At 38.3% G+C, this 71,426-nt stretch overlaps 4 protein-coding genes across 15 annotated transcripts; 2 read left to right on the forward strand and 2 right to left on the reverse strand.

Annotated features, from left to right (window-relative positions):
* The first annotated feature begins 1,652 nt into the window (after window positions 1-1,652).
* On the forward strand, window positions 1,653-12,427 carry LOC143847132 (uncharacterized). Of its 4 annotated transcripts, none has more exons than XM_077355823.1 (9): window positions 1,653-1,809; window positions 3,268-4,172; window positions 4,896-6,217; window positions 6,467-6,764; window positions 6,912-7,136; window positions 8,736-8,909; window positions 9,289-9,483; window positions 9,598-9,711; window positions 11,726-12,427. In XM_077355823.1, exons 2-9 carry the CDS (start codon window positions 3,432-3,434, stop codon window positions 12,041-12,043), a joined length of 3,387 nt encoding a protein of 1,128 aa, XP_077211938.1. In that variant the 5' UTR covers window positions 1,653-1,809; window positions 3,268-3,431; the 3' UTR covers window positions 12,044-12,427. The 4 variants fall into 4 exon arrangements, with proteins under 4 accessions (XP_077211938.1, XP_077211937.1, XP_077211939.1 ...); XM_077355822.1 differs by having other exon boundaries at window positions 1,656-1,809; window positions 3,265-4,172; XM_077355824.1 differs by having other exon boundaries at window positions 1,659-1,809; window positions 3,211-4,172.
* Window positions 12,428-15,257: 2,830 nt separating this feature from the next.
* Window positions 15,258-18,332, forward strand: LOC143847136 (uncharacterized). The gene is made up of 4 exons (XM_077355833.1): window positions 15,258-15,424; window positions 15,562-15,682; window positions 15,933-16,351; window positions 17,727-18,332. The coding sequence occupies exons 2-4, from the start codon at window positions 15,569-15,571 to the stop codon at window positions 18,019-18,021; spliced, it is 828 nt and encodes a 275-aa protein (XP_077211948.1). The 5' UTR covers window positions 15,258-15,424; window positions 15,562-15,568; the 3' UTR covers window positions 18,022-18,332.
* A 237-nt stretch (window positions 18,333-18,569) lies between these two features.
* On the reverse strand, window positions 18,570-45,069 carry LOC143847135 (argininosuccinate synthase, chloroplastic-like). Of its 9 annotated transcripts, XR_013234949.1 has the most exons (15): window positions 44,929-45,036; window positions 43,983-44,113; window positions 38,878-38,936; window positions 38,714-38,795; window positions 36,825-36,963; window positions 35,613-35,661; window positions 35,023-35,205; window positions 33,267-33,341; window positions 32,795-32,980; window positions 31,968-32,056; window positions 30,311-30,866; window positions 29,258-29,322; window positions 27,487-27,574; window positions 18,898-18,981; window positions 18,570-18,807 (listed from the first exon to the last, which is right to left on the reverse strand). XR_013234949.1 is itself a non-coding variant. In XM_077355826.1 (11 exons), the coding sequence occupies exons 2-11, from the start codon at window positions 44,095-44,097 to the stop codon at window positions 30,314-30,316; spliced, it is 1,530 nt and encodes a 509-aa protein (XP_077211941.1). In that variant the 5' UTR covers window positions 44,098-44,113; window positions 44,929-45,036; the 3' UTR covers window positions 30,169-30,313. The 9 variants fall into 9 exon arrangements, 6 of the variants coding, with proteins under 6 accessions (XP_077211941.1, XP_077211943.1, XP_077211946.1 ...); XR_013234950.1 differs by lacking the exon at window positions 29,258-29,322 and having other exon boundaries at window positions 27,487-27,571; XR_013234948.1 differs by lacking the exon at window positions 29,258-29,322.
* A 6,926-nt stretch (window positions 45,070-51,995) lies between these two features.
* On the reverse strand, window positions 51,996-70,591 carry CPI1 (cyclopropyl isomerase). Its single transcript, XM_077355834.1, has 8 exons — window positions 70,377-70,591; window positions 70,142-70,284; window positions 69,295-69,378; window positions 68,275-68,316; window positions 65,009-65,119; window positions 61,697-61,888; window positions 57,324-57,421; window positions 51,996-52,390 (listed from the first exon to the last, which is right to left on the reverse strand). Exons 1-8 carry the CDS (start codon window positions 70,381-70,383, stop codon window positions 52,216-52,218), a joined length of 852 nt encoding a protein of 283 aa, XP_077211949.1. The 5' UTR covers window positions 70,384-70,591; the 3' UTR covers window positions 51,996-52,215.
* Between the last annotated feature and the right edge of the window lie 835 nt (window positions 70,592-71,426).

Genomic DNA, 71,426 nt, shown 5'->3' on the forward strand with positions numbered 1-71,426 from the left:
TTGTTAAACATTTTTAAGAAATATTTAATCTAAGGAGAAAACAGGAGTCCTTTTTGGTAAATAAAACGATGCTTACAATGACAAAAATACCCTTATTTAAGGGTTGAATTTTAAAAATGTGTAGGCCATTTGTTTGCCTAAAAACCCCAATTTATATTGCAAAAATTTACTTCTCAAAAGAGGATAGTATGGTCAAGGCAATACCATCCCCATTCTTGTTTTCTTGTATATGTGTCCTAATCATAGGTCCCTGTTATGTTTAAAAATAAATTGCTTTTTGTCTTCCTAGCAACTCTTGTTTTTTTCTTGGTAGGTAAGCTGGGATTAAGCATCCTACTGCTAAATTGAAGAACAAAGCCTTGACCATTGAGGTAGAGGCTCAAACCCCTGCTTCCTAGCAACTCTCTTAATCTTATTCGTAGATGAAGTCATTAGAGCCTGGTTTGTTTTAGAGCCTAAGGTCTTTTTGAAGCTATTAAAACAAACAGGGCCATTTGGATCTACATCACCAAGGCAAAGATCTACATCACCACCCATTTTCCATAGTTGAAGATTTAGCACAAGACTAAGGGTATTTTTGTCATTTTGGTTGACGAATAATTGAGCTCATGAAAGGAACCCCTCATCTCTCGTCTTTTCGCCCATGCGTGGCAAAACTATGAAGTCATCTGTTTTTACCAAAACGGGTTTAGGAGTTTTTATTTGCTGTAAAGCCCAATAGAAAGTACTGTAGGTCCCACACCATACGATGATCTAAACCGTCCATTTGATGGACCACAACATAAATAGATTTCACCCAAAAAAATCAATTCCATTCCAACCCTCTTATCATGTATTTACTCTCTAGATCGGAGGACTAGGATCATCCTGTGGAAATGATTTTTTGGGCACAACCAATTTACATTGTTGCCCATCAAATGGACGGTTTAGATCATAAGCTTATGGTTTGACAGTGCAGTACTTTTTAAAAAATAATGTACCACACGGACTTATATACAATATAAGAGGGAAATGATATCAGCACAGCACAAACGTGTTTTGATGATTGCATTATTCCATCTTGTCTTTTATTATTAAAAGAGCTGTTAAAAGTTATTAGGATTTACAAAAAACAGCCACTTAAAAGATAAAAGACAAGCTGAGCTTGTGCAATTAAAAAAACATGGTTGTGCCAATATCATTAGCCTATAAAAATTCTCCATGGTCTCATTAACACACACAATTGACAATTCACACGTTCATGTTTGTTTGACTCACGTCGACTCAAGAAACGTAATGTCGGCAAATACCTCCAAATGGCGAAAAACAAAAGGGAAGTGATATATTCAGGCACTTTGTTTTCCTGGGCCAGCCCCCTCTAGTTTATTTATCACTACCTTTTACACTACATGAGGGTGGCGCAAGGAAGAGAAAGGCGCGAATATATCATTTCCCCCCAAAAAAATGCGATGTTTATGTTTTACTTACTCTCTTCCTCTCTCATCCTTTTTCTTTGGGTGTTGATAAATTCGCATACCTTATAACGCGAATTGCGGCAGAATTTAACGCTTTTTGACGTCAAATCCCGTTAACAGGAGTGCGAATTATCCTACTGGGAGTGCGAATTTATCATCATCCCTTTCTTTTCTCCTTTTTATACATAAATGAATAAAAAAATCTTTTTCCTGCGGCTTCTCTTTTCTCATAGATTCCCAATTTCTCGTCACCACCTCAGATTTCTCATCCATGGAAAAAATCGGAAAACACTCGAATTTTCTCCAGATTTTCCACTGCATTTCTCCTCCGATTCTCCTCTGAAGATTTTCTTCAGTAAGTGACTGATTTTCGCTGATTTTTTTATGTTTTTTACGCTCTTATTTGTGTAATTTTTCGTTAGTGAGGTGTTGATTCTTAGCTGGTAGCTAGATGTAAAGAGATTTGCTTCTGTTTTGTTGTTCTTATGTTTGGAATCGAATTGCATTGTCCTGATCTTGGATTTCTCTTCTTTCTTTCTTTTTCCTTTCTTTGGATCTGATGGAATGAAGATCGGTTTTTAGAGTCGGATGATCAGTAAAAGGTCTTGCATTTTCGCGATCTGAGATTCTCTCAATGTTTCTCGCCGATTTGTTTTTTTTTTAAGAGGAGATTTGTTTTTTAAACTCACTGTTGCTGATCGTTTTCATTCTTCAAGGGCGAATTTGTTGTTGTTTGTACTTTGAGATTTTTTCTGGTTTTTTAGGTCTTAAATGAACTAAAAATGCAGTGTATTTGTGATTTCACTTTGTTTTTTTACCCCTTTGGTATGTTGTTTTATGGATCTGGCAATTCTGATGTAATGAAGATCGGTTTTGATAGTTGGATGATCAGTAAAAGGTCTTGCATTTTCACGATCTGAGATTCTCTTTCTGTTTCTCGGCAATTTGGAGTTTTCTAGGGTTTTAGCAGTTCTTTCTAAGAAGCAATGTCGTAGAATAAGAGGAGGTTTGTTTTTTAAAAGCTCTTTCTAAGAAGGAATGTGGTGGAATAAGAGGAGATTTGGCTTCTTACTTTTTTGTAGTTTGTTAGTTTCTAGTTTGCTTCTTTTGTTTTTCTTTCCATTTTTTTTTTATTTTATTTTCTAGGGCAAATACGGTGATGGATTTTTGAGATTTTCTGGTTATTTTCCCCTTCTCTCTGAGATGAATGGTGTCGAATTTTTTGTCTGGTTTTGCTGTTTTGTTTCTTCTTTTTTTTTTTTTAAGGAGAACGTGAATGTCGTGATTTTAATTAATTTTACAGTTATTATTTTTTTTCTTAGAGATGAAATGCTCTGAAACTATGCCTTCTCATCCTTCCCTTTAGTTATTCTTATGATTACTGTTTTTGGTTTTAGGAGAATGGAAGCGTGCCAATTTTTTAATTATGGTTTTTCGCTGTTTTTTCCTTCAAGTAGCTGAAGTTTCAATCTCTGCCATTTCTTCAAACTTTCTCCACTATATCTGCCATTAATTTTGGATTTTCTAGACTTTATGGTCATTTTTCCCTCTATCTGAGATCAATGGTGCTGTTGAATTTTTTGTCCAAATTTTCTGTTTTGTTTCTTTGTTTTTTGTCTTTTGAGGAAAATGTGAATGTGGTGATTTTAAGTAGTTTTACAGTTATTATTATTTTTCTTAAATGATCTGAAATGGGCTGAAACTATGCCATCTCATCCTTTTCTTGTCATTCTTATGATTACTACTTTGGTTTTAGGAAAAAGGAAGTGTGCCAGTTTTTAATTATAGTTCCTTGTGGTTTTTCCATCAGTAGCTGAAGTTTCTGGGTGTTCTTCTGAGCATGGATGATTTCTGATAAAAAAAAAAGACTCCCTTTTCATGCAATTTCACTTTTATGATCTTAAAGGGCGCTTAGTTGAGCATATCTAGGCACATTGCCGAAGACCCGCCTGGATTTATTTGTAGCATTTTCCAGCCATGGTTCTTGGGCTGAGAACAAAAACCAGGAAAGGTACTTCCGTTCAAGTCGACTATGTCATTCTCATACAAGAGATTAAGCCGTGGCCTCCATCTCAGTCTCTGAAAACTCTCCGTTCCGTTGTGTTACAATGGCAAAACGGTGACCGGAATTCTGGCTGTACGAATGCTGTCCTTCCCTCTAATGGTTCTGGAGTAGGGGATGGAAAAATCGAATTCAATGACTCCATAAAGCTTACAGCTACTTTGTCTAAGGAGTTATCCGTAAAAGGCGGCGAAACCAACACCTTTCAGAAGAACTGTTTGGAGTTGAACTTGTACGAGCCTCGCAGGGATAGTATAGTGAAAGGGCAGCATTTGGGAAATGCCATGATAGACCTTGCGGACTATGGCATCATCAAAGAAACCGTAAGTGTTAGTGTTCCAATGAATTGCAAGAGAAGCTTTAGAAATATGGTTCAACCAGTTCTGTTTGTTAAGATCCAGCCTTTTGATAAGGACGCTACTAGCTCTTCTTCAAAGGAGAGCCTATCAAAAGAAGCATCATTGGACAAGGAAGGCAGGGAATCTGTTTCTGCTTTGATGGGTGAAGAGTATGCCGATGAAGCTGAGATTGCCTCTTTTAGTGATGATGATGGTTCGTCACATTCATCCTTGACTGTCTCCTCGTCCGCTTTTGAGACTAGTGCAGATTCGCCTTCTCAAAATGATACTATTGGCAGTAGGATATTGCAAGAAGAAGTAGGTTTTCATATTTGCTTCTTTAGTATCTTATAATGAGGGAGTCTAGACTCACAGGCACCCTTGCAAAAAAGGGGACAAAGGGCACCTGCATTGGTCATATCCCATTTAAAATGGGATTTAAAGTTAAGATCATAAATGTCTTTAGGGGAATTTGACCAATAGGGGCGCCCTTTGCTTCCTTTTTTGAAAGGGCGCCTGTGAATGTAGCATTCGTCTTTTATAATTTATCTTCCCTTTCTGATGTTTTTTATGTTTTGGTTACTTTGAAAGTTCTGATGTTTCAGACTGAAAATTAGACCTGCTTAATCAATATCTTCAGTAGGTTATCATCAAGCCTATTGCTCTAAATAGATGGAATGATCTAAGTGTTTTATTTTTCATGGACTATCATTCCCGGAGTTCATTTTGTCATGCCCAATTTCATATGAAGGACCTGTGTTTTCTCTACCCTGTAGAATGCACTTACCACACCAATCTCATTTTTAAGCAACACAAACCTAACTAGAAAGTCTCTTAAATTTCAATGAGTGCATTGTGTGTATCATTTCATATGCAGCCTATTGAAGGCATCAAATTCTCTAACATTTTGTTTAGAGTCCAACTATGGAATATTTTAAGAATGAGCACTTTCTTTTACTTTCATTTGCCATCCTATATTTTTTTGTGACATAAATGAATTTGAGGTTAAACCGTGGATCACGGGTTTCCATTCAATTGCAGATTGCATTAGCAGTGGAGAAGAGAGGAAGGGATAACTCACCTTCGGAAACAGTTCCAGTGAAATCAGTGGTGGAGCCATTATCAGAAGTATATGTCTCAAACCAAGCCATTTTACATCAGAATGGGAGTTCATCCCGAGCATCATCAATAGACTTCTTGGAGTCAGGGAACCTAGAAAATAACGATGCTACTACATCTAACTTTCCTGAAAGCAACTTAACTGTGAACCCAAATAAACCAGGCCATGTTCAATCTTCCGTCGTGTCTATAGATTATGAATCCACAAAGGAAGAAATTAAATCAAACCACAGCACTAGAGGCTTTGACAGTGATGATTTGGTTGAGGAGGTTGATGAAAAAGTTGTGGACGATGGAGGTGAAATGAAAGAAAATGTAGGGCACCCTACAGAAGAAGAAAACAACACCAATGGCATTTTAGGCAGAGATGAAGACTCAGATTCAGATCTTCAAGTGAGAGAGAAGCAAAAACTAGTAAGCCCTGACAACTCTGATGCCAATGAAAACAAGAGTGGGAAATCTTGGAGACAGCATGGGTCAGACGAGTCTCTGAGCGCTAGTGGCATACATCAAATGGTTACGGAGGAAAAGGATGAAGACAAGCATGTTGAAAATGGACAGGAAGTAGAAATTAATTTATTAGGAAATGGACACTTGATTAATCACTGTTCTGACAGTACACCATTCAATCACCAGAATAGAATTTCACAAGAGCTCAGTAAGACACTGCCATCTGTCAGTGACTCAACCACGTTTAGCAGGAGAGGTCTTGAGGGAAAGAGTAATAGTACCTTAACCAATGATAAACTGAAGCGCACGAAGTTTTCTGTTAGATCATCACTGAGCTCAGCAGGGAGCATCACATCAGTAACTTATGATCAGCTTATGGAAGAAGTGAAGGAAATTGATATTTTAGAGGATGCAAATAATGATGCAAGGAGTTTTATTGCGGATAGTGGGAATAATGGTTGGGGAAGTGGCAGCTTGGGTAGTGATAAAGTTAAGCATGTTTCCAGGGAGACAGTGGCCGGCTCTTCTGAAAGGAAAATAAAGCAATTGGAGGGTAGAATAGAGATGCTAGAGGGAGAATTGAGAGAGGCTGCGGCGGTTGAAATTGGTCTTTATTCCATAATTGCTGAGCATGGTATCTCCACACAGAAGGTCCATGCTCCGGCTCGGCGCCTTTCAAGGCTATATATTCATGCCTCTAAAAATTGGTCCCAACGAAGGAGGGCAAGTGTGGCTAGAAGTGTGGCATCAGGACTTGTTTTGGTTGCAAAAGCATGCGGCAATGATGTCCCAAGGTATATTTAAACTCTTCGAAGTGTTTCCCTGTTAGCTTTTCCTGAGGCATAATATAATGTTCCCAAGTGATACTTATTTTTCATGTATATCAAGATGGATTATGTTAAAGCTCTTTAATTTATGAATTTATGTTCTTCCCATGGTAAAGTGAATTCTAGATTCTTCTTCTTTGTTCTAAACGTGTGCATGTCTAGAAACCCGTATGTTTCTGTTGAGATTTGACCATTAGTGCTGTCTTTTACATACAGGTTGACTTTCTGGTTATCAAATTCAATTGTGTTGAGGACAATCATCACTCAAGCTGTTGGGGATTCCCATCTCCCAATCTCTTCTGGACCTCTTGTTGAAACAAATGGTGCTGGAAACAGAACTGAGACAAAATCCTCTCGGTTGAAATGGAAAGAATCTCCTATCAATAAGAAAGAAAAGAGGTTTGCTCTTTCACAAAGTTTCAATGACTGTGACGACCCACACACATTTGTAACTGCATTAGAGAATACTGAAGCCTGGATCTTCTCTCGTATCATTGAGTCTTTGTGGTGGCAGGTCAGATCTTAATTGTCCTTCCTTTGACGGCTTCTTAGATTACTATTGTTTGGTTGAATCTCCCCATGAATATAATGCAATTGTAATGACTTTTGAAGTGCTCACTGATAGACAAATGATCGTGCTCCTTCATTCTGTCATCTCCAGACCTTGACCCCGCATATGCAGTCTGCTACAGAAGAGGTACGTGGGCAAAAGATGGTTTTGAACTCTAGAAAAAGTTACGGAAGGAAACATAGTTTGGGTGATCAACAACAAGGAAACTTCTCTATTGAACTTTGGAAGAAAGCTTTCAGGGATGCCTGTGAAAGGATTTGTCCTGTTCGTGGTGCAGGGCATGAGTGTGGTTGCTTATCTCTTATGGGTAGATTGGTAAGTGTATATGTTCAACTTAATGGCAGTGTTGCACTTCTTAATGTCTTAATATGATCTGCATGGGTACATTGACATGGAAACCTTATTTACACTTGGTTTTGGTTGTATGTAAGTCCACTTCCTAGTATTCTAACCATTGTTAGCAGAACTCCGTTTTAAACAGAGTTATTTTGAAAAAAAAAACGTGTTTTATCGGTGTGCCGTTTAATACTCTGTTTAAAATGTTTTCCTCCCTGTTTAAAATTTTTACGGAGGAAAACATTTTAAACACATTGTTTTGGCAAACTTTCCAATTTCATCCCACCATATTTTGTAATGACAAAATTTTAAATGCATTTTTTGTGTTTCCTTTTTTTTTTGCTTCGTTTTTTTGAACCAATAACCTATTTAACTCGAATTTCCCCCCGTCCTTAATCGTGTTTTGCTAACTATGATTGTAACCAAGTTAACCAGAAAGATGGAAAGGATATTCAAGTGGGTTCAATTATTTATCACAAATTGTTATAGAAGTTGGGGCTCTGTAGATTTAGGGAAAAAATTATGGGAAGAAAATTCCAGGTTCTAGTAGATTTATAATTTTCCTTCAAAACAGAGAAAATTTTCAATTTGTGAAAAAAAATTCATGGAAAAATGAGTTTACAAATGCTGAAAAATTCATTTTCCATGGATTTCCCCCTTTGCATCCAAAAAGGCCCTAAAACTGCTCAAAAAAGAGAATTTTTGGCAAGAATATGAACAGAAATATTTATTTGCCATATGCAAGCATGGTTTTCAATTTCTGCCTAAAGATTTCATCTCAGCAGGAATACTTCGATTTCGGCTTCTACTGAAACGAAATCCACTTGGTTTCGGAAAAGCACAAGATTCTGCCCAAACTTTGGTATTTAGTCCGAAATTTCGGGATGTAGATTTCATCTCAGCAGGAATACTTCGATTTCGGCTTCTACTGAAACGAAATCCACTTGGTTTCGGAAAAGCACAAGATTCTGCCCAAACTTTGGTATTTAGTCCGAAATTTCGGGATGTGTATTACTTATCTGCAGCAGTGTTTAAAAATTTGGATGCGGCGCGGAATGTGGCCGAAGTTAATCCTAGTCAACTTGGCACGACACGGTCGAGTACATGGTTGACACGGCTGAGTACTCGTTTGACACGGTCATAATTTGGGAGAGTCAAAGGAGTTTTTATTGACTTTGTAAGGCGAAACGCAGAACGCAGATGCAGTGCAACGTGGAACACGGCCAAGGTAAAAGGGAGTCGACGCGGACGCAGGGGACTTTTAAAACTATGATCTGCAGGAGAATGTTAACTTGTGTGAAATACCTAGATGTGTTGTTTACGTGATGGTGATTTTATGTTTCTTACATGGGTAGCATAACTCTAACTGAATCCCGAGCGATAAGTTCTGTGCATTTCTTTACCTTGAATTTTCTTTGACTGCACAATTGATTACTATCAGATGGAAACCAAATCTGTAAATGTAGCATTATTTGGACTCTGATAAATGCACCTGTGTCCAGATGTCTAATAAATAATCATATCAAGAGTTCAAATATCTGTATGTATAGTCTGAAGGCTTTTCTCTTCTGTTACCAGGTCATGGAACAATGTGTGGCTAGATTAGACGTGGCTATGTTTAATGCTATTCTTCGTGAATCAGATGATGAGATTCCAACAGACCCTGTCTCGGATCCAATTAGCAATTCCAAAGTTCTCCCTATTCCATCTGGGAAATCAAGCTTTGGCGCTGGTGCACAACTGAAAAATGCTGTATGTATATTATTTTCACTACAGTTGGTGGTTTTTACAATCTTTTATACATATAATATTCACTCTTATAGCATCTTACCTTGTTTTTCTAGATTAATGGTATATATTTTTGTTTCTTTCTATTTCCTTTTAGTTGTCACTGTTTGGGTTGTGTAAATGAAATGAACTGAATTATGATTGAAATCGATGTTGACATGTAAGCTTTGGTCACTATTTAAAAGAAAATAGATAAGAATTTTGGGTGACTTTGAAAAATAAAAGAGGCCTCTAGAATGTTTGGTGGTAAATCTAAATGGTATGCAGTAAAACCCTGAAAAAACGAAAATGTTCTGGTTCTTGATTGAAGGATTATTTATTTTAATTTTTTGGTGGGCGCCAGATTGGGACCTGGTCTAGATGGCTAACCGACCTATTTGGAATTGATGAGGATGACTCCCCTGGAGGTGTGAACGGGCATGATGATGATAGACAGGAGGCTTTCACATCCCTTAAACCTTTTTATCTCCTTAATGCATTAAGCGACCTCTTGATGCTCCCAAAGGACATGCTTTTGGATAGATCCATCAGGAAAGAGGTTTCACCCACAACTCAGACCATTCTTTTGTGTGGTTTATGCAACTCACCTTGCCTGGCTGTAAATTGTCTTCATTGTTTATTTATTTGCTTATCAAATTTATAATTTTTGAAGGTATGCCCTACATTTGATGGGCTATTGATCAAGCGGATCCTTAACAGTTTTGTTCCTGATGAGTTCTGTCCGGACCCAATCCCGGAGGTTGTGCTTGAAGCACTAGATTCAGAGGTAAGTCAACAGGAAAAGCTCTCCGTTCTTTCTTCTAAATAACTTAGTAATCTACGAAAAAAATTGTTTGGGGTTTGCATAGTTTTATTTCTCATTCCTGCTGTTGCTGCTAATTTTAATTACATCGGAGAGTCCTACCAAGCTCTGTTATAAGGAGCATTATTCCCTTCCAAATTTCAGAAATGTTTGAAGATGACATTTTATTTATTCCTTCAAGGTTGTTTCTATTATCTTAAGGAGCATTTATGATAATGCCTAAGGTTTAGAGTTGTTCTCAATCATTTGTGGCTTATGCATCTATTAGCGCTTGTTTCCATGTGTATGTATATGCAGCGTGGAAAACCTTACAAAATCCTCCTCAAATCCTTATGGCTCTGTTCAGTTGCTTCACTTGACTGAGAAAGGATATAGGAATGGAGTGGCAAATGGAAACAAAATGGAAAGGCAAACATGTGAGATGAGCGTTTAGTTGTTAGGAAACTATTGAAAAAATAAACAGTATATAGTAATGATGTGTTTAGATGGAAAGAAAATAAACTGAAAGTTTACTAACTTCAACCCAGCCATCATGTGGAGCCCACATGTGGTATCTATGCATCCAATATGGGCCCCACATATGATAGACACTCTAATGTTCCCAAAATAATTGAGCCGACATATTATAGACACCCAACACGGAAGCTAACAACATAATACACATTAGGTTGGCGACATGATAAACAATGTTGGGTAGTTTTGAAGCAAATTTGGGTTTTCTGTTTTCTGAAACAAATGGAATCTGAATGGCATATTTGGCTTTTGTGTTTTCTATTTTCTGTTTTGTGAGATTATAATATAAAGTACTTGGGTTTTGTGTTTTTTTTTTCTTTCTATTATCTGTTTACTGAAACAGATGGAATCTGAATGGCATATTTGAGTTTTGTGTTTTGTGTTTCATATTTGTTTTATGTTTTCTCTTGTAATATCTATGCTCTGAATGCCATATTTGAGTTGTGCCTTTTGTTTTCAGTTTCATATTTGTTTTCTGTTTTCTTTTGTGTAAGATCTATGCTCCTTGAGTTGTGTTTTCTGTTTCGTATGAGTGGATACTATTTCTGTTTTGTGTGTTTTTTTCAGATAGCATTTGTGACTTCGGTTTTTGTATTTACATCTGTTTTCTCCCTTTTTTTTCTTGTCACTTTCTCAGTTTTCTGTGCTACCAATCTGTTTGCATACCTTGTCTGTTTTCTATATGCTCCCAACCTGTTTGCATACCTTCTATATGCTTCCAATATATTTATTGTAGTTTGTTTTGAACTTCTTTTAATGGCATATCATGTTTTTAGCTTACATGTTTCCAACCCATGTTAGACCTTCAACACTACCTTACATTACTTTATTATTTATTTATCTTACATGATGCCAATCCATGGTGGAGCTTCAAAACTACCTTACATTAGTTAATCATTCTTTTCAGCTTATATGTTTTTAGATTCATTTTTATTTTGTTTATTTTCTCTATAGTTCATTGACAACTAACAACTCTTCTTACCTGTTTTCCTTTCCATATCTTTTCAATTTGCCACTCCATTTCCATTTTCTTTCCTAGTCAAGTGAAGCAATTGAACGGATATGAAAGGTGGGAAGTTAAATCTCAAAAGTGGATAGTCGAATATGTGTATGCTATTGATATTCACACTACCATGTTTTGATAGTAGGGCGAACTCACCTTGTCTTTTTATTATTTAATCAGCTGTCAAGGGCTATTACAATTCTCAAAAAGCACTAATTAGCCATTTAAAGTAAAAGACAAGGTGAGTTTGCCCCACTATCAAAATGGTAGTGCGAATATCAGGTAAGGATAGAGTAATGATAATTGTATGGCATATATAAATACAGGTATGTGTCTATATATCAATTTACCGTCAGAGATACATTTTTCCTTTCATTAACCTAACAGTATCTTCATTAGTTCTTTTCCTAAACAAATTTTTTCCCAATTTGTTTGATGATTGTGATTTGTGACTGATTACAGGATCCTCTCGAGGAAATCGAAGGCTCAATCAAAAACTTTCCCTGTAATGCCGCTCCTATCGTATACTCCCCACCGGCTACTGGTTTGGTTGCCGGTATTATTGGAGCCCTCGGAAACCAATCTCATTTGAGAAGGAGTGGCTCGTCAGTGCTTCGGAAATGTCACACAAGCGATGACGAGCTCGATGAATTGGATTCACCCCTCGCAATCATCGACAAACTCGCATCTCCTACTCCGACTGGCTGGAAATCAAAGGAAAATGGTGGGAATACAGTCAGATTTCAACTTCTCCGCGAGGTATGGAGGGATGAAAATTAGTCTTATTATATATATACGGAAATGATATCGGCACAACCATGTTTTGATGTTTTCAGTAGCTCATCTTGTCTTTTAGTATTTAAAGAGATGTCAAAAGCTATTAGAGTTCCCAAAAAGCTCTCACGAACCAATTAAAAAAGAAAAGACAAGCTGGGTCTGTGCAATTATTAAAACATGGTTTTGCTGATATCATTTCCCTTTTACAATTCCTTTTGTAAAGTTGTCTTTATTTTTAAATTGTATAAATAGTTTATTTTTGGAAACTTTGAGCTTATAAACATATTTTGTATGGTCCTCTGAAGTAATGTTGTAAACCAGATTTTATTCATGAGTAATTTCATTTTGAAGGGCTCCATCACAAATAAATTGCCCCAATTGACTCTCTATGTACATTCTTTGTCGCAAAATTGAAGCTATAATTTGTGAACATGGATTTGTGTGTTGAGTTTCGACACGGATACGGATACGAGGTGTTTGACCCGGAAACCTCTATAATCTAAACAAACATCACATCCCCAATCTGATGTGGTTGTCTTCAGTTTCCAATATGCAGTGAGAAAGAGTGGCCAATAGGATGCAATGAATATAATCTGTTTAAGATTTTAGGTTTAGGGGAGGGTATTTATCAACAAATATTATATAAAGAAGATTTTATCATAAAACTAGTGTGATTACCCTGCCATTGCACGGATTGCAAATTATTTTAGATGAAAGAAAAACCAGAAATACAAAATAATGACCTGATTCCCATAAAAATGGATAGCTTAGAAAGTATAAAAAAAAAAAAATTTAACTGCAAGGCAATCTCATCAAATTTGAATGGCTAGGTTTGTCCTATGAAGATGAATTTTCATACACGGCCTACCCACAGTGGAGGCCAACAAGTAAATGGTTTAAACCATCTAAATATATAGCTCTAACTTGTACTTTTGCCACCAGTTTTTCCCTCCAATGTAGGTGGGACAAACAAATAGGGAATTGCTAGCGTTCATCGCAAAAGGCATTTCGCGGCTGGTCTATTGCACGTAAGACCAGCCGCGTCGTGAATGGAGACAAAAGCTGTTGTCTTCATTCACGAGGTGGCTGGTCTGAGATGCGACAGACCAGCAGCGAAATGCCTTTCGCGATTAAAGAAGTGGTCCCAAGCTCCCATTTGATGCCACATGTCCTCTTGAGAGGTGATTCTCGAAGCCGAATCTCTCTTATTACCATACTAACCTCTCACTCTAACCACCCTATTACCCTTAAAACACCCTTACTAATGAAAAGAAATGGCAACTGACTAAACTACGGGTGGTGCCCAAACTCCAAGGCCATTTTAGTCCACATCAATCCTGCATCCTGAGATTTCCAAAACCTAGAAATATGGGAGGATTAGCTATTCTCTTGCTGACGGAAAGAAGTAAAAAACAACGGCTGGTCCGCTTCTTCTCTCGTCTCTTAGCTACAATTTTGAAGAAATCCAAACAGCCCCTGAGACATCTCCAAATTATTGATTTTTGCTCCCCATCCCAATCTTTCAAATGATATATCCATTCTGCGTCGGACCTGGACCCACTTGTCTCCTTGTGATGGCCCACGAAATAAAGGGATGAATATGTCATTTTCCCTTCAGCAATTTTCTTAGATTTTGCATGGGGACCCCGTCTAGTCACGTGATACAGCATTTGTCCTAAACCACTCTTTACAACATTTTAGGGTCAGACTCAGGCTGGCAATAAAGACTGATTTAGGACGAACGGTGGGATCACGTGATCCCACCAAAGACAACAAGAGCAATGTGAAATTCTTGAATTTCATATGCCATGTTTTTTACTCAGATTAAGACAAGCCAAATCCCAGTTTAAACTAATTTTTAACTCGTTGCAGGTATTATACTAGAGAGCGTCTTGGCTATCTCGGAAAAGGGTTATCTATGGAATGATTTGTATTTGGATTGCCAGAATAGGAATCCGAACTGACATTCCATTCTGATTCCCCTGTAATCAGAATGAAAAAAAATTTAAATTAAACTCAAAAATATTTTAATAAAAATTTCACTCCGAACCGAGGCAGAATCAGAATACCAACTCTTTGGGTGGGAAACATATTCCATCATTTTTTCTACTCTTGTTTCTTCTCGTTGTCATTTCTGCCCATTGATTCCATTCATTTTATTTTAACCAAATGCCAGAATCAGGCGGAATTGGAATAGGATGCTGATTCCAGCCCCTAATTCTAGCAATCCAAAAGCACCTTGCATTGGATTGCCGGGATCAGGAATTAGTATCGGCATCCTATACCAATTCCTATCTTGATTCCTCTATAAATTAATTTAAAAAAATTACAATGAAAATTTTAATTAAGAAATTCTAATAAAATATCATTTCTGACCCCTGGTTCAGCTCTATTTTTTTTTTCTCAATCAATTCTCGGAATAGGGTGGAATCAGAATAAGATGCCGATTGCAGCTCCTGATTCTGAAAATCCAAAAGTACTAAAGAAAAGCAATGAGTGGCACTTCTTTCCTGAAAAAGGGGGTCGTGACTCGTGAAGTTGCTAGTGTGAAATCTCCTATACACACCCAGTAAACTAATTTATATAACTCTTAATTATGCCAAATGGACATTCCATGTGTAAGATAATGTAAAATCAAGGCATTAGGCTCTGTTTCTTTCTACACGAAATGGGCGTAAAACAGATTTTTACACCCATTTTGAAGTCATAAAATTTGTTTTATGCCCATTTTCCGTTCAGGCTCCGTTTCTTTCAACGTAAAAATCGACGTAAAATTTGTTTCATGCTCATTTTTACAACAGAATACAAAATTTACGTCTATTTTTACGTAGAAAGAAACGGAGCCTCAACAAAACGGAGGTTTAGCAACCCTAAACGAGAAATTATCGATCAAGGGTCCGGGATTTTCCAATCGAGGTGGAGCCGGTGGCAATGGGCCAGACTTGTTTTTGGATCAAAGGGTGGTAGTTATTAAAAAAAATCATGACTTTGATGGTTTTTATAAAATTTTCCTTAGAATTACCAGTTAAAGGCTAAAGTTTCTTGGGGGACATCTTACCACCTTAAGTCGAAGGGCCCACTCTTGGGTTGGCAACTAAACGATAAGGAAAAGGATTCAAGATCAAATAATGGCTCTAAAAAAGCAGTAGTATCTTTGTTGTTTTTAGCAGATGCAATACTCCTTGTTTGATGCTTTGAAGCTATATTCCCATTTCTCTTTCCAAGATAAAAACACCCACCCATTAAAGCTCTAATTTGACAATTCTAAGTTTAGAATAGATGGGTCATTTAGTTTTTGATAACTTAGCATTGAATGTGTTCTCGTGTAGCTTGAGAATTGGCCATTATTGACACTGGATGAGTTTGGAGAGCAGCTTCAAAACGGTATCTGTGAGCAAAAGGACTGGCCAACAGCATAAAAATGCTCAGGGGTGGCCTTGGAGATAAGATGTGCATGATTTTTTTGTTGCTTTTTTGCTGTAATTTTCTTCTTAGATATCTTGGTTTGGTGTTTCTCTCAGAGAGAAGATGATTGGGGAAGATGATGGCTCAGGGACTGTTGATTGTTTGAGGGGAAGATTGCTAGCAGAGAGAGTAGCTTCTAGGGCTGCAAAAGAAGAAGCAAAGCTCATGGAAGAAAAGGTCTGTTTCTTTTATTTTCTACATTTGTTTTTGGTACTGTGCTTTGTTGTAATCTTTCACTTGTTCATAAAGTTTCATTGCATGTTTCTTCTCCCTTTGCTTTTTTTTTTTTAATGTTCTAATGTAATTTTCGTGGTTAGTATTCATACCATTACTATATTTTGATGCATTTCTTGGATAAATTAGAGAATAATGAGTTCATTAACAGATCCGTGACTCTCTCTTATTTCATTTCCTTTTGGGGTTACAGGTGGTAGAGCTAGAAAGAGAGCTAAAGAGAGAGATTGGGTCCAAGAAGAGAGCTGAAAAGAAGCTGAAATTCGCCACGAAAAAGCTAGAATCTCTGAAATATTCATCTACTTTAGGCCAATTGAATTTGTCAGAAAATAAAGGATCCATAAGTTCAAAAGAACAAAAACCTGATCTTCATACAGCAGAGCCCAAAAAATACAAGACAGAAAGGAAGATGGGGGAAATAAAAGAAGAGTTGATCACAGAGGATTTCATACTAGACCAATCATCAACTGTTGCTGCAGATTCAGTTCACCAAATGCCATCTTACAAAGAAAGTTCTAGTTCAGTGGACACTGCCCGTTATTGTAAAAATGAAGAATCCAGCAAATTTAAAGACAATCTTAGCTCTGAAGAGTCCTTGAACTATTCACTAAGGTATGTTTATAGAAATTGACAGTCCTTTCTAGGGGTGCTAGGGGTGCAACCTGGGTCGGGTTGGGTCGGTCTGAGGCCAACCTGACCCGACTCGAGTTCCAACCGAATGAGGTTTAACCGGGCCCGAGGAACTCATTTTTCCAACCCGAACCCGACCCAAGTTCAACCCGACCTTTTAAGCTTGTTTAAATAAAAAATGATAAAAAAATTCAGGTTTCACTCGGGTCGGGTTGCCCAACCCCTCAACCCGAACTCGACCCGACCCAAATCAACTCTGGTTGAACCTGATCCGAGTTGCACCCCTCGCCTCAACCCAACCCGACCTTGTTTCTTTGCTGGGGGAGCAGAAAAATAATATTATAGCATACAACAAAAAATAGTGGAAAAGAGCCTCAGAATTACGTCCCAAGAAAGAAAGTAAAAGCAGAAAGACAGGACACGAAATTAAGGAAGGAAAGATGAGCCAAAATAAAAGTGAGTGAAACCTGAGGCATCTTAATTCAATAGACATAGTTGTTGAGTTGGGGAGTTGGAAAACTAGTCCTTGAAGTAAACATTAGAGCATTTAGAAAACAACCCAATTTGCAACTCTGTACCCTTCACGATAAATGTAAGAAAATTTCCTGTGATCATGGTTGAGAAGGTTCCAATGCCAAAACAGACCAAATAACTGCAGTCCTTAAAGTATTATTAGCATAGAAATACTGTAGATGTGTTCTTTTAGTACAGTATTCAGCCAGTTCTTTTCAGTGAGGGTAAATACAAGGGTAACCCATTTCGGCATAAACCATTTTAGAGGCGCTGGTTTACCTTTAAACAAGGAGAAAAAGAGAGTATGCGACTTAGCCTGTTTCTAATTGTTACCGAGAGGGTAAGTGAGTTACTCCACTTTTGGGTAAAATACAGGCGATAGAAGAGGCTACTTACATTACTCCCACGACTTACAGCCCAGCAACAACCTATGTTTTTTCGTACAAGGTAAATGAATGATTTACCCCCACCAAAACATATTTCATCCTCCTAATGAGAGGCATAAGCAATGAGATAGTTCTGGTGCTTGTGGGTGCAACTGAACAAGATGCTACATGGGATAGCTAGCCCTTCAAAACCTGCCTTCAAAGTGGGTCAAATTGAAATTAATGGCGTGTTGAACAACGCTTGCTAGTTCTTTAGAAACAAGGCCCAAGAAAACCAGAAATGCCACATTCGCTCCCCTCCTCTAGACCCCCCTACACAATGACAGAATGGCCCTCTTTGCTTGTTTCATCAAGGGGTGTGTGACAGTGTTTGCGATATTATTCTGTTCCTTTTTTTTACTTAGGGTTGATTGTAAAACATAGATTGATTCATGCTAACCATTCTCCTCTCCAAACAGACAATCTTCCGTGCGTGGAGAAGAGCTTGAACACGCACAAGATCAGATGGACTCTGGGCAAGCACAAGAGCATATGAAATCTGGGCAAGAACAAGATCAGATGGAGTATGCGGAAAGTCCACTAGCTTTAGTTTCAGCAAGCATCTGGCCAGAGTCCAAGGCTTGTGAGCAACAGAGCAACAATAACATCCATGAAGTTCTGGTCGCTCTGCGACATGCCAAAGAGATTCTGCAAAGCTCAATGGGCAGGAGAGCTACTATTTGCTCTTACCCATTTGAATTGTATGGTGTTTAAGAGACATGTCCCTGCAACATGCTCAGAGAAAACAGGGTGACATCTTTAGTACACTGTTCTTCCTGAAAAATGGCTCAAGTTTCATTAGGAACTACTAAGATAACCCGATTCACTTTTCATTGGGGGTGTCTGAACCTGATTCACTATTCATTGGGGGCGTCTGTTATATTAGTTGCAACGAACCTGTGTGACCATTCTCTTATTTTGCTATTTTAAGCTGGATAACTGGGTAACAAAACATAATCATAGGCAAGCAGGGGCTGCCCAAAGTGTTCAGAATGCAACTGAATGCACCTTCTATTACAACAAGATAACTTTAATTTCGTGAATGTATCATTAAAACTTGTGGCATGCCATTGCCTAATAGTATGATGCATGAGAGAAGGGATTTACAGTGAGGTTCCATGGGAGGGGATGAAGGATAAAGGACAGCCATCACTAATTATAAGTTAATGCCCACGTAAAATATGAAACAAATTTGTTAATTGGATCACAGAAATCGATCAATGCAACTCCAGAAAACAAAACATCCTAAATATTGTCCTAAGAGAGCAAAACTCCATCTTGATTGCCATTGATATATAAAGATCCTCATAATACATCACGTGAAAGTTCGTTTAGTTTTTCCCCAAGAGTAATAATATAGCTGAAAAAACTTTAATGTACTGTCCAGGTGAGTTGGAAGATTGAAATGGTTAGAATTGCCCAAAACCACAAGTAAGCAGGATTCCAATTACCATGCTTCTGATACTAGAACAGGAAAAATGCATCAGGCCTGCTAAAGAACTGAAACGGCACAAGAATGTAAAGTTATTCAAAAGATGAGCTTATAAAAAATAAAAATGGCAAGTCCAGATTAATATAGATAAAAGTTACCTTAGATATTGTAATCTTAGATGTCACTAGACAGATCACTGAGAAATCAATATCAGCTACAGCAATGCCATACAATCTTAAGGCCTGTTAGAGTGCAAGAAAAGGTACTCTTGATAACATCTGAAAGTTCGTATGCATATGTACATGGATAATGAAAGAGGGAGAAAGCCTACAAGTATGCATGAATGTCTCCAACATACACAGAGAAGCACCAATGCACAAAGAAACTTGGCATATGTAATACATGAATTAATGGGAATGATTAGACATTTTTAGTTAAGGCTTCACCAAGGTAAACTAGGGATCTCACTCTATTGATTGAACTCCCTCTTGGTACAGAAATCGAAGCACAAATTAGCCCAACCACAAGGTTGCAGTTCCTTCAATCCCCACAAGGTAAGAAAAAAAAAGGAATCTTAAAGCTGGAGGTTGATGGAAGCCAAATATCTTTTTTTTTGGTGGGACGACAACCCAAATTTTATTCATAAATGAGCAAAACATTACAACAGAAATTCTGCATAACCCTTCACCGTGCTAATAGTCTAAAACTTGTGATCCATCACATTTCCAAATTTAGAAATTAAATGAAAGAAGCCTTAAAAGTTGGAAATTCCTATCGAGAAATAAATTGAATGCCAGTCACTGAAATTATGTTCCATATACCAACCTGTAGAATTCCCTAAAAAGGCCTCTCAATCACGTCCTTTATCCCGATTAGTGCTAACTGCGGGAGCAAAGTTGTTGCTACCTCTAGAAACAATATTGTTGCTTCTTGAGGCAACTGGTCCTGACTGGACAACTCTATCAGTTTGCTGCGATGACCGGGATCTAGTTGATTGGGCCTCTCTTATTTGGGATGTCCCACTTCTAGGATCGGGGTACTTAAGATATCATTCAATTTCAAGAGCCTTATGATAGGCATCCTCCATGGTCTCCGGAGAATGGAGTTCGACCTCCCTCTTAATATCGTTCCTCAACCCATGTACGAACTTTCCTACAGTCATGTAAAGTGCTTCAGAGACATCGCATCTCATTGAAAGCTCCTCAAACTGAGACAAGTACTCAGTGACCGTAGAGTGCAACTGCTTCAAACCCAACAACTTCTTCAACAGTTGTTGTTTATAGAAGGTTGGGACGTACTTATCCTTTATCCTAGTCCTCATCTCATCCCACATGGAATTGTATGGTTGTCCTAAATGCACTAAGCTTCTCTGAACATTTCTGCCAATGGCGCTTGGCAGATCCCAATAGCTAGGAAAGAAATTCTAGTGTAAGAGGTCATATGCATGTTAGTGCTAACTGAACTCTCTCCAATAGCTAGACACACTCTTCCAAGTAGTGTAAGAGGTCCTATACCTGCGAGTGGCCCAAAAATCTTAGATATGAAGTCTAAAGACGCAGTGGGTGGAGAAAACTGAAAAAGGATGCAGCTTGTCAAGAGGATGCAATTCTTTCCATTTTAAAAAAAAGGATGCAATTCTTATGAGGATCAGTGAACTAGATGCGAAGGAAGAGAGGGCCCCTCTTGATGGGAGGGTGTCATCAGAGAGCTTCGCTGAAGGAAGTCTACGATAGGAGGATCATCTTGCAGGAAGCGGTGAAATGGCATCCAAGATAGATATCAAAGTGGCAAAAGTAGGGTGATGAGAATATGGCGCACTTCCACAGTATTGCAAATGCAAGGATAATGAATAATATCCAATCCTTAGTAATAAGAGCATTGAAATGATAATCTGAAGGTGATAGCATCTCAGATTGTGAGATCCCCCGCGCAAAAAAAAAAAAAAGACTCCAGACGGGATTGTTTTTTATTCTCTTGCTTTAGCGGCCAATGAGGGGTTAGAGGCCCCCTTTACCGAGAAAGAAGTAAAGAAAGCCCATTTTTCCCTGAGAGGAAGGATGATAAAGCTCCAGGGGGTTCCAATACTCCTCCAGGAGTGTTGGGAAGCGATCAAAGGGAATTTTATGGCTATGTTTGGAGATTTCTTTGAGTGGCTCAGCCTAGATAAGGGGATACCTTCACATTGCTCATCCCAAAGAGGGATGGAAAAGAGTATCAAAATGATTTATTTATTTTTAACTGGTAGAGCATCAGAATGATTTCAAGTCTATTCGTTTTGTTGAAAGCATATATAAGATTCTTGCTAAGGTAATGGCTGACCGCATAAGAGGAGTCTTGGGGTCGCTCATTTCCCAATCTCAAAGTTCCTTTATCAGAGGTAAATAAATTCTGAGTGGGGCCCTAATTGGACATAAGAGCCTTGCTTTCTAACAGAGAAGTGAAAGAAGCAGTGTGGTAAGATGGATATGTAGAAGGGTGGAGTAGAGCTGCTTGGATTACCACATGGAATGGATGGATTTTGGCAGTAGATTGAGTGATTAGATGCGAAGATGTATTTCGTGAGTATGGAGTTCCGTATTGGTTAACAGTTCAAGCATAAATTTTTTAAGACCTCCAAGGGGCAGAAGTAGGTTGATCATAGTTATGGAAACGAGAAACGAAAAAGCGATAGAAAATCATATGAGAAACGCATTGGGAAACACATTAGAAACATCTCAGAAATTACAGATAACGTCAATGAAAACATATGAAAGAGAAGGAAAACATGAATAATATAGTTTTTTTAATGATATGAAATATATTGTTTTGTATATTTAAAATTTGTTAATTTCAAGTTTCTACTTGAATATTTCTTATTTTTATTACAATATATGCTATTGTTTTCCTTTTTAATATCAATTCCTGAATTTTGGTGTGTGTTTTCCACAACGATTTTCCTAAGTTTCACACATATTTCCCACACCTTTCAATATGTTTTCTACATGTCTCCATACATTTCTCACACATTTCAGACATGTTTCACATAAGTTTCTCATATGTTTCCCATGTGTTTTCCATGCATTTTGGAAATGTTTCCGAAACGCGTTTTAGGGGAAATGAGTTTCCCACTGGCCCAAGGAGTTTCCGGCTACCATGAGGTTGATCCTTTATCCCCATTCCTTTTCACCATCATGAATGAGTCCCTTGGGGCTCGAGTGGAAGGTCTTAAAGAAGGATTTAGAGATGGCTCCCCTACCCTAGAGATTTCTTACCTATAATATGCAAATGACACATTGATTTTTAGTTGTGTATAGGAAGAAAAAGTGAACAATCTAATAATTGGGACGCTATGAAGTCGGGTCGGACCAAAGGATGAAGTTCTCCAAGTAATCCATGATGGGAATTCATTTGGGTAATGGGGTGGGTGTTTACTTTGCTTGGATCCTTGGATGTTCTACGGCACCCATTCCCTATTTGGGTCTCCTTGTGCATGCTGGGCTGCTACAAAAGGGTCTTTGGGATCATGTGATTGAGAGAGTGGAGAAGAAGCTTTCATCGTAGAAGAAGTCATTCTTTCTTTAGGTGGGAGGATCACGCTTATAAAAGAAATTCTTGCCACTCTTCCCCTATACTTAATGTCCCTCTTTTCTTGTCCTTTGGGTGTGATTAATAGACTTGAGTAGCTTTTTTTTGAAAGATGAGACAATAAAGAGTAAAAAAATGGACGAGTAGCTACAGAAGAACTTTCTAAGGAATAATGAGGAGATTAGGAATTATCACCTGGTTAGTTGGGGGGAAGTCTGCAAGAATATGCTCGAGGTTGGGCATCTGAAGCCTTAGAGTGGTGAACAAGCTTCTTTTTAACCAAATGGTTGTGGAGGTTTGCGGAAGAGCAAGATGCCAAGATCATCATCTCTCGCAGAAAGTTATAGCTAGTAACACGGCTCTTGCTTCGGTGGGTGGTCTTCCTTGGATGAGTACTAGCTCCGAGGTATCACCGCTTGGAGAGATATCATGAGATCTATGGAATACTTCCAATTGGGTATCCGTTTTACAGTGGACTGTGGATCTCAGATTCACTTCTGGCATGACTTATGGTATGGTGAGAGGCCTCTAATGACGGATTTCTAGCTCTCTTCAGCATTTGAATCGACAGGTGGGTGAGTGCTACTGAGTCATTTAGCCATCACAATAGAAAGTGGTTTGGAGAGTTCAGTTCATGAGGAATTTCTTTGACAGAGTGCTTGATATTGTGCACAATTAAATACCGAGATGCCATTAAAAAAAGACTTAATGCCAAGATTGAATTTAATCTACCCTTAGTAGGGAGATCGCAATCAGATCTTTCTTTTGCCAACTAGCCACGATTGCTTCCCCTATCCAGAGAGGAAGATGTGGTAGCCTCCTGCTCCATACCACACATACGCTTTTTGGCTTGATCACCTATCTGGACAAGATCCTTCGATTGACCATTTGTGAAACCGAACATCAACAATAGATGTGTCATGTGTTGCGTAGAAAAGGAGACAGTGTATCAACTCTTCATTCACTGCACCTTCGCAATGGAGATTTGGGGCTTCATCCGTAGTCTGTTAGGAGCTGTTCGGAGACATTTAAAAAAAAAAAAAAAAAAATTGTTTGGGCCTTCCCAAATCATATTTCGGACCTTGAGAAGGCTTGCGCTTTTGCATCCTACCCTAATAGGTGTAGATTGCTAGTAGGGTGTATCCCTCTTGGCCGTCATATGGATGGATGGATGGATGGTTTGGAAGGAGAGAAGAAGAAGATTTTGAAGTGATCCAGCAGTGAGTCTTGTAGTATCCAGCAACATATTCGGTCTTTTCTGTTTCCTTGGGCAACCATTCTTATGGAGTTCAGAGGTTTCTTAGAATCCTCATTCGCTTTCTGTGGGATGTGATCCAATTTGGTGAGGCCCAAGCTGATCGTTCGATGCTTAAGTGGTTCCCTCTCTAGCAATGGGTTCTCAAAGCTGACCTTTGATGGTTGCATCTTGGGAATGCATTCTGCTGGTCAGCCTGTCTTGATGAGATCCCCACCGTGGATCATATTCATACTAGACAAAAGATTATAGTCAACCATTGTGTCAGGTGCCTTACACGAGTCCATTGAACACTTTCTTCAGTGTATCTATACTCCTGAGTTCTGGTACTTTGTCCTTGGTCACTTTGGAGTTAGTTGGGTTCTCCCTGGTCACGTAGCATATCATATTGAGTTGTGGAGTTTCGCCCCTTGGCCCTCTAGATGTAGGGCTTTGTGAGGCTTATTCATAGCTGCCACTCTTTGACTTCCATCGAAGGAAAGTAACACGAGAGTTTTCGAAGGTACTTCTAGAGGTGTGCAAAGTTTATAGAGATAAATCTTCCCGGTAGTTGTCCGGTGGGCATTTGCCCCTTATATTTTCAGTGGAGTTTTGGTGACAGCCTTCCATAGGCCGTGAGAGGTAATTGGGCTTAGAAACATTCACTTGGAGGGCCCTACACTCAGATGGATCGCTCCATCTATTGAGAGGTTGAAGCTCTTTGATGGTCCGAGTTTCGATAATACAGGTCCAACAGACATTGGGGGTTTGCTGCGAAATGCGGGGGAAGAGGTACTTTGGGCTTTCTCTGGCTCAGTTAGTGATAGGGATGCTTGCGAGGCACAGGTTATGATGTTACCTAGAGATTAGATACACTTCTTAGGATCAAATTCAACACTTGATCATTCACGGAAACTCCCTCAATGTGGTCAGATGGGTGAGAGACGGGATATGACATGTATAGATGGGTGAGAGACGTGATATGACATGTACAGATATCGACTAATATGGAGGCTGAGTCGCTAGTGAGTTCATGCACTAGCTAAGAGAAGCTACTACTATTAGATTATTTACCACCTTGATAGTATATAGTTTGGTGGCAGCTACTCTTTTGATGGTTTTCCTCTGTTTTCTGATACTTCTTCCCCTCTCTTTTCTTGTTTCTCTCATGTTCCTTGGATCTTTGTACTATGCCTTCAAACCAGCTCATCTTTGGGCTTTGCCTTTCTTTATTAATAATATTTGTGATTCACCATTAAAAAAAAGTGGCATAAGTGGCATATTGACCACTAAAACAAACATAATAACTTGTTCCTCTCACAACCTAAAGCACTACATGTGAAGCTTAAGAACCTTATTGCAAAAACTGTCAGCTCTGGTATCTTAGATCCAAAGTGAACCCACCAGTTAGTTACATTAAGCAGTTGACAATTTATTAGAATTTTTTTTTGAATGGTGACATTTTATTAGAATTAGATAACAATAACACATAATGAACTATTCAAAAAAAATAATGAACAAAAAAAAAATCAGATATTATACCAATTTAACCAACAACTAATAGCAAATATGTAAAAGTTGAAAATTTCAAACTAAAATGTAACTGGAGAACTAGTTCCTTGTTTCAATGGCCATGTGGGTGCCATACTCTCCATTGGCCTAGTCATAAAAATCTAGCTGGACATTCGCTAGCGCACGCTGCTTAGTGTCACTACCTAACAGCCTATCCGTACGCTGGAATAGATCATCTTTCACCTCATCCACCTTGAAGTAGCCAGCTGAATATTTGAGATGGGGATTTAGATAGTAGCTACCTGCGTGTAGGGGACAATGCAACTGGTTCGTCCATCTCTCATCAATCTTCCTACAAAATTTTATTTCGTTGCCCCCACAATTAACTTAATCTTCTCCTTAGATGAATCCATCAGCTCAAAAATAAAGCCCATAGCATGCTTCTTCTCTAAATTTACCTCTAAGAACACTAACTAAAAGCATTGTAACCAAAATGCAGTAGGCTATAATCACACGTGCCATCACGCCATCACGCCATCAACCTTCTCGGTGAAAGAACTGGGTGTATAAGCCTCAAAGGAAAATAATCACACCAGAGACTACCTCTGCTTATATAAGTTATGTGGTGTGAGATAGGCAGTGACAAATTTAGTGAGCGGGACAGAGAAGCTTGCAGTTTCTTTGTATGAGATCTCATTAAACTAAGAACCCATGAATGCCCATATATATATATATATATATATACTTCATCACTTGCCTTGCCATCTTAATGGTCTCAACAAGGATCTTGCGCTTAGCGATGCTCTTTAGTATCAAGTCAATGCAATGAGCAACGCAGGGAATCCATCTCTCCCTCTTCTTCATTTACTTATATTTCCCGCACTAACGTAGTTTTGAAACTTCCCCGTGTCGTCATGGACTCCCCCGAGTCGACTCCCTTTTACTTTGGCCGCGTCATTGTCCGAGTCTGCATCTTACCCTACAAAGGCGATAAAAACTCCTTTCACTCTCCCAAGTTGGGACCGCGTCAACCGAGTACGTGAGCGCGCCGTGCCGAGTTGAGTTGGATTTTCTTTCGCCGCGTTTTGACCCACATCCGTGTTTTGAAACACTGGATTATTAGTGATTAACATGCACCACTTTATACGTGTGTATATATGTGTGTGTGTGTGTGTGTGTGTGTGTGTATGTGTGTGTGTGTGTGTGTGTGTATATATATGTGTGTGTGTGTGTATTTCCTAGTTTGAATAGAACAGCTCTTGGAAACTGCAAACAAAAATTTTGATCAACATGACCAAAGAAAGCAGAGAGAAATCATGCAAGATCCTGTCCAGATGCATTAAACTAAAGGTTTTCCATGTCCAAATCCAAGGCAGACTCATAAGCAGCAGAAGATGCAAGAGATACAAAAGTATGAGCTCAGGAAAGCAATGAGCTGAAGGGGCCAAGGTTTCGCGAAGGTCCTCGTAAAAATTACGAAGCAGTTGCCAAAAACTGATAATTAGAATTACAAAATCCATTGAATCTAGAGAGATAAAATCATGAAATTTGAATTCCAAACTGTAATTCTACTAAGAAAAAAGAGCATTTCACTTCCACTCTGCAAGATAAACAATCCAATGATAGGTAAAGTAAAACAACAATAGTGCCATTTCCTTCGAATTAGAAGAAAATGATTATAACAAGAAGCATCAGAAAGTAAGCACAAAACCTTGTTTCTTTCTAATCAAATTATCAGCAGCTAATCTAATCGCCGCCCTTTTCTTTTCTCCTCTTCTTCTTTCTATGCTCCTCGTTTCGATCCACTGACCCATTTTCCACCTCCACCTTCTTCCTTCTCCCTCCCTCCTTTTCTTCATCCAAAACATTTCCCCCTTCTCTCTCTCCTCCCAAATCTCTTCTCTTCTTCTTCCTACTCTTTTGATCATCAAAATTACCACCATCCCCTAAATCGAAATTTCTATCTCGATGAAAGACAAGTGATTTGTCTGCTCTAGGGTTTTTCTCTGCGCCCAGTGATTTGTCTCCCCTAGAGATCGGATTGGAAGAAACTATCGAACCGCTTATCGATTTCATTTTCTGCTTCTTCTCTCCTTCTAGGGCTAGGGTTTATCACCGAGAGAGAGAGAGAGAGAGAGATTTATTTTTTAATTGAAAAAAGGGGTGAATGCCACATAGGATTCGGTGGAAGGGGAGAGTGCCACGTAATCAACCTGACTTATTGCTATTATATAGTAGATAAATCAATATTAAAAGATGGGATTAATACAATATTCAAGTAAGCAGTGATAAATCGACCCCCATATAGGGCAGTGCTGTGTGTGTGAGAGAGAGAGAGAGAGGGAGATTAGGGGGTCAATTTATCAATGCGCTGTTCAATAATAAAAACATGATGGCACACTTTACATCGTACAAAAATATGCACCTACACACTCACATTAAGTCGGGCACTTCTAGCAGTACATTTACAAGTGTTGACTGTTGGTACCTTCTACAGCTTTACAAGTGTTGACTGTTGGCACCTTCTACAGCAACATTCGTGTCAACAATAAATTCAACATGTTGCCTGAATTCAAAAATTAAAAGAAAAAGCAAAGTTTATATGTTGATGTGATAAAATCAGCTGATAATTTGTAGTACGGTGTCATTGAACGCCAGTAAATTTATCTTAGGTTAAGCTTATTTGAAACTTAGAAGAAAAAGCTAGTAGTATAGAAACATATTGTATGCAGGTTTAAAATTTTGGTTTCGGACCTTGAAATTTCAAATTTTCAAAATTTCGATCGAAATCTAGTACAAAACCAGAAACTATTATTTTATTCAATATTAAATTTCAGTGAAATATTAAATTAATATTAAAAAAATAAGATTTTTTGGGTCAAATTTCGGAAAAACCGAATTTTCAATCAAAATAAATCACCGTTTCGGTTTTCATCGATTTCGGTGTCAGTCTCCACCGAAATCAATTTCGGATTTCGGTCAAAATTTAAAACCATGATTGTATGTACACCCTCCGATCCTATCAGAATACTAGTAGTATATATGAAATGCGATTAGGATCTGTGAATTTTAAAACTTGTTTTCTTCTCTATTTTCTTTTTTCTTTTTTTCTCTTCCTCCTCCTATGTTATACCTACATATAGTATTATAAAGTATACAGACTACAGTTTCTAAGAAAGTACTCTCTCATGTCTTATATCAGTAGATTTTTTTATTTTTTCTTTATAAAATATTAGAAATAAGAGATTATAAATTACCAACGCGGAGTTAAATTGCTTTTTATGATTGCTAACAGCACATTAGAGGAAAGAGTGACGTTACTAAAAAAGAGTGTGGATATCAAATCCCTAAATCATTAAATTTTTTGTTTACATAAGAACTTCCTTGTTAGTTTTTGGTCTTTTTATACGAATTGGTTCTTCCAACCTTTGTTTTGGTCTCCACCGATGCACACATTGCTTCTGATAGTACCATTCCCCATTACCATTGGATTTAATCCAACGATTAATGTCTACCTTGGTGTTTACATGATCAGATCCGTTGATTCGATTGGCTTTGAGATAACCGAGATCGGATGAGCCGATCGACCTCTCAAGAAAAAGAGAAACCATTGATTTTTTTATTTTTTATTTTTTTTACAAGATCAACGGTCTTGATCTTACACATGCCCATGTGAGTCGCCTCATGATTTTCTATAAGATCAACGGTCTTGATCTTACACATGCCCAACTGCTGGGCCTCATTGGACTCAAAATACGCCCTTCACCATAAACAGTAAGGGGCCGTTTGGGTACATGAATTTTTTAATCAAGGACTGTAAAAATCCTGGATTTTACATTTAAAACCTTGATTTTATAAGCTAGATTTTACAATCCTCAGAATGATGAAGGTTTTAGTTTTTAAAATCCAGTCTTAAGATAAGATTGAAACAGTAAAAATTAAGTAATCCACCCACTGATAACCGGTTTACGAAGAAAACAACAGACATGCGTCCATACCTTCTGGTGAAGGACATTGGAAGGAAATTATATCAACCGTCCCTTATTTTAATAAGGGCACTCCTCTCCTGCCTTTATACTATTCTAATTACCAGTTAAGGGCTGTTACAATTCCCAAAAAGGTTTCTAACAGCCAATAAAAAAAAAAAGTGCTTAATATAACGATACTTATATTTGCACTACCATGTTTTTACAATTGCACAGACTTACCTCGTCTTTCTTTTTTTTTAATCGGCTTCGGAGAGCTTTTTGGAAAATGCAATAACCTTTGAGAGCTGTTGAGTTAGTGCAATTATCAAAACATGTAGTTCCAAGTGCCAACATCAAGTAGCCCAAATATAATCTCAGTGTCACTATTAAAAAAAGAGGACGGGGGACATTATTTCTGATGCTTTCAATAAATTATAACATCAGTGTCACTATCAAAACAAAGACGGAGGAATCAGAAAAGCTAAAAACAAAGGTGTAATTACCAAACTATTTATCAATTGACAGTCCTTTAGATTTTAAATTTCACCGAAATCCGAGGACCGAAATTTCAGGTTTCGGTTGAGACCGAAACCGAAAATGGGTAAAGTCGGAAATTTCTTCATTTCCCCAGAAATTTTGGGCCTAAATTTATGGAATATCTCCAAAAAATCAGAATTTTATTCATTATTTAATATTATCCCAAAATTTCAGCCAAAATTAGAGAAATTTTGGCCTACGGAGATTTGGTCAAAATTGGGGAAATTTTGGCTGAAATTTCAGTTTCGGTGAGGAAACGCATTCCGAAACCGAAATTTAAAACCTTGCTCCTTTTCATAGTTTTAAATTTCAGACGAAAACTATCTCACTGAATCAGAAAAAAACAGCATTTTTGCCGAAATTTCATTTTTCACTCTTACTTACAAAATTCCCACCAAAATGTTACATATTTCTACCGAAATTTTAAAAATTACCAATGAAATTTAAAGATTTCCACCAAAATCTCCGAATTTTCGGTGGAAATTTTTATCAACGTTTCACATGATTTCGGCCGAAATTTCCACCGAAACCAAAATATTTCATTTTCGGTGTTGGTCGAAACTGGCACCGAAACCGATATTTAAATCCTTGCTCCTTTCAAGGGTTAGCAAAACAAAATTAACATAGTAGAATCTATAGATGGAAAGATTATGTTATGCACAATCTTTTTCTAATGTTTTCAATAAATTGTCAAATAACTTAAACCTCTAAAAACAATAAAAATCTAAATAAAACTAAGTGTTTACAATATCATACCTCTTAAATGCCCTTCTCAAGCATAGCTCGGACTCTGGTTGGAAGACCATAAAGCCTAATGAATCCAGCAGCATCGGCCTGGTTATAAATCTGCCCACTCTCAAACGACGAGATGTCTTCCCTATACAAGCTGTAAGGGCTTTTTCGGCCCACAACAGAGACCGACCCTTTGTATAGTTTTAGGGTCACCGACCCCGCTGTGGTCTCTGTAATCTTCTCCATGAATGCGTCCATGGACTCGCGGAGAGGATCAAACCATCGGCCCGCATAAACCAGTTCAGCGTATTTTAGAGCCAAAGAGTCTTTGACTTGCATTGTTTCCCGGTCGAGTGTTAATGACTCAAGTTCACGGGCGGCGGTGAAAAGTATGGTCCCGCCGGGAGTTTCGTAGACTCCGCGGCTTTTCATTCCAACGAGACGGTTTTCAACCATGTCAACACGGCCAATTCCGTGTTTCCCTCCAATTTCATTGAGCTCTGAGAGGAGCAATGCCGGAGAGAGCTCCTTCCCATTGACTGATATAGGGAGTCCTGATACTATTCCAATTTCTATGTATCTGCATGAAAAAAAAAACAGTTTAAAAACAAGATTAAGAATGAAAAAACCCAACAAGGTGACAATACTGTTACTGAGTTACCGACCGACAGCATTAGAAAAGGAAGGTAAAAAAAATCAGCACTCGCTTAAGTTGGTTGGTACCGAATGTTAAATTTTGTTGATGTATACAAATAAAAAAAGAAAAGAAAACGGTATTGTCACCCACTTGGTGTGATACTTCCCATCAATCTTTTTAATTAGAAAATTGTCATGAATTATATCAAATCGAAAAAAATTCTAAACAAATGCAATTGTTTGTAAACCATGAATTTTTATTTTTATTTTAATTATAAATTTTGTTTCCAAGTGTTGAGAGAGGGGGAGGGTGCGAGGGAGAATTATAGATTTGAGACGGCACCTATGAGTAGAGGGCAAGACGTGGCTTAAAAAATAGATTCAATCAAATTTTGAGTGGAGTTCTTTGTTTCATTGTTTTTCGGGCTTTTCTCACCCTCTACTCATATGTGCCCTCTCAAATCTCTCCTCCCACCCGCCCTCTAACCCCCCACTCTCACGACTCGAGAAACTAAATTTATCATGAAAAACAATTCATGGTTGCCAAACACTGCCAAAGAGTTGGGTCTTAATCTGACAAGACGAGTCCGAGGCAATACCAGCTTCCAAGGAGATATCCACATTATTTTAGAAATTATAACCACAAGAAAGTCTGCATGGAAATAGTTTTCAAGCGCAATTGACGGCAGCTCATGAATAACCGTACTAGCTGTGTCTTTGCTCCAAGTGCAAATATCCCAACATAATTTGATTCAAGAACTAAACAGGAAGAAGTTCTTACTTGTTTTGGAAATAAAACAGTCCCTCATACTGAAGCTACTCAAGCAAACAACACGCAAAAATGGATTTTACTTCTAGATTTTGCAAATTAAGACTCTTGAAAAGGAAACTGAACCATTGAAATGTTTGATAGCATTTTGTAAATGGGGACTAGTTCAGTGACCCACTCTGGACTATGTAAAACTCATCCAGAACGAGCTGTCATAATAAAGATCTAATAGCCAATGAAAGAAATTTAAGGTTTAAATGAAATGAGGTCACTTACTCTGGTTGATCAGGAGCTTCTTCCGGGTCAACAGTCATCATGTACATATCCTTGTTAGGCTCTTTTGCAGGGTCTTCCAAAATGTCTCCCTTCAATGTCACATATGAAATAAAAACAATAATAAGTTTATTCTCCTTGCATGAAAATTCAAAAATTTTGTGCCCCCTGTGTGCCCATTTATTTCTGAATCTAGCAGGTTACATATGATCCATTTTTCTTCTTTAATTGATAATGAGGACATCCACTAATCAATCACAGTCTCTTCCTCACAGGATCAAATTATAAACTATAATAAAATGCCAGGGTAAAGAAAATTTCAACGTAGTCTCTAAGGTGAATGATTTCAAATTCAATAAAACAGTTACACAGGTTTGTTCTATGAATATGTGGACACCAAGGTTTTAAATTTTGCTGTCGGTGTCAGTTTCGGCCACCACTGAATTCGAAATATTTCGGTTTAGGTGGAAATTCAGTTAAAAAATTTCAGTATTTTTAAAATTTTGATGGAAATCTTTAAAATATCGGTGGAAATCTTGTAAATAAGCTTGAAAACGGAATTCCAGAATTTCACCGAAATTTCACGGCAAAATCTTGTAAAATTTGAATTCTGTGTGAATTTCGTGTCGGCTTCACCTTTGTCCTTTCGGACGAAATTTTAAACCATGGTGCAGACAAGTGGACACATAATACAAAACTAACAAGCCATAACAATGCCAGAGAGATGGGATACCGAAGACGTGTTTACATCATAAAAAAGTAATTCTACGTCAGTATCATCTAGTGTATATTTATAGAAAAGCAACGACCTATTAGAAATTTATAATTACCTCATGGCTAAGGTGCCATAAATTCCGGTCTCTGCTGTAGATAGATTTCTTTGTGACTGGAACAGGGACATTGTGTTTCTTTGCATATTCAATGGCATCCTCCCGCCCTTTAATCTCCCACTCCCTCCATGGAGCCACAACATTGAGTTCAGGATTCAAAGCGAAGAAAGTCAGCTCAAACCGGACCTACAGAGAAACATTGTTGACACGAGAGGTTTAAAAGAAGAGGAAGTCTAAACTGAAGGGCGCCCGTGCATAAATAGATGAAACGGCACCCCATTGGTTGAAAGTTGCCATCATTTAATGCCTTTGACTTTTACATTTTTAGTGTTATCATAAATGCGCTTTGGTGAATTTCAACCAGTGTGGGCGCCCTTTCACCAAATTTACGCAAGGGAGCCCTTCAGTTTAGATTACCTCTTAAAAGAAATACAAAAGCGGATGTAATTCCTTGAGAGTAAATGCAAAAAACCTGATCATTTCCCTTTCCTGTGCACCCATGGGCAACTGCATCTGCTCCAACTTCTTTGGCAACGTCAACCATGGCCTGTGATTTAAAGGATATAATAGAAATATGTCATTTCTTTTATTGGTATAAAAGCAAAACAGCATTAGGAAAGAGTAAAGACAACCATAAGATAGTACATTCCACAAGGAAATAGGGTTGAGGCAAAATCGTGGCAAATTACGGCAAGTCATGGTACCATTGAGCAAGCACCGTGACTTCTAATGACTCTGCAACATAGTTACCGGAAACTTCCTAGTTGGATGGGAAGATCGCTTTGCCGGAAACTCGTTTCGGAAGCTAAGCTCTTCTCGCTTCCCAAATTTAGGGGAAGCACGCTTTCCAGTCGCTTCCTACGTGTTTCCTCTTAATTAAGAGTACACTTCCTATTTGGTGCTTTTTTTTTCCTTCCTAAAAGAGTATTTTCTCCTTCTGAAAAAGATGATATATCACCAACACAATTATCGGCTGGTGGGCCCCACGCTGAATAGGAAGGGGAAAGGGAAGGAATACATTCACTCCCTTTTCTTCCATGAGCCACCCGCTTCTAAGTGGAAAAAGAGTAGTCACAAAATGCACAGAAGTGGGTGTCCTATTGAAGTTTAAAGGGGCAAATATATCACTTCACTGGTATTCACAGAACCTCAACCTCTGGAAGAACTGCATTACATCAGACTCTCCTTCCCCAAAAATCCAAGGAATATTTGTGCATCACTAAGCCCCAATTGTTGAGCAATACTCCTCTTCATAGGGTTTGCTCTTCCTAGGCCTTCCCAATTGTCCAAGGATGAATCGCTCACTTAGTGCCCGAGGTACTACCACATAGGCAGTAGAGAATCTATCCCAGGCTTTTCCTTTTCTTTACTTACAAACAAGGTTTTAAATTTCAGTTTTGGTTTCAATTTCGGACACTATCGAAATGGAAACGTTTCGGTTTCGGTGGAAATCCTGTAAAATCAAGGAATTTAAAGATGAAACTTCAGGGAAGGCTAGAATAATCACAAATACATACTTAGAAATCATCATATAAGCAAGACAACCATCCATAATGGTTTAAAGACATCAAACACCTAATGACATGCATTGTCGCACATGTCAGACAATTTAGTACGTGCCAAATTTGACATTTAATTCATATAAATATTTATAAATAATGCATGCACCACTTCTTGAATTCTCTTCGTATAAATATAATTATATAATACATCTAATATAGCATACGACAATTACTATGCATTTCGGTCATTTCGGTTTCGGTTTCGGTGGGGGGATGGAAATGGAAACATTTCGGTCATTTCGTGTCGGTTTCGGTGGAAATTTAAAACCATGCTTACAAATGGCAATGGTACTTTAAGTTCAAACCCAAGAGCAAGTTTGGAAACAAATCCCAGTGAGTACCAGCCACACAAAAATGTACAAGAATCCACTCAATGAAGAACACCAATCCATCGAGAAGTACAAAAAATGGACAGATAATCATCAGCAAGTTCCATCTCTAACGCAAACTGTAATTATTTATGCTTCAGAATGATCAAGCCAGATGAAAAGAATAAGAACATGTTAGGAAATTCATATTCATCTAATCGATTGCCACGGAATGTTGACCCCACCCCAGTGTGACTTTATTTGCATAGGAACATTATCAGCCATGCTCATCATCGTCCAAAAACATTGTACACATAAAACGAAAAGAAGACAGCCTCATCTGGATAAGACATATTACCTTAGCAATAACTGGCCGCGCCATTGATGTCCCCAGCAAATACTTACGTTCATAGATAGCACCAGCTCTCAAGCAAGGGAATATGTAATCTTTCACGAATTCCTCCTTCAAATCTTTTATTATTAATTGACTCGCACCGCTAGCTTTGGCCTTTCTTTCCAAGCCATCCATTTCCGTGATACCCTTCAAAATAATATTAAATACACAAGGAATTAGTACATATATGGTAGAAAGGTGACTCAAAGAGGGGGGGGGATGATTTCAACATGAAATGCAAGGAGAATGGACTTTAAGAGACATCAAGCAGTGTGAAACAAGAGTTGAAATATAAATGCAGAGGAAAGGAGGAGCGCTCAAATGGGATATCACAAGAGAGAAAGATATAAAAAGAGAATTTGATAAATAAAAAAAGATCTGCATGTACAAGCTCATTCGATAAATTAAAGCCTTCACCATCTAGAATACCTTGTATGAGAATGCAACGTATCATCTCAGAAGAATCAAAGAATAAAAACCAACTTTAAAGTAGAAGACACGGATGATAATTAGCTCAGAGTGAAATATCATTTTCAAACTTATCACTGACTTACCTGACCAACATCTGCAGTGAAGCAAACAACATCACAGCCATAATTCTCCCTGCAATGAAAAGTTATAAAGGATGAGAGTGATGTAAATCTTGTTATTATGAATAGACTTGTCAATTTTAAAAAAATAATAATAATAAAGGATGAGAATGATGGGAGAATAACTAATTCCAACGGAATGAAAAAATATGTACCAATCCATTAGAAAGAGGTAGTCATGTGGAACAAAACTGGCAAACAGATCATCTCAAAACACGTACACCATGTATAACATTTTATTTTTCTGAAACAAATAATTGCGTTGCAATAGTAAAATTCAGATTACAAAAAGGATGAGTTGTACTAATAAAAATTACACATAAAACACAAAACAAAAAAGGAAAAGAATTACTCTAGGGAAAATACATTGCCAGTAATAACGTCACTTCGATCTGCTCCTTGCTTAGCCAAGACATCTGCTTCCGAGTTGGCCAACCTTCACTGATGTTGTAGTCTTGTAGATATAGATTGATTAGTTTACACAGAGCTGAAATTTCCAATAGGATAGATGCCGGGTTTCCTCAGTCCCAATGTGGGCCCAAGAAATAACCACTTTTGGGTCCCCTTCGAAGATACAAAGTACCCGCAAAACAGTCCCTAAAGATGCAAAGACCAGCATGTAGCATCCTGGCTTCCGCCTTGTTAGAGCAATTACACCACATGGACTGGAGCAGCACTTAAGAGTTCTTCCTTCAAGATCCCTAAAGATTCCCCCAAAACCTACTGGACCTGGGTTCCCTCTAGAACTACCATCAAGATTTACTATTATTACATTGCTTAGAGACAGGCACCATCACATAAAATCACATGTTTGAGTTTACGACAATAGTCCATACCATAGAAACTCATCCAATAAGTCTCATGACTGGTTTAAGTCTATTAAACCAGGACAGGTACAAGAAAGTAGGGATTAGAAGGTATGAAATGTCTGATGAAAGAACACATTGCCCGAATGCCCGATGAAAAGAGAAGGGTAAAATATATTGCCATCACATAATTTGTAAGAATAATATCCCTACATTTATGCTTGATATAATGAAAATGGAACATTTAAGACTACTAAAATCCATGTCTTTGACATTACTACAAAACTATTTTCTTTTCAAGGATTTTATTAACCTTTTTGGATCAAAGGTACATGAAACAAAATAAAACCATGCATCATACAACGCATACCTTAGCCAAGGGACAATAACTGAGGTGTCTAAGCCACCACTGTAAGCTAGAACAACTTTATTTAACTTCCCACGCAGTCCACCACTTAAAGACCCAGATACATCACTCTCCTTTTTACCAGCCAGTACACCCTGAATGACTGTATTTAATAACAAACAAGTTAGAGCTGAATGTTGAACAAAAGTTTACAACAAAATGTCATATATTTTGCACAGTAGAAGAATATGCCATTTGGGTGCATAGCTACAGAATTCAGTGAAGTTTTGAAGTTTAATAATTTGTATATTTTTCAAGATTTCGCAAATAATGTCATTACAACAAAATTTTCAAATAATTGGTGATAAATTCAAATAATTTCACAATATTCAATTATGATTCACGCAAAAAAGTGACTTGGAAAAGTCATAGAAAATGTTTAAAAATGCGCATTCAAGTTAAAAAATAAAAGTAATATACTACATAACATATTACATTATTCAGGCACATATACTCATAAGGAAGAGAAAACTGAAATTAGACATAGCATAACAAGGTTGTAAACAAAGTTATGTGATTATTAAACAAAGCCATAAATTCTTCTTCTTCAAAGTTACGTGAGTACTTAACCACTTAAGTGTTAAACAAAGCCACAAACCTTTCTTCAAAAGTATTAAACATGATATGTAGTATAGTGCCATGATATGCAGTATTGCAGTTACAAAGTTACTACAAAGTGACACCATTCACTACTACAAAGTTACAAAGTTACTAAGATATTATGGTGGCCCTACCCTATGCATGGTTTGGGTAAAGATGCAGGCCCCATCTATAAAACATGAGGTGTAAAAGAAAAAGGGAGTTTCTGGAAAAATGAAAGGAAGAGAAGCTCGAAACATTTAATCGTTTGGTTTATGGAAAAACCGAATTAATAGGAAGGAGATAGCAAAAGAGAAAAAGAGAAAATATCTGGAAGAACGATACGGAGGAAAGGAAATAGAGAAAGAGAAGAAAGAGGGAGGAGAAGGAAGATAGAAAATGGAGTAATAAGGAGGAAGAAGAGGAGATAAGAACTTAAGAAGATGGCCACCTTGTGGCTGCCAAGGGGAAGAGGAGAAACTCCAATTTTCAAAACTCCTATGGGGCTTCCTACTTTAGGTCTTTTATATGGAGGCTAAGGTATTTTTTTGCCAAGGTTTGTACTTACTAAAAATAGCAAGTCTGTGCTTACTAAAAAATAGTACGGCCGTATTTACTAAAACTAGTAAGTTTGTACTTACTAAAAATAGAAAGTAATTTTGAATTAATGATGTCTTTGGGCCTAGATAATGGTTAGTGGTGGGCCGTAAACTGATGTGGACATCCCCCCATATTTAGGCTAAATAAATATCACTAAATCAAAAAAATAATCTTACATAAAAGAATAACACATGTCCAATATTATACAACTGAATCTAATGACTAAGACTGTTGAATCATGGAAACCAACATAATGTACATATACAACTAGATATTTGGGGGTCAAAATCAAGAGAGGATACTTATCCATACGTATGGATTTAACGAGACAGAAATGTTACCAATGTTGTGTAATGGAAAAAACTTATATGAGTCGGAGAAATGGCTAGGAAGAGTAAAGGATAGTTGAAAACAAAACAGACTTCGAATACATTTAGCCAAGTAGTATTGGATGAAAGTACACAAACATAAAATACATTACAAATCTACCTATCAAAGAAAATAATTACTGATAGCTGCGGCATCACTGATAAATTACCAGAGTAGTCGTAGATGAAGTATGCCAAACAAGAAGTGTTGAGGATCTCCAAATGCATAGATAATCCTTAATTATGTACTATATCCCTTTTTTATTGATAAGAAGAACACTACAGGTGATCATTTAGTCGCAATACCTCGATTGTGCAAAACTTGAGTAACGCGTGGTGTGTGATGAACCATCAAGTCACCATGGAGCCCACTTGATTTCGCCCCAAGCTAATAAAAATCAAGAACTACCAACCCATTAAAATAAACAAATACATAAAAAAGAAAAAAAAAACATTCAACAGTTTCCTACCTCTAAGAACGATGAAAATTTCCTTTGACAGCAAAGCTTATCACGATATAAGATCGGTTCTGCAACATTGACACAGCATAACCTCAAAATTACTATAAAAAATACAAATTCAGCTTCAAAAACCTAAATTCCTATTGTTGGGGTCAAAAATCAAGCACCAACTAGCAAGAGCAGCGTGGCCCCTGAGCCCACAAAAGCGTTGAAGCCACGTGGCGGGATACCTCACTTCCCAGCATGATTATCCTTGCAGGCCAGCGCAAGAATCTTCTCGAGCACGATACCGCCAAAGGCCACACGCCTCCCCACCAGCCAATCAAGAGCCACCAACGAACCTAGGGAAGAAGCAGCAACGGTGCCAACCATGGTACCTCCTTGGAACAGCCTGTCTATCGTCAGAGCCACCCTGAAAAGGCTGAGTAGAGCGGCGCACTGGCAAAGGCACCAACGCCAGCCCTAGCCAAGATCACACGGCAACCCCACATCCCAAGGGGACTCCACCTAGGAATCTTTCTGTCATTTATGTCTAGTCCTACCGTCGTTGAGATTGAAGGAGGGACCTCCGCTGATAGTACCAATTGAGATGAGGGCCACTCTACCCAAGGGTGAATGTATCGAAAAAGAGGAAACCCACAATCAGCAAGAGGGAAAAAAGAGAGAAAAGAAGGGCCAAGGTACGCCTAAGTTCTTGTTGTGGGCTTAGTTCCATCTGTTACCTCCAAAACGTGTTGAAGGGTTCCCCGGAGTTCCCAAACTTCAGGTGGCCTTAACCCTTTGTCTTTGAGCATAGGTTCCCCCCTCTTACAGAACTTCTGAACCTAGGAGCAACTCGAGGAAGGACTCGTTTGAGCACTCAGGCAGATTTGGATCGTAACAGATTTCCGCCCACTGTGGGGTCGAAACATCCTCACCTAAAGGAGCTAGGCCATCAGCAAGATCCTAAGCGTTATGGCCACCAAGAGTATTCGAAGTGCCACGGCCACACAAAATGCAGCTTCGGCCCCAAAATGCTAGCCATGAGCCACCTCTAGCGGAGGACCCAACACACGGGCCACCCTCACTAGCTCAACTGCCACCAACAGATGTGCTCTCAGTACCACAACCATCACCAACCGCTCCTACAAGCAAATATAGTCACTATGTCAACCAAGTCGCAAACCTGGCCGACCTGCTTCGAAGATAAGATACACAGTGCACGCGATGGGGGACCATACAAGATGATATGAAGAATCAAAGAGTTTAAGAAGATGGGGGCCCATTATTAATATTAAAAGAGTTTTATTTAGTTTTTAGAGTGTAATTTGAGTCTTTTTAGGTCATGGGAGGGTATTGGTGTCTTTTTACATCAAAATAGCTTAAGTTATTTACGTTATGTATGTTTTAAAGAGGCCCCACATGTGTATTATGGGATTTTTAAGTAGGAAGCAAGAGGGTATTTTGGTCCAAAAGTATTGGTTTTTTCTTTAGGGTCTCAGAACTTTCTAGTTCTCTTCTTTCTTCTTATATGTTGTAAGCCTTAGGGCACTTTTCAAGAATGCTTTTTTATGCTATGGATGAATGAATGAAAAAGATTGTTCTTTGATAGTTTGCAAAATTGTGGGTGTGAAGCCTTCATTCTCAATGGTGCAATGCTTTGAAAACCCTTGGTGCGATGCCTTGGGTTTTGGTTAATGAGATTCCAACTTTTCTATTTCTCTTTCATGTCTTTTTCCTTTTTTTCTTTGTCTTTTCCCATAAATCACCTTCCCTCTCTTCCCTCCCATAAATCAGTCATTTCTTCATCAATTTCTGCAAATCAATCCCAATCAGACAATCCAACGGTTTGATCAAGGCCAGTCTTTAGGGTTTGTTGCTTCTTATAGGTTGTTTTCACATATTCATAATCCGGAGTAATCGAACAGCTGGAACTAACCCCGAAATCAGATCTGGACCATTGGTTTACCAAAATTTGCAAATTCTGTATTTTCACCCAGATTTAGGATCGGATGACCAGATTTGCACCAAAATTGGATATATTCAATCTCATAATATCCTCTACCAACCATTCAAAAAAGTATCCTCTAGCATATCTCCAAGAATCAAGACGATCCAACGGTCGGATTGTTCCGTACAACCCCTTTTTCTATCTGCTTGTTAGATTTTTTGCAGAAATTTAGATCCCTCCTATTGCAAATATTTCATAATAATCCTCCCACAGATTCGTCCTGCGTCAATTTTGGGATCAAAGCCAAATATTATTTCAACCTTCAGTCGTCCTACATCAGCAGGGGCTAGGCCAGTACCCCCGACACATCCAAAAGCCAAGCGGCGTGCCCGGCCAGAAACAAGGGGTCCTCGGTGTCTGCACCTCGCCCAGTGATACCTAGCAGGAGGATCAAGCTCGCGGAGTTGAACCAGGAGCCTCTGAACCACCAGCAGAGTAATGGCCAGGTTTACCCAGAAGAGCAGCCTCCTCCCCATCTCAACCTTCGCCAAGAAATAGTGAAATACAACAGATGATTGGTGAAGCACTGAAGGGGGGAGGACAGCCCAAAGAAGTAGAAGATGATGAAGAGCACCCCTTCTCACAGGAGATTCTAAAAGAGCCAATTACCGAGAACTTCCGGCTCCCCCCACTTGATCCCTACGACGGCACCACTGATCCAGTGGAGGATATCCGATTCTTCAAAACAGCCATGCTACTCCACAGCGTAACGAACGCCATGTTGTGCCGAGCGTTCCCTGCCACCTTCAGAAAGGCCGCACACACATGGTTCTCCAAGCTTCACCCTAAATCTATCAGAACTTCCGCCAACTCAGGCGTGAGTTTGTGACGCTTAACCAACAGTCGGCCCCGTAAAAAGTTGTATGACGTCCTATTGACCATAAAGCAATAGACGGGCGAGAAACTGAGAGAATAGGTCACCCGCTTCAACGTTGAAGCCGCAGAGGTACAAGAACTAGATGACTCGCACATAAAGATCACTGATAAGCCACTCTTTCAGTGGCAGAGGAAGATGAAGACTAACGGCATTCAACGGGATCTGAACAAATACTGCCGGTTCCATTGAGATCACAGCCATGACACTAAGGAGTGTCGGAATATGAAGGAAGAGATTGAGTCTTTGATCCGCCAAGGTCACCTGCGTGGTTGTCAACCCGTGCCTCGACTCATGAATCAATTTCTTAATTTTATGACTCATGACTCGACTCGGGACTCGAAAGAGTTTTTGACAATAACAGAAATTTAGTTGAAAAAATATAATTATAAATCAAAAGATGAAGCATGTAAAAAATATAACCCAATAGCACATAGATAAAGCACTAAGCTAAAAATATAATAAACTATATGCTTGTAACTTGAATGCACAAAAATAATTAAGTTTTGGTTGGAACTTATTCATGGGTGAAAACCCTTCCTTGCTTTAGATTTGTATTCGCCCATGATTTATGTTATGGTTGGGAGAATATTTGTGGTGTTTCAGGCCAAGAACCCAAGATTGTCCAAGACTGTAAGCCTCCCGCACATGGTTTTTTGAAGCTAAACTTTGACGGGTCAAACATAGGGAACCCTGGTCCTGCCTGAATTGGGGGAGTCTTGAGGGATGAATTTGGAGCTATGAAATGGGTTTTTGCGGATCCCATTAGAGTCGCGGACGCTAATGAAGATGAAGTTCGTGCTATCTACAAAAGAATAAGGTATCACGAGAATGAAGATTTGAATAAGGTAGTGGTGGAAGAGACTCGCTCAATGTGATAAGGTGGCATAGTGGCTCTCATTCCTTCCCTTGAAGATTTGCCTCTTTCTTCGGTGAGATCCAAGACAGGGTGGGAGATGCATTGATTTCTTTTCATCATGTTAGGCAGTCAGTTAATAGTGTGGCGGACCATTTAGCTAGAGATGGTTCTCTAAGGAGAGAGCTGAGCTATTTGACTTCGTTCCTTCTTGACCCTTCCAGTGGGGCTTGTTCTTATCTTTCTTTTTCTTTTTCTTTTTTTTTTTTATATCTCGGTGTTTTTTTCCGCATTTAATGTAATTGCATGCCATTAAAAAATAATAATAATTAAGTTCTAAGTTCCAACTTCCAGGTTTTCAACCACCAAAACAAGAAAGCCTAGGCCTAGCAACTCGACTTGACTCGTAAGAGTCTTATTTTTTTGACTCGACTCGCAGCGACTCGTAAGAGTCACCACAACTCGTAAGAGTCTTCAATAGAGGCGAGTCGCCCATGCGACTGGCGACTCGAATCAAGAGCCCAAGGACTCGACTCGACTCAAGAGTTGACTCGTACAACTCGTAAGAGTTTGACAACTATGCATGTGCCAATAAATAGATGATAGCCTTCGAGTCGAGGAGCTCCCCTCGAAGAGAGCCGAGAAGCTCTCCAGAGCACCGAGGAGAGGGGCAACCACAAAGGTCCCCGACCAAACGAAGCCCGAACCAAATGAGCGATCACGACCAGCCAGCAGCAACCTGCATCATCCGATGAATAATAAGTCAAAATAAGTGTAGTTCCCCACTTTTTGGATTTTAAGTTAAATGAAATATTCTGCATTTCATGTTTTTTGTTTCCTACTCTATGGCATATTGGCCCAAACTTTCCTATCATGCGTCCACTAGAAAAGACCTGGGCCAGTCCCTAGACTAAAGTCCCACGAGGCACTAAAAGACCTGGGCCAGTCCCTAGACTAAAGTCCCACGAGGCACTAAAAGACCTAGACCAGTCCTTAGTCTAAAGTCCCATTAGGCACCAAAAGACCTAGGCCAGTCCCCATGATAAAGACCCACACAAGGCAGCAAAAGACCTAGGCCCGTCCTTAGGCTAAAGCCCCACAAGGCAGCAAAAGACCTAGGCCAGTCCCCAGGCTAAAGTCCTACAAGGCACCAAAAGACCTGGGCCAGTCCCTAGGCTAAAGACCCACGTGGCACAAAAAAGACCTAGGCCAATCTTAGGCACAAAGGGCCGAGAATCTGAAAGCTTGGTGATAGCAAGACAGCCAAGAATATCTCAGGGGCTTAAGCAAAACATGCAAAGCACAAAAAAAGAGAAAGGTGAAGACCCGAAGTACAGAAAAGAAAAGAATCTTTCATTAAATACTCAAGCAGAAAAGCAAAACATGCAAAGCACCTCCTTGGAACAGCCCGTCTATGGTCAGAGCAACCCTGAATAGACTGAGCAGACCAGCGGCACCAGCAAAGGCACCAATGCTAGCCCTCCTCGAGATCACACGGCATCCCCACATCCTAAGGGGACTCCACCTATAAAAAAGGGAAACCCACACTCATCATGAGGAGGAAAAAAGAGAGAAAAGAAGATCAAAAGTACGCCTAACCCGGAGTTCCCAAACTCCAGGTGGCCTTAACCTTTTTTAGCACATTTCCCCCCCTCCTTCTGAACCCAGGAGCACCTCGAGGAAGGACCCGTTCGAGCACTCAGCCGGATTTAGACCGCAAAACCTATCAACGTTCTCCACTTATGCCCCTCTTTGCTCTTCTTTTCATCTCAATTTACAAGATCTTTAAAGAGGAAATAAATATGTTTCCAAAATCCATTCATAAATGCGCTTTATATATCAAGAAAAAAAAAATTCCTCTCCGAATCGATGAACAAAAATTAAAAAATCCAAGCATGCCACTTCAAATGGCACCTATAAAAAATCAATTTTTTTTACAGAGCATAATCTCAAAATTACTATAAAAAACACAAATAAACATCAAAAACCTAAATTCTTCTAAATGTTGTCCATTTATGCCCCTCTTAGCTCTTCTTTTCAGCTCAATTTATAAGATCATTCAGTCATATACAGAGGAAATAGATATGTTTCCAAGAATCAATTCATAAACACGCTTTATTTGTCAAGAAAAAACAAGCCCTCTTCGAATCGATGAACAAAAATTTTAAAAAAAAAAAAAAAAAATCCAAGCACGCCACTTCAAATGGCACCTATTAAAAAACAAAATCAAATCGCTGCAAACAACACGAGTGATATCATAAAAAAAAACTCCGAAGATTGAAGAGAGAAAGAGCGAGAGAGATATAAGGTTTCATGGGGAAAAGAGGAATAAAAACAGACCTGGCTTTTTGGCCCCGTCAAAGGAGAGGTTGGCGGGAGAACAGGACGCAATGTGTTGTGACTGAGCCATGCTTGCAATACTCAGATGAGAGAGAGAGAGAGAGAGAGAGAGAGAGAGAGAGAGGGGTCTAGGGTTTCTGAAAAGCTAGGGTTTCTGAAAATCTCTAGGGTTTCTGAAAATCTCTAGGGTTTAAGCTACTGGAGCTTCAATTGCAATTATCCCTCAAGTCAGAGCGGGGATAAGCAATTTACTATTCTCGTCTTTTTAAACAAAGGGAGTGATAAATTCGCCCCCTCTTTTTTTTTTACTTGGAACAGACCCTATTTTATGACTCTTATTTTACAGCAGGCCGAATTAAAAGAAAAAAAATTGGGATTTTCTAGAGACCATCGCAGAAGGCATTTCGCAGAGCGTCTGCTGCATGAGAGAGCAGTCACTTCAGATGAAATAATGAATAAGACAAAATCTTCCAACAAACACTCCGTGAAATGCCTCCCTAGCATATCACAAAAAAAACAGGGAAATGTTATCAGCACTACTGTTTTTTATGAGGGCACTCCTCACTTTATTAAAAGTACGGTGTGGCCCACACCATAGGATGATCCAAACCGTCCATCAGCCTAAATAGGTTGGAGGGTTGATCCTAAAACTTATAGATCGGAGGGTTAGGATCAGCCTATGTAAATGATTTTTGGGGCACAACCTATTTAGGCTGTGGCCCCCAAATGGGGATGATATCTGCGACCCTTTGTTTTGATAAATGAAACTCTCCATTTTATTAAAGAGCTTTTTGATTGTCGGTTCACTGCTTTTGTATTATAATAACAGTGTTTGACAACTAGTTCTAAAAGAGCAATGTAAAGTTGAGTGATATAACAACTACCCTGTTTAAATTAACTGCACAAATTCAGCTTGTTTTTTCTTTTTTTAATTTACATATGAGAGATTTTTGGGAAACTATAATCATGGTTCTAAATTTCGGATACCGGTGGGGACCGAAACCAAAATTTTCCAAAATTCAATTTTTCGCCATTTACCAAATTTCGGTTTAATGACATTATTTATTAAAAACAAAAGTGTTACAAAATTTCGTCTGAAATTTTGGACTTTCGGTCCGGAATTTGGAACAAATTACCAAATTTCGGTTTTTTGTGGGGTCAGAAACGGTTACCAAAACCGAAATTTTAAACCATGACTGTAATGACCTCTCACAGTTGTTTAAATAATAAAGGGTTTTGCTAACGAGTGCCCTAAAGGCAGTTGTTAAACATCATTTAATGGCCCTTGGGAACTTGATTTTACACATACTTTCATATTGTTACACCTGTTTTGAGATTTTTTATTTTTTTTTTCCCATCAATGCATGTGTAAATTCATGATCCTAACGGCCATTAAATGATGCTTAACCAGTGCCCTTAGGGTACTCGTTAGCAAAACCCAATAATAAAAGACAAGATGAACAAGAGCAACGACAAAAACACGGTAAATAATAAAAGACTGGATGAGCTAGAGCAATGACAAAAACACGGTATTGCTAGTGCAGTAACTCATTGATTCAAAAACCTTTTCATTGATCCACTCTCCCATTGATTCAAAAACCCTCTCAAACCTGTAGACTTGATCAAAAAAATTAGGAAAGTGATATATTCCCTTTCTTTTCACTTGGGGCACCCCCATCTAGCATAAAAGAGTAGTCAAAAATACACTAGTGGAGCCGTTCCACGTAAAATAAAAAGGGGCGAATATATCATTTCGAAAAGGGATTTGCTAGGGACCATCCCAGAAGGCATTTGGCAGAGCGTCTGTTGCATGAGAGAACAGCCACTTCAAATGACTTAAATGAATAAGACAAATGTGGCTGCTCTCTCATGCAACAGACGCTCCGCCAAATGCCTTGTGCGTAGCAAATCCCTTTCCAAAAATTTGCCGTTCTAATTAATGATACTTATTGATTGTTTGTGAATAAGCAAAGAAATAATAGTTATCACTCTCCTCTTTTATGTAGAATGGTTTCATCTTGAGTGCCTTCAATTCCACAGGTCCACCCATATATGCGTATTTTTTTGTTATTCTTTTGGAATTCATTCCTTCGGAGCACAATAAAAATTTTTGGACTCTGTAGTTTATCAAGTGGTGAGAGGAAGAAACTTGAGATAGCAAAGAGGGTAAGAGGTGGCTAAAAAGTAAGGGACAAATAAATTGTATTTTGATTAAAGTTTTTTCGTTTAGTAGTTTTTTCAGCCTTATCTCACCATCTCCTCACTCCTGCCCTCCATGGTAAAAAATTTCATGGCAGCCAGTCATGGCCTCAGCATATGTTGTGTATGTATATGAGTCTGTAGTAATCTGTAACATATGAAGAGATCCATAAACTCATATTTTTTACAATTAAAGGAAGAATTTATGTAATATTTTATAAGAAAATGTAGATCAAAATGCATAGCGAGGTAGAGCGAGAGCGACCACGGCACTTTTGGTTTTGGATTTTGAGAATCAATTGAGTCCAAAACCAATTCTTGGCAAAATCCGTTTACGTTCGGCAAGGTTTCTCATCCTTGCAAAAAGAATCGGGCAGAAATGGGATAATGAGAATCTTCTGAAGCGGATCAGAGTCGCTTTGAAAAATCTCATGAATATCCATTATTTAGACGCAAAACAACAGGAAGCAATAGAAACGGGCGGAACAGGCTAGTATGCTGATTATAGAAACGAATTAGGTATCAAGTTGATTTTACATCTCAGTAAAAGTACACATATTGGTAGGATGTAGAATCAGCCCAAAACTGATTTTACTAGGGGTGCAACTCGAGTTGGGTTGGATTGGGTTGAGGCCAACCCCAACCCAACCCGAGATAGCATTCCCTCAACCCTAACCAACAATGGTCCGATGGCCAGCCCTAACCCAACCTGCCTCTAAATCTATGAACCCTAATCCAATCCATCTAACCCGAAATCAGGCTGGGATGAGTCAGGTTCACCTTGGGCAAAACAGAAACATACAATAACCCAAAGAAAATCAAGATAAAATTAGAGGATGGAGGTCGGGTTGCCAAGACCTCAACCCTAGCCCAACCCGAAATTAAATAGGGTTGGTCCCATGTTGGGGTTAAGCCCGACCCAAGTTGCACCACTAGATTTTGCACACCAAACCAAATGATCAACTTTGCCTCGAGAATTGCTTTTTGACTCAAAATTGACTCTCAAATCCAAACAAATGGGCCCTTTATTTTAACCATAGCTTGCGTAGCAAATAATACTATTAAGAAGAGTGTGAGCTCGTACATCAGAAGATTTTATACCGTGAATGCTATCGGTAATGGCAGTGGTGAATGCTTTCAGTATTGCTGGTAACGCCCTTGATATTTGATCCAAAGGAGAACCTTTTAAGATGCTGCTGCTAGATCAAATATCAAGGGTGGCACTTCTGTCGTACCATCAATACTGATCTACATGCGCATTCACCATATAATTTCTCTGTATATCAGTAAAAGGTGCTTTGCGCCCCAACAATGAGGTTGTGGGTTTGATCCCAACTTGCTCACACATAAAAGTAGGAGAGGTATATTGATTCCATTTTTCTTTCTTTTTCTTGATTTGAGAGGAAACTCAACCAGTGCAATAGACTTACATTTGAACATTTTACAATCGACGAGTACTGACATGTGAATGGTAAATGGCCGTCAAGAAATGAGGTGTCCGTTTACCTTTTACTTCTCTTTTAAGATGCTCTGTATGGTTGCCGGGTTTTTTTTGTTCCAGGGAGTTATGTGGGAGAAAAAAATACCCTGGGAGATAGGTGGGAAAAAAAAAGTCCTAGAAGTATCCTGGTAAAATAAAAATCCCATGTTTGGTTATGTGGGAGAAAAAAATACCCTGGGAGATATGGTGGGAAAAAAAAAAACCTTTGTTTGGTTGCTTGAACTGTTGGGTAGAAAAAATATTCTTCTCAAGCTTAGTTTTGGTTCCTGAGTTTATTTTTGTTCCTGGGGTTATCTTGGGATGAGATGAAAAGGCAATCATTACAAAAGTGGGATTAAAAAATTCACCCCACAAGTAATCATTACAAGAGTGGGATTAAAATAAATCTAGTGCTAAAAGGCAACCAAACATGGGATGGGACCAAAATTTAACTTACTCTCCCACAAAACTCCCAGGAACAAAAAAAACCCGGCAACCAAACAGAGCATTAAGGTTCCGTTTGGTTGCCTTTGTGGAAAGGAAAGTGCAAGAGGCAAGATTGAATGGTCAATGACAAAAACAAATCTGTGCCTTTGCACTTTCCTTTACACCAAGGGAAGCCAACCAAATTTAGAGCAATTGCACAGAAAGTTACTTTCACTATCAATGGTGTCTCACATGGGGGCATGTAAGTGAAATTGAAACCGTTGATCTTGTCGAACATCATGGGGTGACACAAACCTTGGTCCCATTCCAAGTCCTAATCCCATCTGTAAGATAAAATACAATGCAAATCAAGGACACAAATCCTGGTCCCATTCCAAGTCCTAATCCCATCTGTAAGATAAAATACAATGCAAATCAACACTTTAGCTTTTCTTGGTGGATCCCTAAACGAGGTTTGATGGATCAAGGGCTGGAATCTTCGAATCAAGGTGTTCTCAAAGGCATTTGGCCGTACTTATAATTGGTATTCTCCTCATACCTCTCTTTGGCCACTGCCAAAGTTCCAGCCCACAACTTACTGGGTAGGGCCTTCAGTACCTTGCACCAGAAAAGGCTGGCCTTAGCATACTATATATCAAGTCGGGTTACTTTTAATTAAGAGGAAACACGTAGGAAGCTGATAAGCGCACTTCCCCTAAAGCGAATAACTTAGCTTCCGAAGCAAGTTTCTGGGGAAGCGAGCTTCCTATCTAACTGGGAAGTTTCCGATAACTATGATCATATGCCATCTCCATCTCCAGGTGGCAAAATCACGGGACAGAGATCTCATCTGTAGGTAAAAGGCTGTAACTGTAATGATCAACTTGTAACCATTTCTACAGTCCAAGTTAATTTGAATTGGTGCCGTTCTCCTATGGTGCTTATTGTAGCAATCCACATTAGTCTGTTTGGGTGGCATTCCATTAAGTGTGAAGCTTAATAGATTTTATGATCTAAGATTAAAAGCGTTTGCGTTTCTTGAAGTCTAAAAAGCTGAAAATGCTGCAGAAGGCTCTTAAAATTCTTCAGAGTTCAGTGGATTCCTCCTCTGCAAGATTGGTTGAAACTGAAAATAGATGAAGCTTCTGAAGTGTCATTTGGGCTCGTGGGCTGCGGGGGCATTCTTCACAACTCAGATTCAGGTTTCCTGCTTGTTTTTTGCACTCAGATGGGGCAAGAGTCCAACTCGGTTGCTGGGATTCAAGGTGTTCTCAAAGTCCTCTGGCTGGATAAGGATAGACTTCCTTTCTACCCCTCTTGGGTCGAAATCATAAACGTCAAATTACGATTATTGTGTAGGCTGTTATAAAAGAATGATAGCTCTCCCGGCTGCATTCCATTGCAAAATTACTCACGTCTACCGAAAAGGAAATTGCGAAACAACTAGTTACTCCAAAAGCTTAAGCTGTTGGAGAAGTCGTTATTTATTCTTCTATACTTTAACACTCCACCTCACGTGTGGCCCCTCTTTCTAGGCTTGGCCTACACGTGGCACATGTGGCCCCTCTTTTGGGTTTGTCTATTGTATGTGGATTTTTGCTATCCAGGACGTTTGAACCCAGTACCTTTGGCACTAATACCATGTGAAACTACCAGTTACTCCAGACTATTATTTTATACTTTAACACTGCCCCTCACGTGTGGCCCCTCTTTCTAGGGTTGGCCTACACGTGGCACATGTGGCCCCTCTTTTGGGTTTGTCCTCTGCATGTGGATTTTTGCTATCAAGGAGCTTTGAACCCAGGACCTTTGGCACTGATACCATGTGAAACTACTAGTTACACCAAAAGTTTAAGCTGTTGGTGAAGGCGTGGCACATGTGGCCCCGCTTTTGGGTTTGGCCATTGCATGTGGATTTTTGCTATCAAGGAGGTTTGAACCCAGGCATTTGCCCCGATACCATGTGAAACTACCAGTTACTCCAAAAGCTTAAGCTGTTGGAGAAGGCGTTATTTATTGTTTTATGCTTCAACAGAAACAAGGCAATGTTAGGTATCTAACCAGTACCCCAAAAGCAATTACCCACATTTTATGAAAAGGAAACAAGGCAATGTTAGGTATCTAACCAATACTCCAGAAGCTCCAGAGCTAATGAAACCTGTTAGGCTAGGTAATTTACACTTCTCGCATACGAGGTTGGTTCCTACTTAGTCTCATACCTAGGCAGGCCCCCACTCAGAACCGTAACGTTCCACCATGCTTCCACATCAATTGTTCCACCATCCTCAACGGCCAATCTAGGACGGCCTTCACTCTAGCCTTTTTTTTTCAGATAGCCCTTTGCACAAGCCACCCCTTCCGTGGCGGCTCCAGTATGTGGTAACTCCACTCTAGCTTTTTCTTATAAAGTAGCCCTTTTCTAGGTAGTCCGCTCCAAAAGTCGCCCCTTCCATGACTCGAACACGTGACGTGGTGGCTGCTCTAATACCAAAATATTAGGTACTTAATCAATACGCTAAAACCTCAAGAGCTGATGGAACGTGTCATGCTAGCCCTTTAAACATGTCCTATACCAGGCTGGTTCCTACTAGTCCCATACCTAGGCAGGCCCCCACTTACGTTCGTAAAAGGCAGCAGACAGGTTTGGGAACAGAGGCAACTAATGGAGTGACCTGTTCGTGGTCCCTCCTGCGGCAATTGGTTCTATTCTGGATGGCGTCGGGGTTCCTGCAATATAGATTCCACTAGTCCCATCTCTTCTCTTTTGTGTTCTCATTGGGTCAAGTTATTCTCATCCAATTAAAGAAAAATGATAAAAGTTCATTTACCAGCATGATGGTTCTTTCGACCATTAGAAACTATAATTCTTTTAGCCGAATATGGTAACATACGCTGCGCGCATTCAGATGTGGGGATATGCTCTTTAAAGTTTCGTTTTCCTTTTAGTTAAGAACAATTTCAATTCTAAAACTGGACGTAGAATTTGAGCATTAGATTTCTTTTACAACAGTAAGGGGCATTTACTTTCATCATCCAGAAGTCATTTGTTTCAGCACAGTCAAAGAAAGCATCAATCACAATAAAATGAAGCTTACTTTAGAGTAGGATCCTAAAACTTACAGGATATGTTCATCTTGCCCCAATTCAGCATCATGCCTTTTTTCCTTGTAGAAATACCCTTGCTAGGAAAACCATGGAAGTCCTGGTTGAAAGCACTGTTTTGAATATGGAATTGGGATGATGGGTCCAAGAAATATTCGCCATAAATCCAGTATTATCGTCACGAGCATGGCCGCACCCAATGCATCAACAGCCACCCTAGGTAGGTCCCACGGGTCACCAGGTTTCTCATCTATCCTGCATATATTGAGAGAAATTCCAACAGATAAAACACATTTCAAGTGTCTAAAAAATTTAGCAAACAAAAACAATAATTGCAGCCTAAATTGCAGCACAATTTTCACAAAATGGATTCCACAATGGCAAAGGGGATTACCCTAGGGTTTAAGATATAAATTTAGTAGCTTTAAGATAGTTTTACTCTCAGTTTACCCGCCACATGTACATGAAGTATGAATTATTTCCATATGTAGTTATGTATTATTGTGTTTGAATTATTTGCATATGTATTTCTCTCCAAAGATTTACACATTCACAACCTAATGCATGCCAAATGAATTTCAAAAAATACTCACGCTTTTCAAATCCTTCAACTCAATTCTTTTTATTTTTGAGAAAGACGAGAGAAATTCATTAGATGAAAATAAATTTAAAGAGGCAGAAAACTGCCCAAAAAATTGCAGACGGGGCAGAGATTGCCCCTCCATAAACCTTCGATGACTAACTCCATCTTTGGACAACGAGAGCCACTTCGTTGGCCTCTCTAACAGTGTAAGACCTCAACCTCAATTCTAGATCTCATTTCCTTGACTATGAATCAGTCTGAGACTTCATTTGGAGACCTATCCCCGTGCATCTAATTACAATCTGTAAGAAGCATAAAATAATCTTTATATATTTTTAGGGTACAATGGTGGTCCACATCACATGAGGCCATTAGAAGCATCAAGGTTTAGATCCAGCTTGAAACCTAGTGTTACATAAAAGAGCAGTTGATTGTTACATTTGGTATTCGCTAAGTTTTGTCACCATGTAATTTGTATTCGTGCTACGGTTAATTATGCAATTTCACTTTTAAATTTCAGTTTCGGTCGGCATGGAAGCGGAAACATTTTGGTTTCAGTGGAAATTCCAACGGAAATCTTGTAAAATCACAAAAACGTATGGAAACATATGAAAATGATGAAATTTAAGATGAAACTTTGGGAAATGCTAGAATAAGCACAAATGCATACTTAGAAGCCATCACATAAGCAAGAAAGCCATCCATAAGACGTGTTGTCACACATATCTGAACTATAAAGTCAATAAAGAAGTACAATGCAAATGTAATGAAGTATAAGAAAGTAAAATGACCAGTCTTTCCTCCAAGGACCCCAACTCTATGTCAATGCCACAGAGTTACTAAGTATTATCGGTCTCACGAGCTGACATCTCATGCATAAGATACGGTTACTTTGCATTTTGGTGGGAATTGAAATAGAGACGTTTCGATCATTTTGGGAAAATTTTAAAACCATGATAATGCCTAATTCAAGGGGTAAGACTCGTTTGGAAGACATGGATGAAAACACTCAATTCCAAACATGAATTAGGCTTGCCACATTTGAAAGCTCATATTGGGAGACAAAATGTTACTTAGATACCTTATAACCACCTTTTCAACTGTTTAATATTTCTTGAAAATCAGTTACATTCAGTTAGAATAACAGTTGCATGGGAATCAATTAGAATGACAGTGGATGCCCCCAAGGGCCTGTTTGGATGCTGGTAGAGTAGGTGGTTAAGGAGAGTTCAGGGTGGAGATAGGAATTGGAAAACCTAAGAATTACCTGGGTTTTTTGTGTTTGGTTTAGAAAATAAAAATTCCGGGGATTTTACAAAAAAGGACTATCGTACCACGTTCTTTTTTATAAAATCCCCATTACATCATCTTGTCTTTATCTGGATTTTATTAAAACAAACTTTTGTTGACCCTTGTTAAGATATGTGCGGAGCGGGAGGACGGAGGGTGCAAGACTGGGCAGGAAGGAGTCGGGATCTCCACAGAAGGGGGGGACTTGCCAGATCTGGGCAGAAATGGGAGGAGGCGAGACCGTGCGGGATTGGGCAGGAGAGACAGAGAGAGACAACGGTTTTTCTCATCGTCTTCCACCGGTGTTTGGGTATCAGTGTCCAGATTTTGAAGACTCTTTTGGCGATGCCACATCACCCGACAAACCCCTGACAATCCCAAATTTTACCTGGGATTTCCCAGCTAAAATGGCAACCAACCGTAAATCCCAAGAAAATCCCAATGGATGCCCAGTTTTGTGGCATCCCAGATGACAGTGGTTCGCAATTTTCTTGGCTTGCCCATGAACAAAACTCAAAATAATGAGATAGAATCCCCACCAATAGAGAATCAGAAAGAGAAAGAAAAGATAAAACATTGCTCTTAATGAAGAGGTTGAAGAAATTTGGTAGTACCTCTAATGAATTGCAATAAACAAGGGTTAAGGATTTAACAAATTGGTTATGAAATATCGAAATCGAGCTCAAACTCTTAAGATTATAGATCACTAAAACACCATCGTTGAGAAAAATGAAAAACTAGAAAAGATGTTAGAGTTTTGATAACGAAAATATAATGAGAAAGAGAACCAAAGAAGAGGCACATCTTGGTTTACTTTTCCAAGAGTGCATTAAGCATGCTAACCCAAAAAAGACGACCAAAATCTCATAAAACAATTTCACTTTTGACCGATATGTTGGGATGTTTTGACTTCAATTATCTATCAAACATGAATGAATAACAAACTTGTCTTTTTCCTTTTATCCAATTCCTTAACTGTGTTCGACTTTGCATGATGTGGAATTCTATTTGGTAGTTTTTTGGTTTTGTCCCTGGATTTATTTTTCACATTTATCTCATGATCTAAGATTTTTTCTGATTATCCAGGGGACCTCTTGTCCCCTGCATTGTTCGGATCCTTATGATTGGAATAAAATTTCATTACCTTTAAAAAAACAAGATTTTGAGATGACTCTATTTCCTTTTCTTTCCTTCATTTGGAGTTCCGTTCCTCCCAGGTTTCAGTTTGTTTATAAATTCTTTGTTTGTAGTAGTCTAGATATTAGAATTTTCTGTAAAGACATTGTATAATAAATTTTAGGAGTGAATTTGGAAGAATATTCTGAAAAACTCGCCAGCTGTGTTGATTTTGAAGATTGGTTCTCGTGGTAAGTGGTTACACTGGCTATTCAATTTACATGTTGTCCATCAGTTAAAGCTTTCTGATGTGGCAAAACTAATTTGTGCTCGTATCATGTACTTGATCCATGCAGTTGCAAATATCAAAACACACACACACACATATATGAGAAAACGGTTTCTACACGCAAGTGTAGATAAGTTATCTACACACTAGCTTAAAATACAGTGGAGGGCATATTGTTTGAGTGATCCAAACCATTCATTTGATTGGCCCTCACATAGATAGGGTGTCCACAAAAAATCGGCTCCATAGGATCATCCCAACCCTATGATTTGTGGAGGTAAAATGGACGTTTATAAACCTTCACCAATCTGTCCATTTTTTGCCTCGAAGGGTTAGGATGATCCTATGAAGCTGATTTTTTGGGCACACCCTATCTATGTGAGGGCCCATCAAATGAATGCTTTGGATCATCAAAACAATGTGAGCCCCCACTGTATTTTAAGCTAGTGTGTAGATAACTTATCTACACTTGTGTGTAGAAACCGTTTTCTCATATATATATATATATGAGGAAACTGTTGGTGAGCTTAAGCTCACCAAACTTATGGTGAGCTAGCTTGCCCAATCACATGGGGGCCCACATTTTGGGGAGTGATCCAAACCATTCATTTGCAAGGCCTTATCATAGATAGGGGGTGTACCAAAAATCAGCTCCATAGGATCATCCTAACCCCTCCATTTGTGGAGGACAAAAATGGGGCAGATTTGTGTCTGTACATTTTTGTCCTCCACAAATGGAGGGGTTAGGATGATCCTATGGAGCTGATTTTTGGTACACCCCCCATCTATGTAAGGGACTTTCAAATGAATGGTTTGGATCATCCTAACAAAGTGGGCCCCCATGTGATTGGGCAAGCTAGCTCACCATAAGTTTGGTGAGCTTAAGCTCACCAACAGTTTCCTCATATATATATATATATATATATATATATATATATATGTGTGTGTGTGTGTGTGTGTGTGTGTGTGTGTGTGTGTGTGTGAGAGAGAGAGAGAGAGAGAGAGAGAGAGTATATACTAGTAAAAAACCCTGTGCGATGCACGGGCCGACAAAGAGCTGTACGGACCACATCATAGGTTGATCCAAACCGTCCATGTGATGGAACACAACATAAATAGGTTGTGCCCGAAAAATCATTTCCATAGGCTGATCCTAGCCCTCCAATCTATAGAGGTCTCCATAATTGTTGTTCCTTTTAAGGTGCCCAGAATTCGTCAATATTTTTAAAGGTGTCCTGAATCCGTAGTATTGTGTAATTTGTTCACAAAAATCCGTAGTATTATGTAACATATACACCCAATCCGCAATTTTGCAAAGAAAAAAGGCCACCATGTTGACTTTGTGGACAAAATGCATAATAAAAAATTCATAAAGAAGGGTAAAATAGGTATTGTGAAGGGGGGAGGATTGAAAATATGGGGCTTTAATGGGGGCCTTTGTTAACAAAAGCAAAAAAAAGTGATGTGTAATTCTCACAGGTTTTTCAAAAAATTCAAAAAGTTCTCTCCTTTTCTCTTCTGCTATATATATATATATATATATATATATATATATATATATATATATATATATATATATATATATATGTGTGTGTGTGTGTGTGTGTGTGTGTGCGCGCGCGCGCGCGCAGGGCTGATTATTTAAAATCTCTTCAATCTCAACAGCCAAGGGGGAGTATCAAACAGGTGTCACATACTATCAGTACATAGTGAAAATAAATAGAGACGCACTTAGTAATAAATGCATAAAGAATACGAGTGAACATGATATTCTACTGATTCTAAAGAATTCCACAGATCAATGAAGCTTTCCAATGTTACGCGAAACATTTCATATAATCAATATGGTCTCAGATAATTCCCAAAACACACCAAAATATAACGCTGATGGTGCAAGATCGATCTCTTACCTCAAAAACATCGGAAAGCTCACAATAAAATAAATTGCATAAAACAATGAGCCTACTGTGTACATTGATGCCCTGTCCACGAATTGATAATAAGGAAACTGCACAAGTTCAAACAAATCCAAGGAATATTAATTTGTCAATAAGATGTAGTGGTGTTGCATAATGATCTGGAAAAAAACATATAAACCTTTCTGGCATCAACGAATGAACACTAAAAAAAAGTAAAACTTAGTAAAACTTTATCTTTGAGCATTTAACTCTAAAGAAGTCATTTACTTCCAAAATCACTTGATTTGCTAATTCAATAACATAGCATTAATCATGCTAGTAGACAGATTGTGATCTAGCTCATGGAGAAAAGAAGGCAGAAAAAGACTCTAACAAAGCTCTTAATGCATAATGGTGTAATCAGACAGACTATGACCATAGTGATAGCAAATGTTTCCCTCAAAATAATAAATAATTGTTCAACTACCGTTGTAATTCTTTCATTCAAAAAAAGATGATGTAACTTCGATGACTATTTGAGTTTTACAAGTAAAAGAAATTTTCATTTACAATAGTTGGTGAATGTTAGGTGTGACTATTGTAAATCGTTGGTGACGTCAAAAAGCGTCAAAGTTGCCCACTGTTCACATTATAAGGGGGGCGCATGCATACTGCGGGGGGGGGGGGGGGGGGGATATCATCTCCCTTCACTATAGCATGAAAGTGAACTCACACTAAATTTTCCTAAGCAAGAAGGATAGTATTAGTTATTGGAACATGGTATATAGACCTATATGGTACATGGACCTATTACAGAACCAAGTTCTGTGCTTTAAATTTTACAGGCAGAACACCAAAAGCAATTTCACCCATGACCTGATCTAGTAGTATCTCAGAAACTTGGAGATCAATTAGAGAAAGAGGAAGGAGTCTCAATCAAAGGAAAAAATTTGAGGGATGGCACAATGTAAATTGGGAATGTTAGATAAGATTTGGCTGAATCCCTTATTCTTTACTTTTAGTAAGCCAAAAGAAACCAAATTTCTAATGTCCCAGATCGATAATTTTTGGCAGAAAATATAAGATCTATTATGTAGTATTCCCCATAAAAGTTTCTACCCAGATTTGGTTCAATCGCTTTTCCAGTAAATGCAGCTGTAGGGAACTGTAGTCAGCTCCAAGAACCATTTCAGGTTACTCCAGTGAGCTCAAAACTTCTCTCTACTCTAACAAATGAAATCCACACATGGCTTTCAATCCCATCAAGGGAAAAAGTAAAGCCATAATCTCTGGATCGAGGGTGAATTCAATCACCAAGGGACTAAAATGTAACTATTGACAACCAACCAAAATTTCATTATTTTAACCAAGTAGATAATCCAATCATGACCGCACAGTGTACTTAGCTGTGGGTGGCTCCCATATCTACTAGAAAGCTAGAATATAGGCCTTTGGTGGAATGAAAAGGATGACAAGATTGTAAGTAGTGATTATTTGTAACACAATAACTTTAGGCTTGTGAATATGTTCATGAAGTTTAAGGTGGAAAAGGAGTTTGATCATTTTTTTTATTGATTGTGTCTGGATGGGCCTGGAATAACTTTTTAAACCTCCATGGATCACATTAGTGATTATTTGTAACACAAGAACTTTAGGCTTGTGAATATGTTCATGAAGTTTAAGGTGGAAAAGGAGTTTTGATCATTTTTTTTATTAATTTTGTCTGGATGGGCCTGCAATAACTTTTTAAACCTCCATGGATCGCTTTTTTATTAATTGTGTCTAAATGGGGTTGGATTCACTTTCTGAACCTCTTTCGAATCTCATGGGTCTTCGATTATAAGCGGGTGTATTTTGTAGGATGGCTGCAGAACCTTTTGCTACTAGAGGTTGTGTGAGGAGGATCCTTATATTTTACTGATGCGGGGCATTTGGAGGGAAGGGAATGATTCGTAAGCGAAGATTGTAGAAAAAATAGAGAATTATTTTATTTAATGTTGCATTTCAGAAAATAACACAGAAATTTGTGAAGAGATGAGCTCCATGACCAATAACAGGGAGTTGGAAGAAAGGACTTTGACGCGACATATGGAGCAACTAGTAATATGCATGGAGCTCAATTCTGACTAAAGCCCAAGTGAGAATCCGGCTGGCAGCTTCAAAGGAGATAAAAGGGAGATCATGTCATTTTTATGTCCGAGTATAAAAGGCTAACAACTTGGAGACAAGATGTTCGTTATGCTGAGCCCCATGATTAGATGGGAGGACTAAGAAACCAGGCTCTTCAAAGTTATCCTCTATCATAGATTAGTTTATAGATCTTGTAGGTGTTTTCACATCATGTTTTAAGATAGAAAACAAGGTCTCCTACTCTTTCGGTAGGTGTTTTGAGGATGTCACTATATGATGGGGAGTTTGTCACTTCCATAAATTGGTATCACTATACTTCGATTTCTCTGATATCAAAAGAAAGAAAAGAATTAACTCTCAGACATTTAGCCTCCCTAAACAACTGAACTTTTCCTTGCTTTTGTCACAGGTCCCGCCTAAAATATTTTGCATTGACAATCTATCATTCCCTGTGGCTCTACTTTTACTACTTATATGGAAAAATCCCCAAGGGTTCCTCCTCGATCATCTCCAGGATTCAACACTGCTGTGCTCACCTTGCAATTTTTTTTATAGGTTTGCAATTTTCCTTGAAAACAGGGGAAATTTTCTATTTTGGAAAAAATGTTCCATGGAAATTGAATTACCAAACACTTGAAAATTTAGAGTGCGTTTGACCATTCTCGTAATTCTCATTCTTGAAATCAGAATGAATTCTTATTCTTTAGAGTACTTCCAGAATTAGAATCATTTTCTTAAACTCGATATTCATATTTCTAATGACTATCCAATCCCCACTCCGCTTGATCTTTTTTTGTTTCATCACAAGAAATCGCCTGCCTCATTTCATTAGGAAAAATCAAGAACAAGCAGAATTGTGATTCCCTCTATTTGGATAACTTTGTTCATGAGAAAAATTGACTCACAAAATGGGGTAAAATGGGGTAACTGAACGAATCCCACTTCTCCAAAATGGATGGCCTAATTCGGAGGAAAGAAGGCAAGGGATGATGGATTGGGTGGTGGATGGAATTCAGACAATAGAATCTGATTCATATGCTTCAGGGAGATTGCTTTGTGCAAGATTTGTTAATGTAATTATAGCCGCAGAGTTGTGAAGGTTCGACCCACAATCATCTGCTTGCCATTATTCCGTAAGCCAGAATCAGCTGCTTGTCTGTCCACACATGAAGCCTCTAATCGGGGCAACTGCTCAAGCGTTCAAGGGAGAAAATTTGTTTCTTTTGCCTCTTCTTGTTCTTCCATGGTGTGTTAAAAATTTAACTGCAATAATAAAAATTGTATTCATCGACATGAACTGGACATTCTAAGCTGCCCTGAAGAACATCACATCCCGAAGCAATGGATTAACAATATAATCAAGCTCTTGGATCTCCGGCTCCGATTGACGGCAAGGGTTTCTCCGATTTCCCCGAGAACGAGGTCCAGAATAAGGGCCGGATTGACGGGTTAGAGAGATTAGAGAAGCAGGATGGATTAGGGTTTCTAGAGAAAGGGATTTGCAGGAAAATTGCATGCAACACCCATGGATTTTCTCATTGAAGAGAAAGATCAGATGGAGGTTATGAGGGTTTTCTTTCTGAAGTAAGAGACGAAGGGAAGATGGTGCAGTTCTCCATTTTTTTTGGAAAGGGTAGGGTGAGAGAGACCCGAGAAATTATTTCGTATTCTTTGAAGTGACAAAATGTTGCTTCAAAAAAGCTGCCTATGCATAGACTAGATGGTCGAGATATTGTTAAAAGAATCTTTTTCTTTTTCCATTCTTTAGAGTGAAAAATAATAAAAATCACTCCAGAGAAAAGTTAAAGAATTTCAGTTCAAAAAAAAAAAGTTAAAGAACACACCCTTATCTTCCATGGTAAAAGCTTTTATCTGCTTTCCAATAAAAAGGTTATTTGCATCCAAACAGCCCATAAAGGTCCACTCCTGTCAATGTGATTCTGTCTACCAACACAATTATATGACTACCTCATGTTGACACTTGTGATCACCAGTCACTTGGTAACCACCTCCATCTATCTTTGCATTATATCATATTAATGAAGTAAAATAATTTATAAAATTGGGTACAGGTCATGAGGGTCAGAAGCCGCAGTTTAGAAGAAACTTTTTATCTCTTTGCATCCTAATTATTCCCAACATTTAATATTTTGAAATGCAGCTAGTAAGATATACCTTTGGACTATCATATTTCCACAAAGAATATAATTAAAAATAACGATAAGAAGAAATAGGAAGAACATGTTACCACATACATTAGCAATAGCTAAGGTCTCCAAGTATGCTATGAAGTAAGCAAGAGCTAATATCCATGCAGACTCAGTAACCCACCGAATTGGCCCTGATAAGTGAGCAATGGAATGACGCAATCTACGAAGTGTCATATTTGATGCGACATGGTAAAATAAGAAGCAAACATGAGCGAGAAAGAAGGTTGTGTGTGGTACCTACACAGCATAAACAATACAAGCGGATTAAAAAATTATCAGATCTTATGAAACAATAAGTAAATCCAATCATTTAGCATACATATCTTTCTTAAAAAGGAGAATTTTCACCACATGTTAAAGAAATTTTAACAACATTCTAGAGAAAAGTGTATAAAATGCACATAAACAATGTACAAAATTACATGCAGACTTAAAGATCTTTCTACAAGCATAATCTAATTACATGTTTAAACAAATATTATGAACCCCCCTCAAAGTGGGGCTACATCTGTGACCTTCAAACAACTGAGTAAATAGTACCCATGGACTGACACCATACTGTGTAGCTACAGTATTCATTCATAAGTGATCCATTGGATAACTGAGAAATGACCTTCCATCCATTACAAGTGTAGAACAACTAGTTAATGAACTTCTTGTCTAACTCGCTAAATGTTCCCCCGCAAGATAAGAATATACACAAAACATTAGACAAATGCCCATGCTCTAACCAGATGAGGCAAGGCTCACAATGATCCTGCACATGCACATGTAAAATCTCGTAGTAACAAATGTTGTTAGACAAGTGAAGAAGACAAATGGGAAGAAAATCATGGGGAAGAGTTGTATAATATTCTCATTCATGCCACAAAAGAGATATTACAATGTCTAATATGCATGTATAGACAAATGAAAAAAATACCCTTAATAAAGGATAAACGGCCCGTTCTCGCCTCCCCCCTCAAGACGAAAGATTCCTTGGAACATTCTCAACTTGTCAATCAACTGAATGTGACGGTATGTAGTGAAATCCTTTCCTAAACCATCGAAAAGCCTTAGAGTTATTCATGTGTGCTGGGAAAGGCCCAAGCTAGGTGAGCTAAAATGAAATACCGACCGGGCATCCAAAGACAATCCCAACTGTGTAGAAAAGGCCCAAGGGACAATTAAGGTGTAGTAAAAGTGAAATGTAGGAATTAACACTAGGCTATAAGCAAACTTATTTTGATTCAGCCTACGTAGGATTCATTCCAAGCAAGGTTTTAAATTTCGGTTTCGGTCACTATTGAAACGGAAACGTTTTGTTTTCAGTTGAGGGAAACATAAGCAAATAATAGAATTTAAAGATGGAACTTCAGGAAATGCTAGAGTAAGCACAAATACACACTTAGATTTTAGAAAGCATCGCCTATGCAAAACAATCATCCATAATGGGTTAAAAACATCGAGCATCTAGTTGAATGTGTGAAACATGTCTGATAATTTAGTACATAACAAATTTCACATGCAAAGAAAAGCGCGGCCCAGTGCACGAGGCTCCCACCATTGCGGGGTCTAGGGATGGCTAGATAGACGCAGCCTTACCCCTGCTAGCCCTCTATACCAAATTTCACATGTAATTAATATAAATATTTGCACATAATACGTACACCACATTTTCCATGCAATTCATAAAAATATAATTGTGTGAGACATACTAATATGGAATACCAATATTACAATTACAATTTTGGTTTATACATTTCGGTCGTTTCGGTTTCGGTTTTGGTTGGGATGAAAACAGAAACATTTTGGTCGTTTTGCTTCCGTTTTGGTCGAAATTTAAAACCATGATTCCAAGTACCTTCACCAGTGCTCACTTCATTTCATGTCCAATGAAGACAATAATCCAATAGGGTGTTCTTTTATTTAAGTTGTACTGTCCATTCTACAACTTTGAACCATGATTCCAAGTACCTTCACCAATGTTCACTTCATTTCATGTCTAATGAAGACAATAATCCATTAGGGTGTTCCTTTATTAAGTTGTATTGTCCACCATGTAGAAATTACCTTCATCTGTATGCACTGATCATACCTTCTCCAATGTTCACTTCATTTCATGTAGAATGAAGACAATAATCCATTAGGGTTTTCTTTTATTAAGTTCTATTGTCCACCTCCTTCATCTGTATGCACTGATCATATGCACTGAAAAAAAAAATTGCATTTTTGCCAAATATATGATCCTCCAGGAAAGATCATGTCGGTTGGTTCTCCTTAAAGCGTCCCATTTCATGGTAATGAATGCATATTCTTGGAATTTTAGAGAAGCTGAAAATATTGATTATGCATTCGTCAAACCGCTAGTGATGACAGTTATTATTACCATTCCGGAGCCTCTTCGAGTTTTTCAAACATCATAACCAATGTTTTTCCAGCAAAAGCCACCATACGTGATGCAAAAAATATGAATGAAGAGGCATAAGGTTAAAACAAAATGGTCAATTCAGCCATTAGAAGTAGAGGTACTTGTGTGCATACATGGATATAAAAATCCTAGGACAGCTAATACTAATTAATGAATGTTGTAAATTAGTAGAGTGATAAGAAATAGACAGGAAATCTTCAATATCATGCAATAATAATACAACCACATACAACATTACAATGAACGTTATAATCCCTATTAATCTGGTAACCACCTAAGTATTAATATTGGTGACCAATACAACCACTTAATGTTGTTGGCTGAGCACTCCAACACCACTGATGCTATGTAAGCTATAAAGATCCTCAAAGAGGCCTAAGGAAGCCCAAGAATGGAAGGTGAAATAAGACAACTGAAGTTCATTATTCCTAACAATTTATTTTAAATCCCCCATTATTTTCCAAAATACGCAGCTCAAAGAAATAAAAAGACCCGACATGAAGTTGCAACACGATCGCATAGCACCATTTTTAGGAAACTACTGAAAGGTATAATTAAAAGTTAGAATCACCCAAACTTGAAATAGAAAGCCTTTGTATAGCTAACAAGAAGCTCAAACTATATCCTTTTCTCATTTAAAATTTGCCATAATTTCCTTAGCCCAAGATAAGGTGAACAGCATTCCATTCAAGCCATCTTTTTAAATTAGTTTTTCCACTGAAACTTACAAATATGAACTATATCCATCACATTGAGAAATAGGTGCAATTACAAATTTGATCGTGTCTTATTTGGGAAGGACACTATAAAGCACTGCTAGAATATCTCAGACTATGCCTTCCAAGAAACAATATCTTCATTGTACCAAATATAACAAAATGGCATGCATCTGAACAAAATGAGAAAGGAAAACCACACCCATAGCCATCCTTTTTCTTATATCTTACATTGTTCATCTTCCATGATGGGAAGGTATATGAAGCTCCAAGAACTGTGAAGAAATAATGGGTCCAAAAGTAGTTCCCGACATAACTAAAGATTATATTCCAGAGACTGGCCTGCCACAATAATAGAATTATAAATGGACAGTCTTAAAAAATAATCTTCAAAAAGTTTGTGTCATAAAAGCAGCATGAAAACATATAAAGATCAGTCTAAGGAGCACCTCTTATTGGACAAGGGGCAGGTTATGTCAGTAGCAAAACATTAATTGTCTTCAGACCTCAAAAACCATTAATGGGAAAAATAGTTAAAAGGGGAAACCCAGTGTGCCAAGCAGACAACAAACTAACAAACGATACATAATAACAAGTTTAAGATTGGCACAATTTTATAGATGGTCCATTTTCGCTCTCAAAGTGTCCTTCCCTTGTGAATGTCTGAAATACATCCAACATTATGGCAAAAAAGATGTGGCTGGACAAGAAGGAGATTCATTTTTCAAACATGATCCACATTGAGAGAAGTACTGTGAATAAAGAATGTCTAAAGAGATGGTTTCACTAAAGGCATTGTCCTACGTCCGATGACAAGTACCTTAAATTTGATGATATCAAAGTACTACTTGCAAAGACTAACATCATTAAAAAAAATACCAAAACATGCCTGCCAACTGAAGCTGATGGAAGGAGTTGAGTTTCCAGATATATTCTGTCTAGTGAGGATATGGTAAAAGATAGTGCAATCAGATGTGTGATGTAGTGCAGTAGTGGCCTAGTTGCATGTCATCTCCATGTAGGCATCTAAGCAAGGTTTTAAATTTAGGGTCTTCTCGTGGTGGAGGCACGGATTTGGACACACATTTCAGATGGGCAATGTGGAAGTTGTTCTTTTGCCAAGTAAAGAATAAAAGCCACACAAATCTTTCCAAGTCAAAGGTAGCGAATTTCTTACTTTATCCAAATCTGTGAAAAAAAGTCATGAAAATGATGTCATATTTATGTTGGTCGCAAAGAACGAAGTAAGGCTTATGGAGGTTATGTGCATGTTCGAGTCACTTTTGGAGGAATTCAAAGACATCACTTGGAATATTTATCAATAACATTCCCTCCTTTAAGAGACAGACAACGTCAAATTGATTTGATTCCCAGATCTAGCCTACCATACAAATCTCATTATCGTATGAGTCCAAATGAACACAGAAAACTTCATCGGCAAGTCATGGAACTACTTAAGAAAGGGTATATTTAAGAAAGTATGAACTCATGTGCAGTGTTGGCATTGCTAACTCCAAAGAGAGACGGAACATGGCATGTGTATTATATCTGTGCAATCAATCGAATAAACATCAAGTACCGCTTTCTAATCCTAAGGTTAACATTCTGGACGTGCTCGCCAGTGCACAAGTGGTCTCTAAAATTATCTACAAAGTGGGTATCATCAAATCGGGAGCAAATGGGTGATGTGTGAAAAAACAGTTCCAAGGCACGTGAATGGTTGTACTTGTATGAATGACTAGTCATGCCGTTTGGACTCTCAAATGCTCCAAGTACCTACACGTGAGCAATGAATTAAGTAATTTACTCTTTATAGGCAGTTTTGTGGTTGTTTATTTTGATGTTTTTTTTTTTTTGAATTGTACCATTTTTTTAATGGAAACATTTTTATTTATTTTTTTCTTCAACGGGACCTTCATGTGGGTAGTTTACTTCAATGCTATTCAAGTACTTTGACCCTTTATAGGCAGGTTTATTGTAGTTTACATTGATCCTATTCTTGCTTATAGTCATGATAATAGTAAGCATGTGACACATTTAAGAGATGTACTAATCACTTTAGGTGATGCAAATCTCTATGTAAGCCGCAAGAATTGTTCTTCATGATGGATAACCTAGTTTTCGAAGGCTTTTTTTAGACCTCTATAGGAATTTGAGTGGATGAGGATCAGGTAAAGGCTATCCAAGAATGGCCTACACCACGAATCATGCATGAAATAAGAAGCTTCCATGGACTGGAATCCTTCTACCACCGGTTCATCAAAAATTTCACCACCATCTTCGCTCCATTAATCGATTGCATGAAGAAAGGAGTTTCATTGGACACGGGATACCAAGAAAAGCTTTCAACTTGTCGTGGAGAAGGTTTCTACTGGTCCCATGCTCGCATTACTGAACTTTGATGGTGTTTGAGGCTTATTGCGATGCCACACATGTGGGCATTGGTGCAGTACTTAGCCAGGAAGACCATCCTTTGCCTTCTTTAATGGAAATCTCATCGGGGCAGGACGAAAATATTCGACGTATGATGTAGAGTTCTATTTGGTTGTGCATGCTCTATGACATTGTCAACACTAACTAATACAAACGGAGTTCATTTTGAATTCCAACCATGAAGCACTAAAGCACATCAACACTCAAGGAAGTTTTAGTTGGAGCAGGCAAAGCGGGTTTCTTTCTTACGAGAACATACTTTTCTACTGAAGCACAAAAATAGGTGACTTAATCAAGTGGCAGGAGCACTTAGTAGGCATATTTTGTTTCTAAAGTCCATTACCACTCAAATTATTGGATTTGACAAAATCAAAGAGTTGTAGACCAAAGATCCAATTTTTTGTGAGATTCTTCTTTCACGGAATATGCATTCCAAAAATGCTCTTTAAGTGAGTATATCAATAAGAACTGCATTCTGATGGCTTGGGTGGACATTTTAGAAGTGACAAGACTACTTTCTTGGTGAAGGAGTACTTTTGGCAAACAATCTATCTCAATGTGAATCATGATGGGAAGCAATGTCAGATATACCAAGCATTCAAGGAAAAGCTCAAAATACCGGTCTCTAACTCTCTACAGTCTATTTTCGGTCCCCAAAGCTCCATGGAAAGGCTTTAGCATGGACTGATGTAGTGCATCCTCCCGTAAACATTAATGAAATTGAAGAACGACATGAAACACGGAAAAAAAATATGAGAGGCTAACCCTCACACATATGCAATTTCCAACAGAATAATAGAAGGAAAAAAGATCTACTCAAAAGTAAACATAGAAGGTAGAAACCCTTGACGGCTTATAATAAATTATAATACGTATCTTCTTTTTTTCTTTTTTTTTGAAATGGGTATGAATCTAAAATAATTCGCCTTGGAAAGTTCAAGATTTTTAGATGGAGATTAAATTGCCTCCTAGAAAGAGAAATGGGTAGCCCTCACCTCAATGTTTGTAGTGTGATAACAATTTCATGTTGTAACTTCTAAGAATGTCTTACAAAGTAGACTTACCTTTACCCAATAACGATCCCTCCAACATGTACTGCTATCCGCCTACAAGAAAGTGTATTAAAAATCAAATTTACAGTTAATAAAAAGTAAAATAAAATCAAGTATGGCTTCTCCCGGGGTACGGAATTTGGTGCTATATATATACACACACATATACATACATAGGCTACTGATATCATCATGGCCATGTTTTGATAATGAGGTGAACTCACCTTGTTTTACACTGTTTAACCAGCTGTAAAAGGCTATTACAATTCTCAAAAAGCTCTCAGCAGCCAATTAAAAATCAGTTGTCAAAGGCTATTACAATTCCCAAAAGACTCTCAGTAGCCAATTAAAGTGTAAAACAAGTTGAGATCACCCCCTTATCAAACATGGCCGTGATGATATTAGTAGCCTATATATATATATATATAAGAGAGAGAGACATGTATGTAAGCTTTATCTCTGGTAAGGCATTATGATTACAATGGCTTTGCAATGGGTTCGGCACTTCAGAAGGTAAGACTCATGTGTATATATAAAACAAGGATTTCCCTTGTTTTAAGTTAACATTCATCGTAAATAAAAATCACAATACCTACAAAAGTATGAGTAAAGAAATTATGCTGAAGATCCATATGCTTGGTCAATCTCGGTTACTAAGCCAAAACAGTAAGATACAATTGAACTAGAAAATGTCATGAGAAAAAAAAGACACCAGGAGGGATATCATGGAAATAAGGAATATGCAATCTACAAAACCAGGATGCGTGCAATAAACCATATGTTCACAGAATATCATTCTCTCAATGTATTAAAACGAATAAATAGGTAATAATTTCTTTTTAAAATTAAAGCAACAAAATCAGCTTTAAGATCTTCATTGAGGCATATGCACCAAAAATATTAAGTATGTGTATACTTAGTACTTACAAGAGACAACAACGTCTTATGGTTCTTAACAAGGAAACAATAGCCTATCATAGAATGGAGGTGAATTCACTTACAGAGAAAAAACAAAAGAATTCAAGGATTCACCTTTCCAACAAGTAAAAATGGTATCAAGAAGGATGGAACTGCCGAAACCAATCCCAAAAGCAAGTACTCCAATTCGGTGAAACTCTGTCAATTACCGTAGTTAATTTGCATTGGAATCAGAATTGTACATGCTAGAAGAAAAAAACAATAAAGCAAATTTCTCTGTATATACAAACAGACAGTGATTATTATCTACAAAACAACAAGAGGTATCAATCTCCAGCTTCTGTATAATGTAAGGGATGATGATTCCATGTAAATGAAACAGATAATAAAAAATCCACAGAAATTGGTCGGTTTCGCTCCTTTTCCAAAATACTCTACTCAACTCAACTAAGTCTTTGTCTCAAACTAGTTGGGGTCGGCTAAACATATTGCATACCCACATTGCATATATTGGATTGAAATTTCAAAAACTAAAGTAATTTCCTTTGCAATTGTAATTTTACAACTGCTAAAACAAACCCAATGTTTTCTCTACTGATTCCATACAAAAAAAGAACAGAACACAAGTACTTAAATAAAAGAGCCAAAGATATCAAAAACCCACAACCCCCTATACATTTGGAATGAAAATTCGAAAACCAAAATAATTTCTTTCAACCCAATGTTTTCTCTACTAATTCCATACAAAAAAAAAAAAAAAGAACAGAACCCAAGTACTTAAATGAGAAAAAAAAAATCAAAGATATCAAAAACCCACAACCCCCTATACATTTGAAGTGAAAATGTAAAACCCAAATTAACTTTCTTACCCAACTTCTAAAAAAACTAAAACAAACCAACAATGTAGACATCATAGAAAGACAAAAAAAAAAAGGGGATTATAGAGATATTGAAAGGAGACCTCATATAATTTGTAAGGAACTACAATTCCAAGGCAGAGAGTGAGCCAAAAGGGGGTGTAGAAAAGGAAAAAAAGCTCCCCCCATTTTTTACTCGGATTGGGAGCTAACCATAAGCTACTACTAGAAGAAACCCCCTCTAATCCTGCAAATGCACACCCCAAAATGATAATTAGAAACCCATAAAAAGCCCTAGAAGAAAAACTGATAATTTTCATAACATGAATTTTATTTTACCTCCCATTTTCTTTGCCCTAGAAATCAGCAGTAGATCTCGGCGATGACTCTGTGCTGTTTTCTGGACTCTCTCTGCGTCTGTTGTCGTCTTACAATTTTTTTATTTGGCAAAGTAATATATTTTCATCGTTTTTTACTCAGGACAACCCACTGTAGGGTTTTATGAATTATGCCTAGAGTTTTTACAGTACCAAGGGTGTGTAGTAGGGAAAAAAAGGTGGAATATAGCATTTGCTCTTTTTTCCTAATTCACAAGTCACAACTTACTTGTGAACCGGAGGAGGAGAAAAATGCTAGCAGCCATCGCGCTTGTGATTCATGGCTCGCTCGCTCTCTCTCTCTCTCTCTCTCTCTCTCTCTCTCTCTCTCTCTCTCACACACACACACGTGTGAACCTAGGGTTATAACTTATAACTTGGGCCCCGTCCTGGGCTAGGCTCGACCCCAACCCGACGGGCTTAACACAAAATCGACTTGGGTTTGGTTGGCATTTTTTCGAGTTGAATACGGTTGGGAAAATCCAACCTGATTTGATTTGGGGTTCGGTTAGAGTAGAGGTCTTCATCAACTCGTGCTTGTCCTCCAATTTTATCCCCATTTTCAAAATCTTAAGGTTATGCTTTTTTTTATTTTTCTATTTTTGTTGTGAGCCAACCCAAACCCAACTCCACCCTACGCGATTTTGAAAAGACGGGTTAGATAGAGGTTGGGTTAGGGTTGAGAGATTTAGAGGCGGACTGGGTTAGGGTTGATCCGAGGCTTTGGTTAGGGTTCAGGGATTGCTATCTCAAGTTGGGCTAGGGTTAGCGCCAACCTGACCCGACCTGGCCCAAGTTGGACCCCTATGGCCCTACGTAAGGAGGAATAAAAAAATGCGTGCATCCTCTCTCTCTCTCTCTCCTTGATTGTTTCCTGTTGCAACAGAGAAATCTGTAACTAAGACCTTTGATATGATGGATGCCTCACGAGGAGACCTTTGATAAGGTCATGACCATCAAAAAAATTGCATAATATTTGTGTATCCAATGTGAGAGAAGGGTAGACATTAGG

Source organism: Tasmannia lanceolata, unplaced genomic scaffold, assembly GCF_043159265.1.
Source record: "Tasmannia lanceolata isolate RefF3 unplaced genomic scaffold, GAP_Taslan_0.1 ptg000015l, whole genome shotgun sequence".
Lineage (NCBI taxonomy): Eukaryota > Viridiplantae > Streptophyta > Magnoliopsida > Canellales > Winteraceae > Tasmannia > Tasmannia lanceolata.

Excerpts from the sequence above, each read along its gene's own strand:
- LOC143847132 (XM_077355823.1), top strand. The coding sequence starts at position 3,432 with ATGGTTCTTGGGCTGAGAACAAAAACCAGGAAAGGTACTTCCGTTCAA. Across the intron at positions 6,765-6,911 it reads TTGAGTCTTTGTGGTGGCAG|ACCTTGACCCCGCATATGCA; the intron begins GTCAGATCTTAA and ends TGTCATCTCCAG. Across the intron at positions 7,137-8,735 it reads TATCTCTTATGGGTAGATTG|GTCATGGAACAATGTGTGGC; the intron begins GTAAGTGTATAT and ends TTCTGTTACCAG.
- LOC143847136 (XM_077355833.1), top strand. The coding sequence starts at position 15,569 with ATGATTGGGGAAGATGATGGCTCAGGGACTGTTGATTGTTTGAGGGGA. Across the intron at positions 15,683-15,932 it reads CAAAGCTCATGGAAGAAAAG|GTGGTAGAGCTAGAAAGAGA; the intron begins GTCTGTTTCTTT and ends TTGGGGTTACAG. Across the intron at positions 16,352-17,726 it reads TCCTTGAACTATTCACTAAG|ACAATCTTCCGTGCGTGGAG; the intron begins GTATGTTTATAG and ends CTCTCCAAACAG.
- LOC143847135 (XM_077355826.1), bottom strand. The coding sequence starts at position 44,097 with ATGTGGGGATGCCGTGTGATCTCGAGGAGGGCTAGCATTGGTGCCTTT. Across the intron at positions 33,342-35,022 it reads CGCGGCCAGTTATTGCTAAG|GCCATGGTTGACGTTGCCAA; the intron begins GTAATATGTCTT and ends TTTAAATCACAG. Across the intron at positions 32,981-33,266 it reads CAGGAAAGGGAAATGATCAG|GTCCGGTTTGAGCTGACTTT; the intron begins GTTTTTTGCATT and ends GTTTCTCTGTAG.
- CPI1 (XM_077355834.1), bottom strand. Across the intron at positions 68,317-69,294 it reads CATTTTTACTTGTTGGAAAG|GCGGATAGCAGTACATGTTG; the intron begins GTGAATCCTTGA and ends ACTTTCTTGTAG. Across the intron at positions 65,120-68,274 it reads GGGATCGTTATTGGGTAAAG|GCCAGTCTCTGGAATATAAT; the intron begins GTAAGTCTACTT and ends TTATTGTGGCAG.